The 58811-nt window shown below is 37.9% G+C and overlaps 2 protein-coding genes and 1 pseudogene across 2 annotated transcripts; 2 read left to right on the top strand and 1 right to left on the bottom strand.

Moving 5' to 3' along the window:
- The first annotated feature begins 12634 nt into the window (after positions 1 to 12634).
- LOC113083333 (brain acid soluble protein 1 homolog) lies at positions 12635 to 14929 on the top strand. The gene has a single exon (XM_026254486.1). It carries the CDS (start codon positions 12667 to 12669, stop codon positions 13252 to 13254), a length of 588 nt encoding a protein of 195 aa, XP_026110271.1. The 5' UTR covers positions 12635 to 12666; the 3' UTR covers positions 13255 to 14929.
- Positions 14930 to 35731: 20802 nt separating this feature from the next.
- Positions 35732 to 38842, top strand: LOC113083335 (uncharacterized). Its single transcript, XM_026254487.1, has 2 exons — positions 35732 to 38243; positions 38718 to 38842. Exon 1 carries the CDS (start codon positions 35929 to 35931, stop codon positions 37996 to 37998), a length of 2070 nt encoding a protein of 689 aa, XP_026110272.1. The 5' UTR covers positions 35732 to 35928; the 3' UTR covers positions 37999 to 38243; positions 38718 to 38842.
- Positions 38843 to 42874: 4032 nt separating this feature from the next.
- LOC113083336 (adenylate cyclase type 8-like) lies at positions 42875 to 58388 on the bottom strand (annotated as a pseudogene).
- Between the last annotated feature and the right edge of the window lie 423 nt (positions 58389 to 58811).

Below are 58811 nucleotides of genomic sequence, written 5' to 3'. Positions count from 1 at the left end.
GGAGCCGAAGCTTATAAATAATATACACACGATAAATCCTTCTAATTAATTTAATACTGTATGTACATATATTTGCTTTACCATTTGTGATGCTATACAGTGCCAAAGAGACAGTTTCTTAACTCTGTCACTTAATGTAAAGTGAACAGGGTTTAGTTTTTTTCTCTCCATATCAATGCGCCTTTTATGACAGTATTTCTTTTCTTATTATTTAATCTATTTATTATTTCAAGCTACAGCCGTAATTGCCTGATCCTTTGTCTCTGCAGAGCACATGCGCATTGCGCGTAGGGTGTGGATGGACAACTGATGCTTTTACCTTCTATATCTCTCACATTGTCTACTAATGATCTGTTTTTTTAACGCACAACTGTATTTATATTTTAATATTATTTTCCGCGGCTGGTGTTTATTAATATTCCGTTTGTAGAGGAATCTTTTTTACATTTCACGGCGATGCCGCAGACAATGAACCGAGTGTGGGGAGGGGGGGGGGGGGAATCTAGTGCTCAGAACCCCTGCACACTAAATCACACCGTGCAAAACGTCTCCACCCAAATGTATTTTTTTTTCGTCTGGATGAGAGTCGATATTATGGGATGGGACGGAGGTGAGTTTGAGAGAAGGAGCGGGCGCTTGATGAGCGAGAGGCTTCATAATCCACGCGTTCACACGCAGCAATAAACCGCTGCTTGAATGAGTCACGCGTTTCAACCTGGAAACATCCAACCACACTGAGAACTGAGCGCTGGTTTGGCCTAAAAATGAAGGTGTCCATTTACCAAATTGTTGAATTTTAAATGTTTAAAACACTAGAAATAATTAGGTGCTACCACAATAAAAATGCATGGTGTAAAAACTAATTCAAACTCATTGGCTATTGATCTTCCATGATCTGGATTGATGGCATACAAAATTGTTATAATGGTTGCTGCACTATGGAAATAGCATCTTTCCCTCTCTATGTGCAAGTTGGAGAGAGAGAGATTGAGTGATAGAGATAAATGAATATCTACATCATTTCAGGTCTCATTTATTTGTTCAGTGCATTTGTATAATGCAGAAGAGCCTGAAGGCAACTCATGCAGGAGGCAATCAGCCACCAAAAATAATATCAACCCTGCATGAGTGAGTGCCAACATTTACAGATCTGCACCTTGGGCTCGGAGCGCTCTTGAGTTGCATTAGCAATAATCTTGATTAAATGCGTATTTTAGAATGTGAGATTCTCTGTATACTAGGTCATCCACAGAAAACAAAAAGAGCAGTCAGGTGATGTCAGTGCGAGACGCCCAGCTGGAGTTTTTTGTGTTGCAATAGCAGAGGAGAGCAGGACTCAGGAGGAAGCAGTGAAAGTGAGAAAGACCTTCATTGTCTGTTGGGTAGTCCATGATTGCAGATTTTACAGTCTGAATCAGTGCTCATCATTCTAGTTTCAGCAAAAGAGTTGAGAAAGAATGGATTTTCATTTCTGAGCTTCTTTTTTTTTTTTTGCATTGTAGAAGGAGAGGAAACAGTAGAAGGAAACAGGGATGTGATCAGTTAAATAAAAGAAAAAAATAAGGAAAACTAGTTTTTTTGGTTGTTGTTGGCCCATTCAATATACAACAATAACAATAATAATGTTATTTTTATTGTTGTTATAAATAAATATAATAATTTATTATTTAAATAAAATACATTACATCAATAAATAAAAATTACTATTAATAATAATAAACAATACTCTACTGTAAAATAAAAATAAGATGCAAAATACGTACGAATAAGTACATATTAGTGCAGTTTCCAACAGAAATTAGCACTTCAAAACGGCATGCTTGGGATTGCATTTTGTGTCATTCTCTTTTGTTCATACTATTGAGTAGGTTTAAGTGTAGTGCAGATGGTACATTATTTTAAAATGTCACGGAGCATTAGAGTTATAGCGCCACTCAACGAGCATTTCAAGTCATATAAAACATACCATAACGTACGTTCATCTGTTCTAGGGAACAAAACCGAACACTCTTTTAGCACCACCACCACCACTCTGGGATTTCACATCGAAAGTGTTGCTACGTATTTCACTTCTTGCTAAAAAGTTCCCACGAGTATGTTTTCTTCATGAGATCAGGCTTGTTTAGGTGACCCAAACTTTCAGAGAGGAAGTTTGTGTGAAGCAGCATTTACTGTGAACCGAGCCACTCCAGGTCTCTGAATCTTTAGCTGCTCACGAGTAAATAAACACAGTGCCGTGTTTCCCTCTGAAACACAGTAGCCAATTATTGGCCAGCTAGCAAGTTTCACCATATATACTCACCAACACCATTTTTTACTTGTATTTGGTGCTTGGTGTTTATTTTAGACTCTGGCTGAAATGAAGTAAATGTACTTGAAAACACAGCATTTTTCTCTCTCGGATTCGCACAGTTCATACTCCAGGTCAGAAAATACGGAAATATATTTATGTTGTGATATCCTACCTTAAATGTGCCACAAATCATCCAAGGCATTGCTCTAAAATGTAATACTTAATTTGGTGCACCAAGTGCTTTTTCATCTGAAAATTTTTAGATAACTGTGATCACAGTTTTCAGTGTTTGTCAGAAGAAGAGCGGGATAGACATGAAAGCAAGAGAGAGAGAGAGAGAGGAAGGAGTCAGTGAGACAGGATGGCACTGACAGAGACAAAGGCAGCTCAGCCAAGCAGAGCTTTGAGTGTGTGTGTGTGTGTGTGTGTTTGTTTGAGGAAGATCATTGAAAGGGACAGACAGTTCAAGAACATCTGAGACAGTCCTAAATTAGAGATGAATTCAAAATCAGTGTTATTTCTGGACTTGTCAATTACAAAAAATAAAAAAAGGAAGAATTTCAAAGTCTACGTACCAATTCTGTCAAACCATTTTTAAAGACTTCAGATTAGTGAAGCATTATTTTATTATTTGATATTTTCCTGAGGCAGCCTTAGTTTTGCTGGCAGAACTTGATAAGTTTTAGTGTCAGTCACTAGTCAGGTTCTGTCCCATCATGCTTTGCGCTCTGTGTTCACTGTGTGGAAATTAATTGGTGGCTTTATGTGGTGCAGTACTGAGCCACTGAGCCTGATATTGTTGCACATTTACATTTTTACAAAGCACATTTCAAGCTTTCAGAACAATTGTTTGGCTTTTAAAATCATTTATGGCTACGTACACATTGCAGCTAAATTCGGGTGTCATTTCACCTTTTTACAGAAAAGGTTCTGTACACACACAGTTCAGAAATGTAGGGGAGTGACAACTGAATTGACTCCTGAAGAATGCAGGTAGTGACAACTCTACACAGTGTGTACAGAACCCAATGAATGATGTATTTGAATGTGTTTCAGCGTATGTGCAGGGAAAGAAAATACAGGGTTTTGTCTCATTAGGGTTGCCAGATCTTTATAAAAAACAACAACCAATAAGAACAAACCCATAATAAACTTAAATTCAAATGCGTCATTTTGGAAATAAGCCACATACCGAAATATAGTGATCTGCACTTTCCTATTTTATTGACTCCATAAACTGTATATATCTATGAGTCAAGCCCAGAGATGCTTAATAATACATGGACATGGCACCCCTTCAAGAGCACTGTTCAAAGCAGACTTCCAAACATAACACGATGGCTCAGTTGATGGTGGTTTAGTTGAAATCTGTTGGATAAAAATTGACATTTTTTGTAGTGGCAATGCTTTTGCTGGTTGTTTGCTGTTTTTTCACTTGTCTTTTTTTCATACAATACACAGCCATTAGTTGTGAAAGCTTGAGAATTAAAGGAACAGTTCTCCCAAAAATGAAAAAAATTGTGTGAAAATATTTCTGTGGAATCTTAAAGGAGATTTTGCAAAATGCATTGTATAATAATATATACATACAAAATAACACTGACTATTGAATTGCATTTTATGTATAAAACAGATGCTAAATATCTTTCTATGATTATGTGTTAATTACCTGTGGATAAGCAGCAGCCCAGATTCCTCGATTCTGATATTGTGTGTGTCATCATGGAATCTCTCTCTGGGTTGCCATGACAATGACCTGAAGGAAGTGTGAGAATGAGCCAGAATGGCAGCTCTCCTATGGTTCCTACGGCAACAGCCAATCAAAGGCCAGACCCCCACCGACCCCACCTGTCTGTTACAGTCCCTTGGAGAGAGATGCACAGAAAACACAGCATTAGAGCTGGATGAGAGCAATGAACAGGCTAAATCTGACAATGACCAAAAGACATACTGTACATAAATGACATCAAATAATAATACATGTCATCTGTCAGAGAGTGATGGATGTAGTCTGGTATCACTGTATTTGAATAGCATAGAGCCTTGTGAAAGTACAGACAGGAGTGGGGGCATATTTAAAAAACACTTGTGTTGTGTTCAGGACATCGACTATATAATCAAGGCCTAATGAACAATGCAGTCCCTTCTCGTTTGGACAGCAAGTTTCCCCACAAGAATGAAAACATTAAACACTGTGTGGATTTGTGTGTGTCCGTTTTTGTCCCTGGTGATATGGGAATTATGTTTAGACTAAGCCTAGATCTCAGATACTTAAAACAGTAATATACATCTTTTTTTAACTTAATGAAGTCAGATATGAAATCTTAACCAACATCTAAACCACCAGATAGATGTCAGGTACAAATATGTGGGAGTTTATTCATCTATGAGGATTTTTTATTAAAGATTTCAACTCTTTCTTATAAATTCTTGGAAATATTTTGATATATGCCTTTATAATTTATTTATTTTTTTGTCACTCTTTTTGAAACGTGTTCTATGCACATATTTTATTGTTTCACCGGAAATTTGATCCTAAAATATTAAAATGAATCATAAAATATTATTAACATTTTTAAAACTGAGATGGATTGTGTAGAAATTATTTATGTCCACTATAACATTGGCTGTATCATTTCGATCACAACCAATAATAGAATTAGAATTAGAGGCATCTGTAATGCCTGTATATTGACATTGCTATAGGTGACAAACATTTAGCCTATATGCATGTTCAAATGTGGAAGCTCGCATCTCATTTTATCAAGCCTCTGTCAGTAACACGATTTATGGATGTTTGTACTTGAAGGACATGACACAATCAAATCTCCTGCTATCCTGAAACACATATAGATACAAGGCTGCAACTCAGGGTGAGGCTTAGGGATTGTGTGTGTGTGTGTTACTATCTCAGACTGGCTCCACTGAGGGTGTTTTTAGGACCCATGACAGCCTTAAATAAACACACACACACTCAAAGTCAAAGTGCATTTTACCATCAGAGAGCAGCTAAACAGTCATCAGAATAATGCAGGGTCTGCACAACACCGAAGAAAGAATCTCAAGGTCTTTGTGTGCCTGAGCATGATTTTGTCTGCCAGTGGTGTTTATGTTCTCTAGTCGTTGTTTTCATTAGAGCAATTTCCATCCTGAGAGATGGCCGTGTGTGTGAAGGATGACGGATCTTACCAGGCCAAAGTTTTCACAGTTCTCAAGACACTGTCCAAATGAGTTAGTAAACTACCTCAGCACTTCCAAATACTCTTGTTGAAAAACTCAGGGATTTTGGAGTAAACCCATATCTGCTTTGCTCTCTTTCTCTCTCTGTCTGTCCAGTTGAACTCTATTTATCTTAGTTCTGGTTGTGAGACTGTTTTATTGCATCTGAGTTCATTTAAAATCTTCCCTCGCACTACTGTTTATGTTCCTGAAGTAGATGTTTCTGAGACCAAGTTAAATAGACTACGATACACACAAACACACACACACACACACACACACACACACTCAAGGTCCTGATACTTTCATATCATTCAAGAAAATAACCCTAAAATAATAACCTTGTAAAAACAATACAATATGAATAGTCAAGGCACATTCTTGTCATACTAGGTTTATCTTACATTTTCAGACTCAATAATTTGGAAGCTCACCAGTTATTCCAATTACTGGGGGTTTGAGCAGATGTTTATCTGTTGTTTCTTGTAAAGCGCTAAAGCGGTAAAAGCGCTATATAAATCAAACTCAACCCAACTGCATCATCATTAACAGCTGCTTTCTTAGGATTTTAAAATGGCAGCACATTTAGTCAAGATACACATTTTTTTTAGTTTGTTAACTGTCTATCTAGTTTAATGTTGGTAAGATTTTAAGGTCAGTTTGATTCTTATAGTCTCATGCACATTTATTGAATGAATAATAAGCTAAAAAAAATTACATTGTGAAAGTGAAGTGACATACAGCCAAGTATGGTAACCCATACTCAGAATTTGTGCTCTGCATTTAACCCATCCAAAGTGCACACACACACACAAATTTTATGATGATTTATAGTAACTTTTTATTTCAATGTATTAAAATATCGCCCTTGTTTAATTTGTTCTTCATGGCAAAGATGAATTTTAAATCTTCAGTGTCACAAGAAATCATTTCTAATTTGCAAGAACTTTAATCAAATAAAAAAGTAAATGAATAAATTGTATTATTTACAAAATTACAATTGTAGCTCTTCACATTTAGCTATGGCTATAACTTTATTATGACTAATTTATTTTATAGTCTCAAGCATTCAGAAATCATGCAAAAGGAAATTAAGCATAAAACCATGGTTTATTTTTGTAAGGGTTGTGATATGCACGTTTTTTGTTGAATAAATGATAAAGGCTGTGTCATATATAGCAAAAAGGTGGCCAAAAATGAAAGATTAAGTGAATATTTGAATTAAATGTTTGGTCAGTAGCCTAAACAAGGATTTGATCGTCCTGTAAGTGTAAAAGCAGCAATTACATGGCTCCCTTTGCAGGCATTTGTAATAACATGTACATAAATTGTTTATTTTGTATTTGCCTATATTATGTATTTAAACAGTGTTATTGTTAACCAATCATTATTGACTCATTGTTTTTTTATATAATGCATTTTCAGTCATTTTAAAGACTATTGGTGGCTTAGGTCTGTTTTTATAGCAACAACAATTTTTTTTTACAGTATATTAATACTTTTATGTAAATTATAATTTGAATAAACAAAACCATGGTTAATTTGCAGTTACCATGGCTACAAGAACGATGATTTGTGGTGTTATTGTTAAAACCTTGGGTCATTTTCGTAAAGGAACCTGAAAAAAAAAACTTTCACAGGATTGTCCCTGAAAGTGTTAAACGGGCCTCGTTTTTACCTAAATTATTTATAATTTATTTTAATATATATTAAAAATGTATAAGGTGTGCATTGTAGCTGACTCCTAAATGAAACATTACAATTGTATTAAGACTGCAAGTCTTTCTCATCGAATGCTATTGAGCTTCAAATTTGCGTTTGAGCCCATGTGAAAAAGTAATAAATATCAAACATTCAATTCATTTGTGCATTATAGCTGACACCTAGATGAACAATTACAGTTGTTTTTATGACTGTAAGTCATTCTCCTCAAATGCTACTGACATTAGAAAAATGTATACCAATATCGCATGTAACTTTAGAGACGGTCCCTAAATTTGAGACTCTCGAACGTCCAACGTCAAGCCAACTTTATGCCTGTGTTTTTTTTTTTTTTTTACTTTCTTCAGTTTTCTTTTCTATGTGAAGGATTGCTGATGTCTTTTACATAGTAAAAGACATCAGCTTTTGATCAATATAATGTCTCCTTGCTGAATAAAAGTATTAATTACTGACCACAAACGTTTGAGTGGTAGTAAACTAGCAGAATGAGTAAATCTCGTTTTGTAGGATCATTACAGAGCACTATATTCATGAAACTCAGCAATATTTGCCTACTGCAATTGGTGTCACTATTAAATTACATTTTATAGGTGATTTGTGTAGATTTTTCTGCTGATAATGGCGGCAATATTAATTTATTAAATGATGGAGAAGAGCTCTTTAACAAGGCACCCAGACATGCAGTGGGGTCAAGTTCATTTTAAAAGAGCCAAATAAACTAAAGCACTTAGATAAAGTATGGCAGATTGTAGTAGTCTGCCTTATCCTCCCCAACCTAGCATTTAGAAGTGGCCTGTAAGATGGGGATTTTTTGCCTGCAAATTGTGTTCATCAACAATTTTGTGGCCAAATTCACACTGTTACCTAATTTGCATAATTCCTTTCGTGAATTATGCACTGAAAAAATGCAAATAAATTGCTTTTAGCAGACACAATTCATCTTTCCCGTTTTGGTTTTAGTTCCATAGTGTGCAGTTAATGGTTCTGTGAAAGTTAATAAGAGTCTAAAACATGTTCACTGATCAGGAAGGAAGAGTGCTCACTGGACACACAAAGTTATGGCCAAGAACAATTTTTGTTTGTTTGTTTTGTTTTGGTGTGGGAAGTTGGGAAATTAAACAAAACTATTATTAGGCTACCTGGAGTGACTCTTTCTGTCAACAATCATCCTGAAACCACGTCTAACATATGGCCTTTAACTCCTGATCTGTGTTGACAAGAAAAATCAATAAAACAAACACAATCACAATAATCATCATATGACTCATCACTGCATATTTACTCTTCACTTCATTTTGCCCCATCAAATGAAAAACAGAAGCTTCTGGTTTCTCTGTCTGCTCAGTGTTCTGGAGTTATTCATTAGCCTGAGCTGCTGTTTACGTAGAGGCCTGAGCCCTGGCCAACAATGTGCTAATGTGTGTGTGTTTTGTTTGAGTACGTCTCTAGGGACAGATCTAAAGTTATTAGAGTGTGTGTGTTATAAACTTTGACCAGTCACATTCTCTACTCCCACCACTCAAGTCCAGTCCTCACTAAAACATCTCAGAGTTGTGGCTCCACACTGCCTCCTGTTGACCTGGAGATAAAACAACAGTGTCTATATTCAACATGCAAGCACACACATGCACAAATGAGTGGGATTGTGAGAGACAGAAAGATATAAATCATGAGGATATGTATAATTAACTTATCTTCTACCCATTCATGCTTATTTTACCCTATGTTCATATATATTTAGGGTCCATAATATTTAGAATAGCAAGTTTGTTGCATACAAACGTGTGTTCAGCCAGTACACAACACAAGCCAATAAAATGATTCAAATACACACTGAGAACTGAAAAAAGTAATATGTGAGTTAATATGTAATATCTGAATAAGGTAACATACATGTTTTTGTCCATATCTAATGTAGTTTATTGTATTTGAATATGAAACACTGTAAGTTTGTGTTTGCTCCCAGAATGCATTTCTGCTGTTACAGCACAGTGATTGGGCCAGATTTTCTGCTCCAGTTCTCAACCCCCCTCCTCTGCCTCGAGTCCAATGTGTGTGTGTGTGTGTGTGTGTGTGTGTGTGTGTGTGTTGAGTTTTAGAGTTACATAAGCAAATTCAAAGCTGCACACGTTTATATGGCAAAACAGTTATATATGTGTGTGTGTGTGTGTGTGTGTGTGTGTGTGTGTGTGTGTGTGTACAACTAATCTATCAAGTTAGTTTTAAGTTTTGAACAGTAAGTTTTTCTAAGCATCCTATTCATCAAAGTATCCTAAAAAAGGCACCATGCATGGTTTCACTGAAATATTTAACAGCACAGCTGCAAGATTTAATCTTTAAACAGTAGTGTATATACATCAAATATAAATAACTAAGAGTTAATAAATTATAATTTTATCAATATTTTTTTCAATTACATGTGCTCAATGCTGTTTGCACTTCAAATAGTGCAAATTGATGTCTGTGTGATGTATGCCACACATTGTGTGCAAAAATGTTTAAAATATATAAAAGAACAGATATAAACAGTACAATCCAATATGCAATAAAACAAACAAAAGAGTTTCTGGTAAAAAAAAAAAGAAAAAAATACAAAAGAAAAAAATTCAAAGGAATTTTCTAAGCATCTAAAGGTTTAATCTTACTGATGCATTGAGCATCAATGTTCAGTCTTCCCTTAAAGTGGGGGGGTGAAATGCTATTTCATGCATACTGAGTTTTTTACACTGTTAAAGAGTTTGATTCCCATGCTAAACATGGACAAAGTTTCAAAAATTAAGTTGTACGTTTGAAGGAGTATTTTTGTTCCCAAAATACTCCTTCCGGTTTGTCACAAGTTTCGGAAAGTTTTTTTTCGAGTATGGCTCTGTGTGACGTTAGATGGAGCGGAATTTCCTTATATGGGTCCTAAGGCACTTTTGCCGGAAGAGCGCGCGCTCCCGTACAGCGAGGCTGAGCACAGACATTTCACTGATCAGAGCGATTCACTGATCAGAGCGAGAGCGTCGCGAAAAGTCACAAAAGAAGTGTATTTTTGGTTGCCAGGGCAAGACAACCCTGCACAGATTACAAAAAAAAAAACAGCATTAAGGGACCAGTGGATGGAGTTTATTTTTACAGAGCATCAACGGAGTGTTTTTGTCAAGGCCCAGTTTGACGACGGATTTGCGTATCGTTTATTTCTTAAGGATGATGCAATCCCAACGAAAAAGGGTCACGATCGTGTGTTGCATCCGCAGGCGGTGAGTAAAACTGCTTCAAATATCTCTGCCTCCTTGTTAGTGCGTCCCCTCCCATGCCGGAGACCCGGGTTCGAGCCCCGCTCGGAGCGAGTCGTTGCTGCTGCTGCTTTCGTTCAGTTTCAGCCTCGGGATCTGATTCTGATCATTAATAAACGGCTGAATCTGACTGTAAGCCATGGTTTGTTTTGGATGATGGTTTTTCCCTCACGGTAATGTCACAGTTTCCACATGCTCTCAACGCAAAAGCCAACTGGCGCTCGTGATTCTTTAGCTCCGCCCACACGTCACGCCTCCAGCCGCTCGTGTTTTTCCGGGAAAAATCGGTACAGACTATCTTTCTCTTATGAATATAATAAAACTAAAGACTTTTTGGAGTTATGAAGGATGCAGTACTACTCTATAGGTACTCAAGATTAACAGGAAGGATATTGAGTGAAAACGAGCATTTCACCCCCCCTTTAAGCTAAACTCTTTTTGCAATGCTCTGTAGTGGAGCAGAAGCGAAAAGTGCAGTTCATCCTTTAATTTTCAATTTGGCAATGAGTCTTTTGAATACTAGGCTACTTGTACACACTGCATAGACAGTTTACAAGCCACACCAGCATCAAATGTATTACCAATCAGCAGGTTTCACACAGTCAGTGAATTTCAAGCCTCCTGTACAGATGAGACAGCTCACAGACGCGCACACACTGCAGTGTATTGTTTAACGCTGAAACAGCGTGCTGCTGTCTGCTTGACTCAGTGGAGACAGGACAGATAGTGTCTATTGTTCTCTTGCACACTGCAAGGAAAGATTTCCATGTTTCCATAGTCATATGTGTGTGAAGCACTCAACTCACATGATTGTGGTTGGCTTCACATGATTACTGTTCTCCTTCTGTCTGGAGAATAACTGTATGTGTGTGTGCAAGTATGTCATTACACAGATGGTTATTGAGCTCAGGAACGCTAAAGCAGCCAACAGGGACATTGGAGTAAGTGTGAGAGAGAGAGAGAGATCCTTATTCGGAATGGGTCACGTGAGCACCCAGTTGCCTTGGTAACTGAGGTTCTGAATTGCAGGTAGTATGGCTCAGAGATGCAGTCCTCTAAAACCCCCTCCATCTATCCAGATAACCATCAGCGCTAGAGTCTGATTTCTGATTAATGATCTAGTTTTGATGCATGATATGATAGAACCTTGACAGGCTGTCTCAGAGATTTGAGTTTAGCCTTTATTAGCTCTCTGTTTCAGGATTGAAGCGCATGTGCTAAAATAAACTCAGAGCAGAACATACAATGTATATTCAATTCATCCTATTTTGTTTTGCTGTCTCTCATTATGAAACCTTGCACAGACCTATTTGCAGACAGGTTTTTTTTTAGTACCTGTTAAAAGCATGAATTACATTTTTCTTCAGTCATTCTGATTATGCAAGACGTAGTGTTTGACATGCTACACTTCCCAGAGGAGAATTTTTTTGCTCAGTGGTTGCTCTTTGCTCGTGGCTCAGGAAGCAATAGAGGAACCTTTTTAAAATCGGTCTTTGATGTTTCTGCTAAAATTCCTGTGGAATTAAAGCCAGAAACACTTTAGATAGCTGTTGACACAAAATAGAATAATATTACAGTATTTTATAGTAAAGTATAAAGCAAAGTAAAGCCAGATGGTCTGTAGAACTAACAAAATAAAACTTAGATTTCACAGTCCTATATGATTAACATTTTAGGAATATATTTATTATGTAATTTTTTTTATAGTATAAATTGGGTCTACATAGAAGAAGTAAATTTAAGGGATGGGAGCTCACTAAAATTGATCATATTTGGGGGTCTGTGGCATCCAAAAGATTGTATTCTATTGGTATAGCATTATATAGTTTACTTTTGAATATTTTACGATAGTCAAGATTATCTGGAAAGAATTAAATGAATATACATTTTTAATTATAATCTCGTTTTGCAGACTGGTAAATGTATATTGGCAAATCTAAACACAGATTGAGACATTGTCGAGATGTTTGAGTTTTCTAGGATCCATTTCTTAAAAACATTTTATCCCACTGCAGTTTGAGAAATAACAAAAGATCTCCTTTATGATTTTAGAGTTCAAACAAAAAGATGAAACGGACAGTTCAAGAACTCATTCTGGGTCATTTCAGCCAGTGTTGATTGTCCTGTTTCTCTCTTTCACAGGTCAGAGGTAAAATGGGAGGGAAGCTGAGCAAAAAGAAGAAGGGATACAATGTGAACGACGAGAAGGCGAAAGAGAAGGATGCAAAGACGGAGGGAGCGTCGGCGGAGGAGGGCGAAGCTCCGAAGGAAAACAATGAGGATGCCCCTGCTGCCACCGAGACAACCAATGACACCTCGGCGGCCGCTAAAGAAGCCACGCCCACCGCCGATAGCAACTCCACTGCACCCAAGGAGGAGGATAAATCCGCCCCCCCTCCGAAGAAGGAGGAGCCTGCGGCCAACGCTAACGCTCCTAAAGCTTCTGACGCCAAGAGCAGCGAGGCTGCCAAAGCAGAACCCGCCAAGAGTCCAGATGCCCCTCCTGCCAAAGCAGAAGAAAAATCTGCCCCTTCTGCAGCTCCGGCCAATGAGAAAGAAGCTGTGAAAGAGCCCGCTAAAGATCCCGCCCCTCCTGTAGCCACAGCGACGGAGAGCAAGCCTGATGCTGAGTCTAAAAAGACTGAGGCTCCACCCGCAAAAGAGTCCGCCCCTGCAGAGCCAATCACCACGGAGGCCAGCCCCGCCCCCAACAAGGAGCAAGCAGTCGCTGTGCAGGATTAACAGAAGGAACAGTGACCGACAAGATTAATGACAAATGAAAAACCAGATCAAATCTAAATAATTAAAACTAGCCCGCCCATTTTAAACTATATCAGTAATTATAATATGAATAAAGATAATAGTAACAATAATGATTTTAACAGGCTGGACTTTGATCATTGTGTTGGTGATGGACATGATCATGGTGAATAAGACTGGCAGTGATATTATCTTTAATATCAAATTGAACTTTGATACAAACCACCAGCCCCCAACTCTCTCTCTTTATCTCTTTTCACCTTTCTTTCTACCTCCATTCAATGAGAGGTGGAATACAAACATGGAATCTATTCATTGCACCCTCTGAATCTCACTTCCCTCCATTTGAGTGTGATGTGATGGCAGCGGGAGGGGTTAATATATATGTGTGTGTGTGTGTGTGTTTGTGTGAATGCGTGAGTGACAGTAGTATTAATGGTAGTAGTCCAGCCTCCCTGATACATATTCCATATCTCCTGTTTGCTGCTTTCTAGTTAGTGATTGGCATTGTGTCTTTGCTTATCTCCCGACTTTCCTACTTTCTTTGTTTCTCTCTCTCTGTTTTTCTCACGTATCAGTGGAAACAAAATCAGTGTATAGCACAATGTATCAAACACACATGCACACAGGCACAGTATTGAATGTTAACAGTATTAGTGTATTGTAAAGGAATAGTTCACCCCAAAATTATGATCTAAACCTGTTTGACTTTTTGTCATCTGCAGAATGCAAAAAGAAAGAAGCTGAACGAACGGCTCATTTCCTTAGACAAAAGTGAATGGGGACTACATCTGTCAAGGTAGATTTTGAGTAAAAAGCTATTTAGATTTCAAAGAAGACTTGGAATATAGTGCACAAGCCGTATAGACTACTTTTTGAAGCTTTTATGGTGCTATTTTGTCCTTTTTGGAGCTTGACAGACTTTGGTCCCAATCCACTTTTACTGTATAGAAAAGAGCAGTGTGCATATTTTTCAAAACGTTTCCTTTTGTGTAACATGTAAGAAAGTAAGTAATACAGGTTTGATGTGAAGAGAAGTCATTTTAATTTTAAGGTGAACTATCCCTTTAATTGGATGTTTGAAGGTTAATTTAAAGTGTGTACATGTTTGGAGAGATCTGGGAGTATGAAGTGAGTGTGTGTATGGAGTTATGCATGGTATGAGCATGCATTTACTGCATGTGTGTGTGTGTGTGTGTGTGTGTTAACAGAGTTCTGGTCTTTCTGTACTTTGAAAGCAGCAGATGTCATGATATCAGAAAGACAGAGAGAGAGAGCCTCCAAACTCACCAAACAGGACACACTTCACACACACCGATCTCTCAGTATGCTGACAGAACAATGTGAGCGTTGTGTGTATCTGTATGTGTGAAGCTGTGTGTGTGTTTTGCATGTCAGTGGTTGGCCCTATCGTTGTGTATTTTTGGTTGCTGTGGAGATAATGTTGCTACAGGTGATATTTTATTTGAATTAACACACACGCTCTCTCTCTCTCTCTCTCTCTCTCTCTCTCTCTTTCTCTCTGTTACTTTCTCTATCATTCCTTTTATTTCCAAAATTCCCTGGTAAAATAAAATGACAGAACTGAGATATATGTACTTGTATACATGGAGCAACATTAATAAAATGAAAGAAACAGACTGAAAATCAGCTAAAATGTCTTGATTTTTTGTGTTTTCATAAGCTCACACATTCAGTACTTCTTATTTTCTATATAACACATTTGAATATATTTTAATGTTCATGACAGTTCAAACAAATCAATACTTCAAAGCATGTATTTTGAATAAAAAAAAAAAACTAGTCTAATTTTACCTGCAACAAATCTAAACTGTTATGTAAGCTGTCATTAAACTGCAATACAGGCACAGAAGACACGTTTGAAGTAGGATATATACCAAAAGCAGTGCATTTACACACTTTATAATGTGGCACAGGGGAAGAAGGAATGTGTTTGCACAGGAGTCACGACAGTGGGAAGAAATGTTAAAGAGAAATGCTAATATTCTTATTCAAGCACTAAATCTGACACTGTACAAACTACTAATAATTTAAACTAATTCACCAAGAATCAAGCCACTTTTCTCAAGCTATTAGGAAGGACTGGATTCTAATATTGTATATAAAATATAAATACATATCATATGTATTGATAATTTCATTTCCCTTATTTTGTAAATCATGTTTGAGCTATACTTAATAGATTGCTACACTAATGACAACAGACAGTTGACCTTTTTGCTCTGAAATATCGCACCAAATACCCAAAGTAACCACAACAACAACTTGAGTGCTAGCAAAATATTGAGCCATTGCAAAAAGCTTGATTGACAGGTGATCTGACCAACCGTAATCCGCCATTTTATCCCACATATCAGACATGAGAGTAGATTGAAAAATGATGTGTATTAATGTCTTTCCGCTGTTTGAAATGAAATACATTCTGATGTTCATTCATGTTCATTTTCTGCTTTAGGTAAATATGAAAAGATGATTGGTTCATGTGCCGCTTGAACTGAGGCGCTACAGCGATCTGTCATGACACATTGAAAAGCCACAAAATGCTATTTATTGTTTGAATTATTAAAAGAAAAAATATTTTAAACCTGAAACCACGTTTCATACCAGAAGTAACCAAGACAGTCTGGGAAAATAACAGCTCTCTGAATAACCGGAGAGCTCATCATTTTGACATTTTTTCTGTTATCTTTCACGCATGTAGAATCAAAAATATTTTTCTTCATACAATTTTGAGGTGATATTCATGTTTTTATCACAGTTTAATCAATGAATTATCCTGATGGAAACTCATGGCATTTGTTATTAGTTTATACATACGTTTTTATTTCACCACATTATTAGTTTATCCATACCCGTCTAGGATGGTTTTGATTTAAAAAAAAACATTTTTTGGGGGGACTTTATAATACTGAAGCTAGATAAACATTTGAGGTTATTTGTTGAAATATTTCAGGTCTTGTCTTCTTTTATCTCCATTTATCTCTCTCTCTCTCTCTCTCTCTCTCTGTGCCTCTTGTTTCTGGGTTGACTGGGTTCATGTATGACTGCCTTTGGGCCTTAGTAACGGTCGCCAAGCCTCTGATCCCATAGCAACCGGTCACTTGGTTTTGTTCGGCAGAAGGAGAGGAGAGGACACACACACACTTAACACACACATCAAACCAAATGTAACACTCCTACAGTTCTGACGAATGCACTGACTGTGGCCTACACAGTTCTCTATCTGTTCCCTACAGTTTAAAGAATACTGACTAAACCACAGCTCTGTTTCTAAGACCAGATTTAAGTTCCAGTGGGAATCTGGGAGCGATATCCGTGAAAGAAAGCTTATATTCTCATCACTTCCACACATAACAACCATGAATGAAACGGGCGCCAACATCAACATTAACACCTGATTGGATATGGCGGTAACCATGGATACCGGTCTTGCCTAGCAACAAGCCTGAATGCATACGTTGTAAACCCCGCCCACCTGACAGAACGCACATATGTGCTTTCTCGCACTCACATACCTGCACATGCTCACACACAGTCTCACATTTGTCACTATCCACCCACCTCTTGTTTTTTCTTCCTGTTTACACCCCCATGCTCCCCCCAGCCCGAATCAGTAGGGTCCCTGGAGGGAAAATTGCAACCTGTCATTGGCTGACTGCATCTCCATGGTGACGCAGCTGCAGCTGTGCTCCAGCAAGCAGCAGAGAAACACAGTGTGTGTAAATCTCATCCCAGCCCATAATGGTGTCAGATAAATTGAGATGAGAGTTCACTCCAGTCACCTGTGCAGGTGTGTTTAGTTATGCTAAAAATAGACCACAGCATATATTAGGCCCGCTCTACATCATGTCAGCTCAATTCTAGTTTCAGGCTCAAGCTAAAAGCTCCTGAGGGCTGCATCCTAAAGAAAATATGTTTCTGTTTGTTTGGCGGTTGCCCTTTCATTACTCAGTAGACTTAAAGAGTTAAAGGAAAATTACAGGTTAACCCCCTGGTGCTACTCATGAGTCAGTCAAAAATTACTTCTTTCTTTCCAATTGAAATAAATGTACTGTATTTTAGTTAGATTAATTAGTTTTTTTTAAGGTATTTTACTAAATTACATTTATAGCATAGTTATGACACATATATTACCTGTTTAGCATAGACTTGAAAATGAAATTTCTAAGTGAAACTGTCATAAATATTGAATGCTTTAGAGCACAGACTTAGGATCATTTTTTAAGACACCAAAAATAATTTATTATGAAAAGAAAATAATTACACAATGTTCTTGTTGTGAAAAATGCACAAAAATATATTTTTTTACATTTTATATTAAATACTGTACATATTTTAAAAACCTGTTATTTTTAAACTGCATCAAATTCAAAGCTGTATATCTAAAGTTGCATTACAAATTTGAGGTTGATATCTAAAAAATATAGTTCAGTGAGATTTAGTTTAGGAGCAGTTCCAAACGTTTCCAGATAAAATTGCTTTCAGTTCATTTCCAGCGTGGTCATTTTGACAAAGTGTGGCAAAAAAACAAAACAAAACAAAACATACAATCAATACGAATCACTTGCTAAAACAATAAATAAATGAATAAATAAACACTTTCAACTTTTCTAAAGTTAAAACAAATTTAACAACTAAGCTATTTTTGACCTTGCAAGTTTACATTTTAACATTTCAGATAACACACAAATCACAAAAGCAACACACCGTAGTTCATCTCAAAATTAAAATACTGAAATAATTTACTCACATATTGTTTTAAACCTGTACAAATTATTATTAAAATTGTAATTTTTTCAATGAAACACAGAATAAGATAATCGCAAAAATGCTGGTAGGTTACCACTGACTTCCATTGTATGTGTGTGTGTGTGTGTGGGGGGGGGGGGGGGGCTACAATTACAAAAAAAATTGATTTAATAGAGGCCTGCTTTTAGAGTATTTTAATATTTTCTCACATTAAAAATTTTGTGACCGTTTGACAGCTGTGAAGCTAAAATTGTCCAAAACTTTTCTGCTTTTCTTAAAGCTGGATGGCTGTTAAATTTAATGACATTTCTTAAAGGTTTATCCCAAAATAAACAAATCAGAGATGACAGTTTGACATATCAGTGCCTAAAGTACTGCCTGATGTATACCTAATATAGGAGATGGCAGAAGATGGAAGTTGCCTCGTGTGATCAGATGAGGCAGGTCAAGTTCACACATTCGTAGGTTGCTATGGCCAGGGGTGTAGAAATGATTTCTAAAAATGTTGGGAACACACAGATCTTTGGGCACAAAATCCTATCTTGCTTTTTATGCACAAGTGTTTCAGGAATTAACAAGCACCAAAAAAGGACAAAATCACCACAAAGCACAATAGTAAATACAAAATAGTAAAAATAAAATTATTTCATGTGCATTGTATTTTAAATCATCCAAAGCCATACATTAGCTTTGTGTGATAATATTAAGGTTGAAAAAATCCAATGCTTCAATGGATTTGGAATCTCTAAAAGAAAAATAAGAAAAATATATATATATTATTATTAACAATAGTTTATTTTATTATAATTATTTATGATTTAAATTAATATTATTTATCCATATTTTTATCTGTAGATTTTTCCTATTTGTTGTTTGAAAATTAGAAAAATATGTCTCATAGCTCTCAAATATAATTTAAGCATTCAAATAGTCAAACTTCACACTTTTTGTTTCTGTCCTGTGTTGAAATATTTACTGTTATATCAAAAAGTTTAAGAAGGACATATTTAAAGGTTTGTCCATTTTTTTTTGCCAATAACCATTGGTAATATCATAGTCATAATTTGCTTGCAGAGGACCTTAAAATATAATGATCATCTCCTGAAAAAACAGCAGGGCCTTTATGATGTACACCTCACCTACATTAAACTTGTCCTGTCTTCAGCCCATTCTAACTGAAGAGTATTTAAAAATTCATAAGCTTTCATGAATAATGCAGTACCTGAGTGGTGATCCAGGCTGCTGAGAGGCTGATGGGTGCTCGGCTCCTCCCTCCTCGTATCACAGGAAACATGACAATTGATTCTGTATTTGTGATTAAGAATGTCATATAGAATGATCGATATGGACTGCCATCTGCTGGAATTCACACACACATTCACAACAGCTGCACACTGGCGGGGGAGGGGCTTGCACTTCTGTTGCCAAGCAACAACAGATACACCATTCTCAGGATTGTGACTGAAATGAGAGAGAGAGTTAAAAAATAAATCAATACTTCTGTGTAAAACTGTCTTCAAAATAGTTTTATTCATGCTGTAAGTTTCAGGTAAACAAGTGAATGGTGTTGTGACCAGACTGTGTATGTATATAATGTGAAGAAAATATTGTTTTAACCAATTTCTACACAGAATTTGGCTTTCAAAAATAAACCTTCCCTCAGAAATATTCACTGAAAGACTAATAAAACTGTGACAACTAGCTCCAGTCACATCCCTTAGGCTATACATTTTAAATTTTCTTATAAATATTAACTTAAGGAATAGTTCACCCAAAAATTAACATTATGTCATTAATTACTCATCTTTGTGTCATTCTAAATCGGAAAAATGGATTATACCCGGTGGCCGACTGTCTTTAAATGGTTTAGCACCTTCTTACCTCTCGGACCTGTTGATAGTCCACCAACCTGCAAGAGCTCCCAGGTCTGCCAAGTGCCAACTTAAGGCTTAGTGGTTCCTAGACTCAAGTATAGGGGGATCGAGCATTCGGCATAGTTGCTCAGAGACTTCCTACAGAAATCAGAACTGCCCTACAATATCCATTTTTAAATCGTTAAAAACATTTTTATATGATCTGTCTTATTCATGATTTGCATACGCTCTGCCCTGTGTCTTGCGGTTTTATTTGTGACCTTGTCTTTGTTTTTAATTCTGTTTATGGTTACTTACTTTGTGCAGCACATTGATCAACAATAGTTGTGTTTAATTGTGTTTTATAAATTAACTGAAATTTAACATTGAAATTGAAAGACCCTGTTAATTTCCAGACAAATAAGGATATTTTTTATGAAATCAGAGAGCTCTCTGACCCTGCAGAGAGCAAGGGTTTTACCACATTCAAAGCTCAGAGAGGTGCCATAAACATCAGCAAGTTGTCCATGTGACATCATTGGTTCAATCGCTATGAGAATATTTTTGTGTGCAAAGAAAAAAAACAACAACTTTATTCAACAATGCTTCGTTCAACAATGTTACTCTCCATAATAGCGCTACTGTGAAACTGAGCAGAAGAATAAAAATTATTCCCGTAGCTTTGTTAAACTACGGTTGAACCACTAATGTCAGATGGATAATATGTTTTAATAATATCCTTATTACGTGTTTGTTACGAATTTCATAAAAATACATATCTTAATTTTTGTTCCAAAGATGAATGAAGGACTTATGGGTTTGGAACAACATGAGGGTGAGTAATTAACAACAGAATTTTCATTTTTAGGAGAACTATCCCTTTTAAATATTGCTATATATATATATATATATATATATATATATATATATATATATATATATATATATATATATATATATATATATATATATATATATATATATATATATATATATATATATATATATATATATATATATATATATATATATATATATATATATGTTGTAAAGGACTGTGATAACAAACAATGGACAGTGAATGCTATTGGTGGGCTTTTTAATTGACAGTTGAAACTACGAATCAGTACAGCTTTAGCGTCATCGGAAAGTAGTTCCGCCAAAGGATACAGAAGTGTGTTGCATCAGAAAGTTTCGTGCGGAGCTAATGAGTGTTCTCCAAAAGTTTATTTCAAGTGTGTGCGTGCAGCTAGAAGTAAGTTTAAATGTTCTTATCTTTGTTATTAATACATTTGTGTAATGTTGCGGTTTAATTTAATCCCAGACTTCAGATATTAATGGCAATACTGTATGCAATTGCCATTCCTTTGTGTGAATTAATGTAATTATGATAGTTCATGACAGCTGTTTATATGCTTATCAGAGCCGTTATGTGGATTATATGCGTATTTGCATGCGTACCTATAAATGCCTCAAAATTAACGTTCTAAAATTGCACCGTCATTTGTTTACATAAGACCGCCGGAATGGCGCTAATAATGTTACGGCCGCGGGTTCGAGTCCCGCTCAGAGCAGTCTGTACATAATGTTGATTTATTGTAATTATACATTGAATATAGTTAATCCTATTTAATGCCTTTGTAACTATATAATATTGTTGTAAATTTTTATTGTTGTTATACTTATTATTGTGTACCTTTATTTACCATTATTGTGTGTATCCTTTCAGAACCACACATACCCATCTACAGTGGAGAATAAAAATTAAAGAAGAAACATCAGAGTCATTGCATTCTAAACCGGATGTGCCATAGTGATTGCAAACCTTTACTAACCAGCCCCAAATAAATACCTCAAAACATATGGTCCTTCGAGCCGGAGTGCAATTGCTGTGGAATTGATAAAATGTCTTCTGACCAAAGGAGTAGAGAAGGAAGGCCTGCTGATGTGCGTCCTAAACGACAAGTGCGACCACCAGCCTGGTTGAAAGATTATGATGTTTCTCTCCCGCACTATAATGAATCTTCACCTGTTGTTCAAACCACACCTTTCACCACAGAGGAACAGGAGCCTTATCGTATTGAGAGGGTAGCCGAGATGACCCCCCTCACTCACCACACAGTTCGACACTTCGACACTTCTACTGGACTCAGGCAGAGGCCGTTTACCCATTCTGGCCAGGTGGAACAGATGTATAAGAGCACACCTGTACCTCACCACAGTGTATCAGGGGATGTATCCTCAGAGATATTGGAGGCTATTCAACAGCTCAAGATGGAGAATCAGAAACTACAGTCTACAGTTTTAGACATGCAACGAGATATGAGAGGTGATACTGTGGTTCCATTGCACCATAGGTCAGTGCCACCATCACACGATAAAGCCCCTTCGCAACCATGGCGGCTACCTCGTGCCAACCTGCCATACTCAGAGCAGCCAACTGATAGTTATAAAATTCCGCCTCACAGTAAATTGACATGGGATGTTAGTAGAGCCCCTATACCAGACAAGGAGGAGGATTGGCCACCCCCACCTCCACCAGTAGCTGATGATGTCCCACTTCCTCGAACTCCAGTGAATAAACCACTACCTCCACCTCCAACAGCAGCCATCCCAGACTTAGTGGAGGAATTAACTGCATGTTTGCGTAGACTAGGCAGGACATCACACCCACCTTCGTGTCCAGCGACGCCTGAGTACTTTGAACCAGATGATGGTTCTTCAGTGGCATCTGATGTGCAGAGGTCACATGACATTGATAGACAATCCAAGTATCCCCCCATACCTCCTCATGTCAGTATGCAGTATCACAAGGAGACTGCTGAGGACTTCCACAACCCTCAGCGAGAGAAATTATATCGAGGTCCTAAGCCCACGATTCCAGATTTCACCAAAGGGGACCCACGAGAGTTTGCAAGATTGAAGATCTCCCTGGATAATATTCTGCCTGAAGATGCCACAGAGAGATTTAAATATCAGATCCTCTTAGATCATCTCAAATTCGAGGATGCCCTTCTGATAGCAGACTCTTACACAAATTCAAAGAGACCTTATTCAGACACCATGGCTTCCCTGGCAGAACAGTATGGACAGCCCCACCAGTTAGCTCTACGCCATATTGCTGACCTCATGGAAGGCTCAAGTATCCGCAGTCATGATACAACTGGATTTAAGAAGTTCGCACTTAAGGTCAGAGCTCTCGTGGGCATGCTAGATCAACTTGGTCAAAGTGGAAATGTTGAACTCCAGTGTGGCTCACATGTTACTAGGTTACTATCCAAGTTACCTCAGGACCTGCGAGCTGATTTCAAGAGGTACATGTATCCCCTGGGAGTCCGCATCCCCACACTTCTGAACTTTGCAGAGTGGCTGGAATACGAACTGACAATTCAAGAAAGTGGTTTTGAGTTTATTGGAGAAAGAAGGGAACGCCTTGATCAAAGGATGGACAGACGTAAGGACGTCAAGTCTAGTAAGACATTTTCCATATTTCACAGCTCGGGCCCTTCCACCACCAATCCACCTACAGAAGGGTCTGGTCCAAGTGCTTCTAGACCTCAAGACAAGGTAAAGGCATACTGTCCCTATTGCTCCAACACCCAACATTACTTGAATCAGTGCCAGAACTTTAGTCAGCTTACTAAAGAACAGAAGTGTTACTGGGTAAAAACAAATAAAAAATGTTGGCGTTGTGGTCGCACCCACCAAGCAGCACAGTGTCGTCTGAAAACAATCTGCAAAATCTGTAATGGCAGGCATCTTGAGGCACTCCACGAGCTCAATGATAGACCAATTAGAGAAACCCCTCCTCTTTCGAATCCCACCAGTGAGGTTCTCTACTTGGATAGGCAAGCAGGCTGCAGTAAGGTACTGCTGAAAGTCATCAAAGTGATTTTACGTAATGGAAAGCATGTGCTAGAGACCTTCGCCATTCTAGATGATGGCTCAGAGAGAACAATTCTCCTTCAGGCTGCTGCTCAGAAACTGAATCTTCACGGGAAGACAGAGAATCTGGCACTGAGAACAGTTCGACAGGACATGAAGGTCATACAAGGTAATACAGTTTCCTTCTCAATATCTCCTGCTTGTCAGCCTCAGAAGGTCTTTAAGATCAACAGAGCTTTCACAGCAGATCAGCTAGGATTGGCAGAACATACTTACCCTATTAAAGTTCTACAAAGCAAGTACAGCCATCTCAGAGGGCTGCCCATTCCTGCCCTTGACAAAGCTCATCCACTCTTGCTAATTGGCTCTGACTATCCTCATTTAATCACGCCAATTGCGCCAGTGCTCTTGGGTCCTTCGGGTGGACCAGCAGCAGTGAGAACGAGGTTGGGTTGGACAATCCAGGGTCCTGCCAAGCTTGTCCATTATCAGCTTCAGACTCAACAATGCCTGAACATTTCCATTATGTCTCCCTCCAATGAACTGTTCAAAAATGTGCAGCAACTTTGGCAACTGGATGTATTGCCTTACAGGAATGAGAAGCTTATCACTAGATCTAAGCAAGATCAGGATGCAGTTAACCTGTTAGAGGCAAAGTCCAAACGGATTGACATCAATGGGATCCAGCGCTATGCCACTCCTCTTCTCAGGGTAAAGCACATGCCAAAACTACAAGCCACAAAGGAAGCGGTAATGGCCAACCTCCGCAGCACAGAGAATCGCTTGATGAGAGACCCTCAAAAGGCAGAAGCTTATAATGACGAAATTAGGAAGCTAGAACAAGCTGGCTATGCAGTCAAGGTACAAGAGCAGATACTGAGTGAGACTGATGAATCTTGGTTCATCCCTCATCATATGGTGAGTCACAACGGGAAGAACAGAGTTGTCTTTAACTGCTCATTCTCCTACAAAGGACAAAATCTAAATGATCTATTCCTGCCTGGACCCAATTTGGGGTCTTCTTTACTTGGTGTACTGCTGAGATTCAGGGAGCACTCTGTCGCTATCAGTAGCGACATAAAGGGCATGTTTCACCAAGTGAGATTGCTGCCAGAAGACAAGCCACTCCTCCGTTTCTTATGGCGCAATTTAGACCGAGAGAAACAACCCGATATCTATGAGTGGCAAGTGCTCCCATTCGGGACAACATGTAGTCCGTGCTGTGCTACATACGCTTTGCAGAGGCATGTATTCGACCACAGTCAACCAGGAGACCAGGTACGAGACTCTATTGAAAGATCCTTCTACGTAGACAACTGTCTACAGAGCCTTTCTTCGTTGGATGAAGCCAAATTGCTTGTGGATTCATTAAGAGACCTGTTAGCTACAGGTGGATTCGAATTACGGCAATGGGCAAGCAACATTCCTGAGGTCATTTGTCATTTACCAAAGGAAGCCAGGTCAGAGAGCAGTGAGCTTTGGCTCAATCAGACTGGGGAAGATCCTCAAGAATTTGCACTAGGGCTACGTTGGCTGTGCAATTCAGACACTCTAAAGTATAAGTGCCGTCTGCTAGACTGCCCGAAACCAACAATGAGGAACATATACAAAGTGGTAGTGTCGTGTCTTAAGGCTGATGATGAATTTCTTCAGTCAAATAAATAAGGCTAAGGAGACGGGGTTCCAGGTGTCAGAATATAGACTTTATTGCTCAAAACAACAAAGCCGAGATGACGGCCGCCGCATCTGAATCTTCTGTCTGTCCATGCACTCATTTTATGCCTCTATCTCTATACCTTATTTGGTAGTTCCGGTTTTTAATTGGCATTGCCCGCCAAGTTTGCCACCCCTTATCGCTTAATGATGGAATTCGGCCAAATCAACAATTAAACAATCTCTCCCTATTGGTTGGCTATGGTCACGTGAGACATCCCTCCAAGTCTGTTTACCACTGATGTCAACACTTGGAAATCACCCAAAGTTCTCAGGGTTATTTTAGTTCACAGGTGCATTACAGAGGTCAGTTTAGTTCACAGATACAACTTAGTGGAATATTACCAGGATCTGCCAGTGGGAGGTCTTTTATGTCCAATCCTGTTCAACACTACTAGTACTGCCCTATGGGAGGGCTTTTATACACCTGACCCTTTTCCTGACAACCAGTATTTGGGAATAACTCAGCATATTGATCAGTATATTGCTTTCTGTCAGAGTTATCCATAATATTATAAGTAAGATAATACCATATTAAGTAAATAACATAGAATAACACATTTGTATTGAGTAATACCAAAGAATAACACAATATATTCCCCCCTCTGAGACTTTACCAAGTCTCACCACTAAGCCCTTTGCCTAGAGTACAACACCACAAGTCCACCTCTCCTTCTGTCCATCTATGAACCAATAATGGTCCTCCATTTCCTCTTAACAAATGGTTTCTGTATGTTGTTGCACTCCAGAGGAAGTTAGATCCAAATATCTCTCCCCACAATTGACCAGAAAAGAGTAATAGAATCTACTTCCCTACCTATACCTTCTTGGGGGTCAAATGAATCAAAACAAATCAACAATTTGTATTAAAGCATGTGCATGAGATGTCTTAGCCTTGCCCATGGTTGTAATGGTTATGTAGAATTTATGAATGATTCAAATAATCAAAATTAGTAAAAACAAAGTAATACAATAAATTGTACACTGGTTCATCCCACGCTGCCAGAGGAACTCCAAGCATTTCCGGTAGCCTGGAGTGCTATTTGGTGATGCTGTCCTTCGTTGCCAGAGGAGCTCAGGCAACTTTCATTGCCATTCAGCGCTATCTGGTGTTGGAGTAGATAGTGGGTTTTTAAACCTCCAGTTGAATCTACTCATGTTGCTAAGCACTGACGTGCTCGTCGATCCCTTCTTCTTTTCAAACTTTGATGACTTTTCCAGTGTTGAATAAGACAAACTATATACTAATAAATGAAAGTTACATGATGAATACATTCAGATAAGAAAATATGCAATCTTTCTTTATCGTCCCCTTTTGAAAATATGCAATCTTTCTTTATCGTCCCCTTTTCTGGTTGCATTGCCTCGTAACACAGACAATGACCTGCTTAACACCTTCAGCGTCCTCTTTCTTTCTTAAGATGTTCTTTAAAATAAATGATCAGATAATAAATGACTTAAGGAGTAAGTGACTTCAGGAAGGGGCATATGCCAAAATAAAATACAATAACACAATCTAACTTCCTGCCTACTCTATCCAAGTATTCTAATTCTACTACATAATAAGAAAATGAAAATACAATGAAGATACTGACTCCCTCTCTGTCAAAAGTTACAATACAGGATAAACATAACAAATAGAAAACAAAAGGCACCCCTTCCCTACCACTCCATTGTTTTTCAGGAAGGTTTCACACAAATTCAACCAGTTCATCCAGTCCAGGTCCCAATGTGCACGTTGGTACATCCAATGTCCACTCCAGTTGGTCTCACTGACACATTAATCATCTGTTTGGCTGCAGCACTGGCCAGCATTGATCTGATGAAAGGCACAATAGAACAGAACAACAAAAGAAACACAACAACAACAATGCCTATTATGATGCCCACTTTAGTTAACCATTGTCCCCAAGACCCAAAAAGTAAATTTAAACCAATCCCAAGTATGCACGTCTACTCCAGCATTCTTGGTCATTTCCTCTCTTAGGTTTTTCAGTTTCTCCATTGCTTTGGTGAACGATCCAGCTGGGGCTGTACTGTTTGAAATATAAGCATATGAGTCAGTTCCAAACATTACACATACATCTCCTTTTTCGGACAGAAGCCAGTTCAGTGCTTGGCTGTTTTGCCATGCCATTTTACTTGTAGGACTCAACTGTTTTCCCAGAGCATCGAAGGCATCATCAGTATAGTTAATGAATCTCTTCTGATTATAGTAAATATAATTGATCCATTCTAAGTACTTGTTTGGGGTAATCCACACTAATATAGACTCAAGTCCAGACTTAATTTCATTTCTAGCTTTATATTTTTCTGGTATTCTTCTTGGTTGGCCAATTAAATCCATGTACAGATTTGGATCTGCTTCATATGCTCTTTTAGCTCTGTTTCACCTTAGTTGCGGCTGCTTAACTTCATTTAAGTCTCCTTCAATCGTTGTTACCCCTTGTAACAGTCTTAGTCTAGTACAATACCTTTCCAGTCTTTTGGTAGTGTGGGTCTTAGTCTTTTTCTTCTTCTTTTTTTCTTCACATACCCAATAGTAATCTGCTATTGCTTCTCATTGATCTTTCATGGTGCGAATTTGGGGAAAACATATAGTTCTGTGTCTTTGACCTTTATGATTGTCATGTTCATTCATGTTTATCTTTACAGTGGCTGTGGCATATATCAGACAGAATGATTTGAGTACTTCTAAATTATAATACATATTTTGGTCTAAATGCCAGATTATTACACAATTCCTTTTTAATTATCCCATTTTATGTTTCCCTTTTGATTCGTTCAAACGCTCATACTCCAATGCGCGGTCGATTACATAAACTACAGGGGTCTTTATTTTCTTGATGTCAGTTCTTATATCTATTTGTTGACATTCATCATGTTCATTTTCTGACATTATTTAGGGTGCAGACTTCACATTCAAATAGATATTCATCCACCATTGCTTATACATATAATAACCAATAACTTTGACACTTTATTTATAATATTTCTTTATTTTTTATTTTATTATTATTTATTTATTATTTTTAATCACTTCGCCCCCTCGCGCAATGGTCAAAACCATGCGCGTCAGATAAAAAGGATTGTAACCGATATAGACCTTCATATGAGCGCCAAAGCCAATTAGCATTTATCTTTTTTTTTTTTCTTTTTTTTTCATTAATGGTTCAAATGTTGTTTATGCATCAGTAATCCTCAAATAATCAAAGGTGCTTAAATATTTTGATGTCCCATATGTTTTCTTAGTGCTCTAAGTGGAACTGTTTTGATTGAATAATTTTCATTATAGTCTGTTCTAAAAACCTATCATTCCCAAAAATGCAATTATTTATCCCACTGTTTGTAGGTGTAGTCTTCTAATTGACTGGGTGATATAGCTTTCATCCCATGTGAAATTGTGCATCCTTAGTACTCAGCTTGCGGTAAGCAAAATTGCAGTTTTTCTTTAGAGGCCTTATGACCCCCTTCAGCCAAGTAAGTCCTTTAATTGAGCCTTGGTGGCAAAGTCATTGAACAGATCAACAAATTATCTGCATACTGTATTAATGTACTGTCCAGCCTGAGATCACTTAGATCTTCTTTTAGAACTTGATTAAATACATATGGTGAGTGTTTTGAAACCTTGTGGCAGTCTCATGTAAGTGAGTTTTTTACCTTGATAGGTGAATGTGAACAAAAGTCTTCTCTCCTCGGCCGAGGGAACGCTGAAAAAGCTTAGCAGAGATCAGTTACTGTATAATAATTAGGAGATGAACATTGGTTAACAACATATGCAAATTTGGAACTTCAGTAGGCCAATCCTCCACAACCTCATTCACTGCTCTCAAAGCATGAACCAAACGCCATTTTGATTTGTATGCATTATCTACTAGCAATACTGGGGTGTTACTACAGCTAGTAATTTCAACAAACACTCCTGCTTTCATTCATCCCTCAATTGTCTTTTTGATTCCCTCTTCTGCTTCTGGTTTTGAAGGATACTGAAACTTTCTTGGTAGCTTAGTACTGTAATTTTCTGGGTATCTTAGCTCCTGGTTTAAGCACTATTCTAACTGGATTAGCTGATTTTACTAATCCCAAATCTATGTCACGCTGAGACCATAATTCAGGTGGTACATGTTTCTACATTTCTTTCTCAATTCAGTTTGCTTTGTTTAATTTTTTTTTTTTTAACCTTTGGCTCAACTTTTGTATTTATAACCATTCTGGGGACTCCCATCATTGGAGTAGTATACAACTTTTTCTGTGGCTTCCCAGTTGATTTTTTCTTTTCTTTTTTTCTGCTTGTTTCATCATGGGGGCTAAGTCTTTAGAAACACAATCTTTACTTACAATGTAACATGAGGAATCGAGTTTGGCACTTCTAACCATTCATCAATTTTTTTTTCTTTATCTATCTGCAGAGCTTAACTTTCTGCTCCTACTATTATGTATAGCGAGTTCATGGGAATTTGCAACCCTTGTGTGTTTTTAACCATCTTTTTTCAAATTCTGGGTCTATGTTCTCGTCATACTTCATAGTTCAATGAAATTCAGTTTTTGGTGGATTTGGTTCACAAAGCTGTTCTCTTATGTATCTTCCCCATTTGCCAATTGTTTTTTCTACACCTTCCTTTAGATCACCTAACCAATATATGTTAGCACATGGTTCTTGTGTTTGTTGTAATGATGAAACATTCATTTGTCTAATTACCCTATCGTCTACATAAATTCCATCTGGTGTACACCATATTTGCATTTTTAGTTTACATATAGCATCCCTGCCTAATAAATTAACAGGTGTGTATTCTGAGACTAAGATTGGTATTCTTATTTCAGTGTCTTTCAGGCTTATGCTCACAGGCTGATTCCTCCCCGTAGGATTCTCTGGGCAGCCCTAATAGCCTTGATCAGGTCCACGCCATGGGTTAACAGGGCCTAGAGGTTGAGCTTGCACTTGTCGTTGTCCATAGTTGACTCCTGGGGCCATTGGCTGGCTCTGTTGCCAAGGATTGATGGTGCAGTTTCTTCTACTGTGTCCAGGCTGATAGCATCCCAAACATACTCCTGGAGGGCCACCAACTTTTTGTTGATTGTTGTTAAATCTTCCTCTGCCACGTCCTTTTTGTTGTTGTCTTTTCCAGCTCCTGTTGTTTGGCTGCTCTGGCTTGAGATAGATGACGACTGGTGCCGGTACTTGTGGTGCATCAACTGTTCCAGCAGGCGGTGCCTGTGCTGCTGCGGTCTGATTTGCTGGTGCAGGCACATTCATTGTTACAAGTGGTTTGACAGGCATCGAAGTATTGACAGGTGCCATCACTGCTTAGTGGTCTTCCTTCTGCACTGCTTGGACCTTTTTCTTCTTATTTAGCAGCTCTTTTTCTTGGTCCTTCATCTTTAACTCTGGTCTTCTGTGCTGTTCTACAGCATGCACCACATGGTCTTTGAACTCATTCTCCAGCTTCACTTTCATTACTGCAGGCATGGCTTCCACAGTGGCAGTCCTGAAGAGTGCTGTCGGTACTTTTTCTTGCTCAGGATCTTTTTTCCAGTTCTTCTTTCCAGCATCTTAGTTTTTTCTGTATGTAGGTGGTGGGATTCTCAGTCTCCCCCATTGGCTCCCCCTTCAGGAATCCTGCATCAGTTTGCATAGGGTATTCAATTCTCAGAAAGAAACTCATTCTGCTTGAGGCTTGTCAACTGCTTGGTGGAGGCCAGACTGCTTGAGAATGTCTTGGAGGCCCCCAAACACTTAGCAAACAGGGCTTTGATGTCCCTTAGGGCCAGAAGCTTTCCAGTTGTTTCTTCTTCAAATGTTCTGATTCCATTTTCCAGCTCCTTTATGGATGTCTAGAAGACGGGAAACCATTGTCCAGATCTTGACTTGCCCAGGGAATGTATTGGGTGTGACCTTGCTTGATGATTATTGAGCACTCAAATTTCAGGGTTTCAGTCCTTCTTGATGTCCTTATTGATCCATGCTGCTCTTTTCCTCTTCGTCTGTATGCTTGAAACCTATCATCCTGGATATTCTATGTCTTGCATGACCAGTGCCCCGACTACTTGCTTATACTGCTTCCGCTGGACATAATCATATTGGCTTGGGTGTGATTGTATTCGTTCATGTTTGCCCATCAGTTCGTCCAGCTCTTGTTGCAATGTGTCCACAGCTTGCTTGAAATCTGCTCTTATCATTTGGACAGTTTGTTTGAGATTCTCTCTTGTTCCGTTGCACCTTTCCTCCATCTCATTTAGTGCTTCTTGGGCTGAGTCAGCAGGCGTCACTGTTCTTTCAGGTGCATCTTCAAGCTCTTCTGCTTGATGGCTCCCCAATTCTTCATAAATTGAGGTTAGGTGTTTGTGGTGATTCTCCATTTCTATGAGCATCTCTGAAAGACATCGATATGTGTGTGGCTCACCTGTTTTCTCCTCCTCTCGGTAGTCCTTGGCCCCTCCTCTTTCAGTCCTTAGGTCCACCTTGTGGGCTGTTTTCTCTCTCTCTTTTTGTTTTGAATGAGACATTGATGTTGATGTTATCAGCCCCTCCTTTTTAAGCTTCAGCTCCTCTCTCATGGCTGTGTGTGTATCTCTCTCGCTCTCCTGCTGTCTGCCATTCTCCTCAGCTCACTTCTGCTGTGCTGCTCATTTATTTCAACATCTTGTACATATCCCTCAAATTCTATTTATCCCTTTAAATCTATTTTTCCCTGTACTACAGGCATTTGATTAACAACTTGATCACAGGAAGGAGCATATGGAGGCGGCCTTTCTTCTTCAATTTCATTGTTTTTATTATCTCTTTCTTGTTTCTCCAATTTTAATAATTTAATTCTATGTTGTTTTAACTTAGTCAATACCCATGATTCTTGTTCTCGTTTTTCATTTCATTTTCTTTCATTTTCTTTTTTTTTGATTTATCAATGATCTTGTAATTTTTAAAGATTTTTAACAAGTTCTCTCTGCCCACCTTTTTGAGAGCTCCCCTATTACTTGTTTACAGGCTGGATTTTTAGAAACCAATAACTCTACTTGAGTTGACATCTCTGAAAGTCACAATTATGAATTTGCTCAACACAATAAATTATTATTATTTTTCCCTCAGTGACTTACCTCTCTAATCCCAGCACTTTAATAGCTAATCTTCACCAGGCTCATCAGACGAGGATCACTAAAAGTATCCGACCCCTGATTTCCACCTGGACTTTTGCTGGGCGGAGGACTTATCACATTTTATAGAAGCTGATTAGATTGTCTCAAATATTTTAAAATAATCACAATGTTTTTCTAGTTTACAGTTTGAAGAGTAACACAGGATCTATTGGTTCTTTCCATCACAAATTGCTTTTTGTCCAAATTGTTTTCTCCCATGCTAATTGCCTCAAAACTCCACAATCTGTGTCCTGTAGCTGTCATTCCTCCTGCCCAAATTGAGTAAGTGAAAGATGGGGTTTACTCTATGCGAAACCCTCCTATCTTGAATATTCTAATGTTCAGTTCATCTTTTGACAAAATTTTAAGTTCAATGGTTCCATAAAAGTCAATTAGCAATCTCTTTCCTTGTATTTATAGAATTTGTCTACCCCTTCATCCCCTTCTTCTCTTTTTCTTATTAACAACAACTTCTCCCATTTTTCTCTTTTTTATTATTTAAATCGATTAAGCAATGATCTCAACATTTGCTCTTCTATTTCTTAATCCTGGATAATTTCTACCAACATTTCTAACATCCATGTATAATAGTCTACATTCATCAACATATTCATTATCATCGGTATAATACAGACCCCAGACCCACTTTATGGTGAAAATATATATCCTTATTTTTATGTTTTATTATTATTACTATCCTGATATTTCATGATTTCCTAATTACAAAATATCTTTTTAGGAATTTGTTTTTTATTTAATAATAATGTTTCTAATATCCGTTATTATGACATGACTACACGCATAATGTTTGGGGTCATATTGACCTCAGCAGTATTACTGAGATCAAAGGATTTTCACATGTTTTAAATATTTTTGGTATCTAATGTAATTTCTTAAGACTAAACTCACTACCACACTATCTCTCACACATGCAAACACACGTACACACACACACTCTTTCATACACCCATAAACACACATAACACTTTCTCTTTGTTCTCTGTCACACACACAGCACAAAGTCAGACCAACATACAGGTTCTCATTCTCACATTTGTGCACAAATACATGCATCCTCTCCATCACACCACACACTCACAGTTGCTCTGTTCTCCTCTTCCCTGCCCTTTTGCTTTTACTCTTTGCTGACACTCACAGAGATAATTTCACTCTTTCACTCATACAGAGGTTTCTCGCATGGACACACACACACACACAGCTTCTCCTTCACTCCTACTCATTGCTTCCACTCCCTCCGTCATGCACACACCAGCCTTGGTTTCTGTCTCTCTTTCTCTCTCTCACTCTAGAAACGAAAAACCAGTCACTTGTTACTTTATCAATAATTGTTTCACAATTTAGATCACAACGTCGATAACTTGGATGACCTCCAAACTCCCGATAAAGCCAGTTCTTTGAAATCTACTTTGTTCTTTCAACTCTTTATACACGCTTTATTTTCTAATCACCACCTTATTGCCTCCTCCTGTATTATTTTACAATTGTTCACACTAGTTTTTCATACCATTGCAAAAATAAACAGCCACATAAAACATATAAAATCAGCACATATAGCTTCATGCAAAGCCCAGTATAGTTAATGTGGTTAGTATAGCCAAGCAATCAGCGCTAACAGTAATTTATCCAGCATGCTGCGCGCACACACAAATCTCTCTCTCAACATACAATGGACAGACAGAGACTAACACTTTAACTCTTTCCAGTCTGCAGACACCCGAACAAGCTGCCCTTCCCATGCGGGGACCCACCAGGGCCACACCCCACCTACTTGGGCAGCTCCCTAGTTCCTAGGCGCCCCCACTTAGGAAGTCCCTGTAACGGGATTTCATGCCCCTCTTGGGCAACAACACTTAACACTTCATATGCATATAAATCTCTTTATCAACTTTAAGCAGGGACCCACCAGGGCCACACCCCACCTACTTGGGCAGCTCCCTAGTTCCTAGGCATCCCTACTTTTTTTCTCTATCTGCTTTTCATGGAGACCCACCAGGGCCACACCCCACCTACTTGGGCAGCTCCCTAGTTCCTAGGCGTCTCCACTTTTTTCTAACTATCTACTTTTCGCAAGCGCAGCTTCTGACACCTGGAACCCCTTGATTTATACTTAATTAACTTTTCATTAAATTTAGTTTTCATTAAATTTATTTCAAATTCAATACTTAAGTTTCGTTTATTGGTGAAGCCCTGTCCAAATTACCCCCACAGCACAGGCATGACCTTAACCTACCACGCAAACATTCTTGTGTCCAATTTAAGCAAAAATTGCTTACCTTTTTTTAGGCGCCTTTAATTTTCAAGTAGTTTGCGTGGAAGTCAGGCCTTCTGCCCGCTACGGCTCTTGTGGAAACCGGACTTCAATCCAGTCCCTTCGTGGTCGCCAATTATGTCGTGTCTTAAGGCTGATGATGAATTTCTTCAGTCAAATAAATAAGGCTAAGGAGACGGGGTTCCAGGTGTCAGAATATAGACTTTATTGCTCAAAACAACAAAGCCGAGATGACGGCCGCCGCATCTGAATCTTCTGTCTGTCCATGCACTCATTTTATGCCTCTATCTCTATACCTTATTTGGTAGTTCCGGTTTTTAATTGGCATTGCCCGCCAAGTTTGCCACCCCTTATCGCTTAATGATGGAATTCGGCCAAATCAACAATTAAACAATCTCTCCCTATTGGTTGGCTATGGTCACGTGAGACATCCCTCCAAGTCTGTTTACCACTGATGTCAACACTTGGAAATCACCCAAAGTTCTCAGGGTTATTTTAGTTCACAGGTGCATTACAGAGGTCAGTTTAGTTCACAGATACAACTTAGTGGAATATTACCAGGATCTGCCAGTGGGAGGTCTTTTATGTCCAATCCTGTTCAACACTACTAGTACTGCCCTATGGGAGGGCTTTTATACACCTGACCCTTTTCCTGACAACCAGTATTTGGGAATAACTCAGCATATTGATCAGTATATTGCTTTCTGTCAGAGTTATCCATAATATTATAAGTAAGATAATACCATATTAAGTAAATAACATAGAATAACACATTTGTATTGAGTAATACCAAAGAATAACACAATAGTAGCAAGTCAATATGATCCTCTCGGGTTCATTGTTCCCTACACAACTAGGGCCAAAATCCTCATTCAGCATCTTTGGGCAAAACACAGAGAATGGGATGATCCGGTACTGCCAGAAGATCTCCTTCGAACTTGGCACTCTTGGCAGGGGGAATTGCAACACCTGTCCCAGATCAACTTAACCCGCTGCTATGCAAGTCCAAAGATGGATGTTCCTGACTGCACTCGACAAATCCATGTGTTCTGCGATGCCTCGGAAAAGGCTTATGGTTCTGTTGCATATCTACGAACAGAAAACCCAGAGGGAGGTGCTGAAGTGTCATTTCTCTCTGCTAGATCAAGAGTGGCTCCTAAGCGACAGCTATCCATGCCTAGGTTAGAACTGTGTGCGGCCCTTACAGGTGCACAGTTAGCTTCTCTTGTTAATAGAGAGCTTACATTAGACATTTGTTCCTGTTTCCTCTGGACTGACTCCACCACAGTCCTAACATGGCTACAGTCTGACTCCTGTCGCTTTAAGGTTTTTGTGGGCACACGAGTTTCTGAGATTCAGGAACTTACCAGTGATTACACCTGGCGTTATGTTGATTCTACTAATAATCCAGCAGACGACATCACCCGTGGAAAAACTTTGGTAGAATTAGCAACAGATAATCGGTGGAGACAAGGACCAACATTCCTCTGGCAGCCACAGGACCACTGGCCCATTACCCCAGGCCAAGGTAACATTGATAGTTGTGAACTGAGGAAATCTATCTGCTGCAATCATGTAAGTGTCGCTGAAGATCACTCATTCCCAGATCCAAATCAGTACAACAGTTTTAAAGATTTAATTGAAGCAGCTGTACTCTTACGCCATGGGGTGGCTGGGAAACAGGGAAACCCAACAGCTGATGACTACAAGTTGGCAGAAACAGATCTCCTAAGAAAATCTCAACAAGATAGCTTCCCTGAAGACTTTGACTGTCTAGCAATGGGCAGACCAGTACAATCATCTAGCCGTTTGATCACCCTTGCACCTGAATATGACCCTGTATTCCAACTTATCCGAGTCGGAGGTCGACTCCGCCGCAGTGAACTGCTAGATCCAGATACTATCCACCCAGTGGTTCTAGACCCAGCTCACAAAGTAACACAACTCCTCATTCAGGATATGGACAACCAACTCTGTCACCCAGGTTCTGAACGAGTTTTTGCAGAGCTTCGCCGTCAATTCTGGATTCTTCGAGGTAGAGCAGCTGTTAAAAAACAACAACACTCTTGCTTTGATTGCCAAAAATGGAGAGCCAAGCCAGTTGTGCCCCTAATGGCAGACCTACCCCAAGCTAGGCTGCAACTGTTTAAGCCTGCCTTCTTTTCTACTGGTATGGACTGTTTTGGGCCCTTTACAGTGAAAGTAGGAAGACGCAATGAAAAGCGTTGGGGCATCCTTTTCAAGTGCCTCACCACTCGTGCCATCCACATAGACCTTCTACACAGTCTTGATACGGACTCCTTTCTGATGGCACTGCGTCGTTTTATCTCTCGTAGAGGTAAGCCTTCTGAGCTACTTTCAGATCAAGGCACTAATTTCAAAGGTGGGGACAGAGAACTCCAGGAAGCCTTTAAAGCTTTGAATCCTTTGTTGCAAGCACAACTGTCAAAGGAACAAATTCAGTTTAAATTCAACCCCCCCAGTAGTCCACACTTTGGAGGAGCTTGGGAACGAGAAATAAGATCCATCAAGTCTGCACTATATGCCACTTTGCAAAGTCAAAGCATGACCGAGGAGGTATTAAGGACAGTGCTGATAGAAGTGGAAGGAATCTTAAACTCCAAACCTCTGGGTTATGCATCAACTGATGTTGCAGACCCCAATCCCGTCACACCCAATCTTCTCCTCATGGGGCGGCCCGATCCATCGCTCCCCCAGGCTGTCTACCATGAATCAGAACTTTTAAGTCGTCGCAGATGGAGGCACACACAAGTCCTTGCGGATCACTTTTGGAGACAATTCATCAAGTATTACCTTCCTAACCTACAGACCCGTTCCAAGTGGCAAAAGGACACTGATAGTTTACAGCCTGGCATGATCGTGATGATCCTAGACCCTCAAATACCCAGAGCTGTCTGGCCAGTAGGACAGATCATCAATGTCTTTCCTGGAGCTGATGGACGGATTAGGACAGCAGAGGTGAAAATAAAAGACAAAGTATACACCAGACCAGTAGCTCGTCTTATTAAATTACCATCCATCCATAACACTGATAAAGCGGAGAAAAGTCCTTCTACATAAAGACGAATTTGACTGTGCAAATTCTGGGGCGGCTGTTGTAAAGGACTGTGATAACAAACAATGGACAGTGAATGCTATTGGTGGGCTTTTTAATTGACAGTTGAAACTACGAATCAGTACAGCTTTAGCGTCATCGGAAAGTAGTTCCGCCAAAGGATACAGAAGTGTGTTGCATCAGAAAGTTTCGTGCGGAGCTAATGAGTGTTCTCCAAAAGTTTATTTCAAGTGTGTGCGTGCAGCTAGAAGTAAGTTTAAATGTTCTTATCTTTGTTATTAATACATTTGTGTAATGTTGCGGTTTAATTTAATCCCAGACTTCAGATATTAATGGCAATACTGTATGCAATTGCCATTCCTTTGTGTGAATTAATGTAATTATGATAGTTCATGACAGCTGTTTATATGCTTATCAGAGCCGTTATGTGGATTATATGCGTATTTGCATGCGTACCTATAAATGCCTCAAAATTAACGTTCTAAAATTGCACCGTCATTTGTTTACATAAGACCGCCGGAATGGCGCTAATAATGTTACGGCCGCGGGTTCGAGTCCCGCTCAGAGCAGTCTGTACATAATGTTGATTTATTGTAATTATACATTGAATATAGTTAATCCTATTTAATGCCTTTGTAACTATATAATATTGTTGTAAATTTTTATTGTTGTTATACTTATTATTGTGTACCTTTATTTACCATTATTGTGTGTATCCTTTCAGAACCACACATACCCATCTACAGTGGAGAATAAAAATTAAAGAAGAAACATCAGAGTCATTGCATTCTAACCGGATGTGCCATAGTGATTGCAAACCTTTACTAACCAGCCCCAAATAAATACCTCAAAACAATATATATATATATATATATATATTGACGGACATGTTGTGTGTGAACTAACCGTGTGTGAGCATCCAGTGCTGAGGAAAAATCTGCAAACTGTTCACAGATGGCTTGTCAAGTAACAAACACATCATCATTACACACACACATGCGCGCACACACACAGACACACACACACACACACACACCCTACAGTGCCACAGCTGAGTTCACATTTGTGCCAGTTTTCAGGCATTTTAACTCTTTGATCTTTGGACGATCATTTGAACCCCCGTCTATTTCTCTCTCTATTTTCCCATTCTCACATATAGCCTACACTGTATCACACTCAACATCAAAGATTTACACTGTTCACCATGGCAACTGCCTCCATTCAATTTTATCCCTCAGTTAATGAATAAAACAGCACGAGAATCATAAGATCCCTGATTGGCTGTCAACAGGGAGACAGGAGTGATGTGATTATTAGCCCCGCCCACCCGTCAGAAATACAGTCGGAAGATGCGTATCCGACTGACAATAGGAGATCTGTTTCCATGGAGACAACACCTACGAGTGGGAAGAAGTAAAACGAGATAAAAACATTTCAGTTGAAACATTACATCGATTCAGTAAATTATAAAACAAATACAAATTTACTATGTAAATAAAAAAAATATTTACTACTATTAACAGTGATTTCTATTAAGAGAGAGTACTAACTACATGCACACAAATTGACTCTTTGTATTTCTTCAGTCATTTGATCAGTGATGAAGGCACAACTACTACTGAGTCAACATCGCCGTCTACAGGACAGACCTGAACTGCCACCTTCATGTGTGTTTAGTATATGTATAAAATATAGATGTTATATGTGACCACAAAACCAAACTTAAGTAGCACGGGCATTTTTGTAGCAATGGCCAAAAAACATTGTATGGGTCAAAATAAAATAAAAAAAATTTAAAGCCAAAAAAAAATTAGGATATTAAGTAAAGATCATGTTTCATGAAGATATTTAGTAAATTTCCCACCGTTAATATATAAAAACTAAATTTTTGATCAGTAATATGCATTGCTAAGAACTTAATTTGGACAACTTTAAAGGCAATTTTCTCAGTATTTAGAATATTATTATTATTAGTAGTTTTTTTTCACCCTCAGATTTCAGATAGTTGCATTTCAGCCAAATATTGTACAGTCCATACAAACTATAGATCTGTGGAAAGCTTATTTATACATTTTTCAGATGATGTTTTAATCTCAATAAATAATTGATATATATATATATATATATATATATATATATATATATATATATATATATATATATATATATATATGTGTGTAACTTCATTTAATTAACCTAAGGCTATGTGGGCCAGGAGCCCAACCTCATTTAAAGAAGCAGTTACAAAATCTGCCAGCTTTGAAACATCAAATACCTTCATTGGAAAATCCTTGACAATCTTTGTCATTCTCAATTGTTCGTACTGAGGCATGAGAATATTCTTTCAATGCAATGTCATGCTTTATCTGTAAAAGAATTTTGTCTTTGTAATAATGTATATAATCCAGGTGTTTTGCTTTAGTGTATTCAAACATCTAAACAAAAGGGAAAACATTAAAAGTGCAGACTGAGAAAGAAATTTGTTATAAACAAACCTTAATTCGACATCAGTTGCCATAAGCAAAATTGCAACACTCCTAATAAAGTCAAAACAGTAATATTGCAATCTAAAATATATTTATGAAATATTCATCACATCAGGTTCCCTTCAGACTGCTTCAAACTGCGTCCTCTAGAGGTCACTATGGGGAACACCTTCAGCCTGCCTGGTGTCCGAAGCATACATCTAAACAAAACAATGGCCCTGTCCCAAATGGAACACTTCATGTGAACTTCCGCTTATGGACTTACAATGGCCGCCGCGTGCGCATGTGCATTAAGTCCACGAGACCGTAGGTTGCCTAATTTTTCATTTTAGCATGTGAGGGCTCCCTTTGGGGCTGTTATGGTACATTCACATGGGGCATCGGCGCTTGATTGAGGGCATATCGGAAGCTTGGTTGACGATCTGACTGGTTGGCGCCTGCATTGTCACTTGAAAAGTTTTCAACTTCTGCCGTGAGGAAATGACCTAATGTGGCGCGACGGACCCACAATTCATTTTGCCAAAGTCACTCCATTCAAAGTAAAAGAGAGGCGTTGACACCGACTCCCATTCACACGGGCGTTATCCACCCTCAATCAGCACTTCTGCCCAGTCTGGACTGGGGCGAGCTCCGCAGTAGATTCTACCCAACAGTCAAAGCGGCATTACGTCACAAAAGTGAGGACTCAGGCGAAGAGTGCGAGGGTTTAGGGTGACATTGGGACAGGGTCAATAACATTGGCCAGCGACAGCTTGTGATGTCATCACCCAAAGTGACCACAGTATAAAAGGGAGAGAATGTCATCCTCTTCTTCGTCTTCAAGGATTGTTCTGTTTGAAGTATGCATTTCCGGTAAGAACGGTTATTATTCTTTATCATTGTGAGCACAATAAGGCGTTTAAGAAGTGGATCTGTGTCCACACACTGTGTCTGTGATGACACACACTATATTTGTGTCTTTTGTTGGGGCAAAAGCATGCACATGATGGCCTCGAAGAGAAAGTTTGCATGCACTGTGTGCTTTTTTCCATGAAAAAGGGTCTTTCCCTATCCTGGTCATCAGTCATTGACAAGAGTGAACTGCTGGACGACGATGCTATCTCTCTAACATCATCTGATCCAGCAACTTGTGCTCTGCTGGCTCCAAGCCAGGAGGAGCAGGAGATGTCAGAAGAGGATGAAGAAATTGAGATGGAGTCTGCCAAGTCCTCCTGCCCTGTGTATGATGAGTTGCTTTAGGTTATGGATCATGCCGGGCTCAGAAGGATCAAAGTCGGGCTCAGAAGACTAGTGTCGCTACTCGCACCCCGGGTAGGGCTCCAAAAATGCAAAAATGACATGGGTCTAGGGGTGACAGGCAAGATTTGAGCGAGGTGATACAGACTAGGCGTTCTCAACACTCTCATCTGAACCAGAGTAAAACCTAAGCCATCTACTCACCTCCCTCTAAGAGAATTACATTCAGTTCTCATCTTCCTCCCCTTAATTTCCCTTAAAAGCTTCCCTCCTGACTGAGGTTAGATAGGAGCATCCTTCACTAGTTCACTAGGGCTAGTTCCTCAATGAACTCTACCTACTGATGGTCCGGACCCTAGTGCTCTTTGGACTTTGCCTTCAGCTTATATTCATGAGCCAGAGTCAAGTGTGGGAGCCATGGCTGGTGAGTTCGATGATTTGTGTATTCAATACTAGCCTTTTTTTTTCCTGCAGCGCTACTCTGATCTGTTCTGTTTTCTGATTTTTTTAGGTTTGACCTCTTGCTGTTGACCGATTATAGTGATGGTTTCAGTCATTGGTACTGATCCAGGCTGGTGATAGCCCTTATCTTTGGCTTGGACATGCAGCCCGGGCTTCTGCAGAAGCCTCCAAGCATCAGGTCCCAAGTATAATGCTGCAACTTTCTCGAAGGTTAGTACTCCTCTGAGTACATGCCTTGTGACATGCTACCCATCCTCTGGCCAGGGTTTGCTACTCACCTCTCACCTTGAGGGGTCTCCTGAGATTTGAGTCTTTCCTTAACCATCATGCACATCATGCACTTAACCATCATTTCCATTGTAGACATTTCTATCCGTCACAATGTCAGCAGCATAAACATTTGAAGTTATTTAGATACCTCTATAATAACTGTGCTTTTTTGCAGCTCAATAATTAACTGATGAACAATGTATATGATTATTTTGCCATCAACAATATAAAAAAAGCTGCAGATGGGACCATTTTGGTTTTAAGTGTTGAATAAAATCTGGGTTTTGGGATGTTAATAATTCTGAGAAGAATTTCAGTGTTACAATATTTCCAACATAACATGAGGCACCGTCATGAATGTAAACAATCAAACATACGGACATTAATTTAAAGGAAACCCATACCTTTATAAAAAATTAAACCCCTTTATTGTTTCTCAAATACAAAAGAAATACAAAAAGAAACACAGACAGCAAGAGAGACACTCAGTCAGTGGCAGCAGTCTGAAGTACAGCTCAGTCTTTTGGTTAAGTACGTAGTCTGTTTTCCTTGTCTTCTAGGCCAGCTCACTCTTGTCCGTGACCTCGGCGTGGCTGGTGTCTGGACCGCCTGGTGCCAGCAGAGTTCTGCGGTTGTAGTGGCCCTTCATGATGCCTGAGTTGTTGTTTTCATTGAGGATTTGTTTCTGTTTCTGCCGGTTGAGGGACTGGACCAGGCCGAGCACCACGGCGGCGAGCGAGTACTGGCCCGTGAGCTTCCTCGGCTGCAGGATGAGCGGGTTGGGCTGCACGCGGCCCACAAGGAAGTGCGTACGAATCTTGCCTTCTTGTTCGCTGATGCCCTTCACATAGATCTCGCCTCGGTACTCGAAGGCAAAGCCGCGCTCATTCAGGATGGCGTAGGTCTCCTCTGGGAGCTGGATCTTCCCGCTGACACCCGTGCTGTCCATGCGACTTGCCAGATTAACCGTCTTCCCCCAAATATCATACTGCGGCTTCTTAGCGCCGATCACTCCAGCGACCACAGAGCCGTGAGCCATACCTGAGGAGAGAGAGATCAGCATCAGCATTTCTCACTGTTTAAAAGACTAAATGGTCTTACATATACTTCAGCCTTCTTATAAAGGGCTTCTAAGAAAGTAAACAGTAAAATCTGGTCCTACTTCATATTAAGTGGCCTAAATTAATCACTTGATACAATGTACTTATTGTGTACGTACATGTTTTTACATTGTACTTATAAAAAAATCCCTTACATCTTACCCATACCACCTCAATAGCAGTGTTTTGCAATACAATAAGTACATAGTAGTTAATTCAACCTAATATAAAGTGGGACTATAAATCCTTAACTTTTTTTTTTTTTCAGAAAACACTGATTTTGGTCATAATAAATAAATCTTTCAAGACCTGAGATTGTCAGATTCTTTAGAATTTATATTTTTAAATAACTAATTTGTTAGACTGTTTTATGCCATGACAGCCAATTTTTGGGTTACGAACTGAGTAGAGTCAGCAAAAAAAGGTATATAAATTATTAAACATATTAGAAGGCGATAAGGGCTAGACAAACAGGATAAATCATTTATATTTCTATTTTAATTCATTTTAAAATATAATTTATTTGTTTAATGCAAAGCTGAAATTTCAGCAGCCATTAATCCAGTCTTCAGTTTTGCCGGATCCTTCAGAAATCATTCTAATAAGCTGATTTGGTTCTTGGCCAAATATATATATTTATTTATAATTTTTACTGTTACTTTTATCTAATTTAATGCTTAATAAAAGTATTAATTTCTTAGAAAATAAAACCTTACTGACCTCTTACTCATACTTTGTAATGGCAGTTTATTTTGTTTAGATGCCCCTGAGATAAAAATAATACTAATAATTGTTATCATGATTTTAAAATAAATCACATGGTGAAGAACTCCATTATCCATGATCCTGAAAGGACACTGACCAGTCAGAGAAGAAACCATGGAAACAGGAATAGTGACTGCTCACTCACACAAAGCATTGCAAACCACATAATCAACTATCCTCACATAATCAAGCAACCTCCAATATCTTTTGCAATAATATTTCTGAAGTAAAATTTCTGTTTAAATATATATAAATATTTTTTTTTGTCTTCAAATCAAATTGTAATATTGTGAATCATCTCAGAGCTGAGCATGATTTATGGTTTTGAATCTTTTATAAAACTGTTCTGAAATGCCTGTGGAGAAAACACACTTCTGAAATCGAGGCTGATCTAAAAGTGGCCAGTCACTGTTGCGCTCCATTCTCACTTCCAGAGGTTCTTCTGAATTATCTGTTTGAATCTTTTGACTCTTACCGATTCGGAGCTGGAAGTTGTTAAACGAATGTTTGTTGATCTCCTGAATGCTTTCATTCAGAGCAATGGCGAAATCAGCCAGCGCGCACAGATGCCCCCATTTATCCTCACATTGCTATGGTAACACACACATATAGAAAGATTAGTGCACAAACTAAACTAGATACTACAGGCTTATAAGACATCCAGTAATATCTGCTTTAGTATGCATTAGTGTGTAGGTTTCTGTAGGAGTGTGTGTGTGTTTTCATACTTGTTTCTCAGGAGATAGTCCTGACACGGCCATGTATGTGCTGCCGATGGTCTTTATCTTCTCGATGTCCTGAAATCGCTCTTCCCCCAGCAGCTGTAGAGAGACAATCTTTCAGATATGACAGTCTACATATGTAGCATTAATCATTCAACAGCAGCTTCTGAGCAGGTGTGATGGATTTGTGTGTCTTAGAGAGAATCATTCACATTAAGGGATAGTTCCTCCTAAACTGAAAGTTCATTTGATGACAAACCTGTATGCTGTAATTTTGGTCACTGAATGTGTTTGGATCAACATGGGGGATTATTGGTGAACTATGCCTTTAAACAAGAGCATGTTTGTGCCACTAGAATTCTGACCTCATCAAAATCAGCGATGATCTCATTGAGCAGCCGCAAACACTCCACACCCTGATTATTCATTTCAGTCTGCGAGTAAAAGTCAGCAAAGCCCGGTATGGAGGCGAACATCACTCCCACCGTGTCATATGACTGCGAGTAGAGCTCCTACAGAAGGAGATCACACGTTAGAAACCTCCTCGCTGCAATAAAGTCAACTTCAAAGTGTTGTTCCATTTGACACAACTGGCAGATGTGAGTACATATAGAAAAGTGGGTTCAATGAACTTCAGAACAATATAACAGTGCACATCGTTAATGCAGCATGGGGTGACTTTTTACAACTCTCCACTAGAGGGCAGTGTTGCTTTATAACAAACACACTTGATGGCCTCATAAGAACAGAAAGCAGAACAGATGCATCTGATAAGGCTGATATCTGATATATAATGCCAATAAAAACACATACACCATACAAAAAACATGGTTTACATAAATCTTGTTATAAACTGTGCAATGCAGTGTGTGCAGTATACATGGATGTATATATTTAAGAAAAATATATGTTCAATATATTTATATATAATATAAAAATATAAATATATACATGTAAAGGCATGTAAATATTTGCAAAATATTGACTGTATGTGTGTGTATTTATATATACATCATAAATATACACAGTATACATATATATATTATGTAATAAAAAAAAAAAAAAAAAAAAAAATATATATATATATATATATATATATATATATATGTTTGTTTGTGTGTGTGTGTGTGTTCATTACATAATATATTAAATATTAATAATCTTATATTTAATTAATGAATAATATAATATAATATAATATCATATATTTTTATATTTAATTTCTCATCGTAAAAACAAAGAAGTGTCGCAATAAAAAAGTAACAATTAATATAATAATAATAATAATAATAATAATAATAAAGTTTTAAAAAGTTATTTCAAATTATTTTTGCCACAAAATAATGAAAGGACAAAACACACAACCAAATTACTAAAATTTTTGCATATATATATTTTGCAGCAAAAAAAAATTCAGAAAAAGTTAGGTGTACAATTCATATAAAGTGCGTGACTAATAACGGATATTTAAATTTAAATTAAAAATTAAAAATTAAATTTATGCATTTAGCAGACGCTTTTATCCAAAGCGACTTACAGTGCATTCAGACTATCAATTTTTCCTATCATGTGTTTCCGGGGTTAAACTCTCTCAATACACCCAAACATTCAGCATCGCACTGATACGCCCCACTGACGCATGATGTCATCACTGCATGCCAGCACTGCTGAGAGATCATTTGGATAAAAAAATCAGTGATTGCAGAAGACAAGTGTAGAAAACAGGTAATAATACACTTAATAAGTGTAAGTCACTGAACTAAATGACTGCAGTGCCCTTTAAGTGTGTGTGTGTGTGTGTGTGTGTGTATGCGTGTGTGCGTGTGTGTGTGTGTGTATGTGTGTGAGGAAGAGTGACCATTTTCTCATCTTAATAATAGCATAGAGTGACGTAAATTATAGTTCACTTCACACACTCAAGCACAGACATACACTCATACACAAACAAACAAAATACACATTTAACGTCAGCATTTAAATCATGCCTCAATACTCCACCTGATTATAAATTAATGGGATAATTACAGCAACTAAATATACTCTCTCTCTCTCTCTCTCTCTCTCTCTCTCCCAAACACACATACACAAGCTTAATGGATGCATTTTTTATCTGTGAGTTATACAGCTCCATTATTTAGCCTCCCTATTGTCTGATTGACTGACAGCGGAACATTCCAGAAATAAACAGAGGAGTCACGTCAGGACAAGAGAGCACATAAACACTGGCCGCCTTCACAAAAAGAAAGAAAGGAAAGAAGGAAGGAAGAAAGAAAGAAAGGAAAAAATGAAGGAGGAAAATAAAGAAAGGTAGGTAAGAAAAGAAAAAGAAAGAAACTAGCAAAACAAAAACATGACTGCCAGAAGAAAAACAATGTTACAGAAAGTATTATAACGTATTTCAGCAAGCTCAGATTTGAACCACTACCGTTCGAAATATTTCTTTGAATGTTTTTAAAACAAGTCTCTTATGCTGAATTAAAAAAATAATAATAATTCTAATAATACAGTATAACATTAAATTAAACACAGCAAAAACAGTAATATTGTGAAATAATATTACAATTTGAATATATTTTAAAACATTTTATATAATTATAATTTATTACTGTGAGGGGAAAACTGAATTTTCAGCATCGTTAAAGTTACAGAAATGATTCTACTATGCTGATTTGAGGCTCAAGCAACATTTCTTGTTATTATCACTGTTTAAAACAGTTGAGCTACTTCATATAGTAATATTAGATTTTTTTTTTTTTATGAAAGTAACAGCATTTAATTGAAATAGAAATCTTTTGTAAGATTACATATGTTTTACTGTCAATTTTGGTAAATTTAATACATCCATGCTGAATAAAAGAATTAATTTCATCAAAATAAATAAATAAATAAATACATATTTGTGCTTTTTATGATTTTTAAAATAACGCGCCATTAACCTACCATCATGCTAAAGTCACACTCAACTGAAATCAATACAACTACACAGAGTTGTTACCTATGCACTACATTCCAGAACACTTATCACTTTTGATGTTTTGGGATAGTAAGGATGCTGTCTTTTTTTGGCACCTCACTACATGTTGGAACAGAGTTCTCCGTCTGGTATGGTCTTGATTTGTCATGTCATTGTCCTCATTTGTAAATCACTTTGGATAAAAGCGTCTGCTAAATGACTACATGTAAATGTCATGTATATTAACTATTCATTTGTATTAACTTGCTTAATTACTATTGACCTCCGTAGTTAACTGTCATGTCAATAAAGCAGAATAAAGAAGAGTGTCAGTGATTCATCCTCTCCTCCTCACATGTTCTTGCTGTCTGAGTGCTGCAATGCTTTTCCTGTCAGACTAAAGGAGTGACACACACCCAAATCCATTCTGTCTCTCTACCTCATTGTCTCTGTCTTTCTCCAGGAAGTGGCGTGCGACATGGCTGGGGAGAATGTTCCGGAGCATGTTCTCATTGTGTTCACGCAGCTCTCGCATCTCATTTATCTCTTCCTTCGCCTGTACACGCCATAGGAAGTCCAGACGAGCGGTATACTCCAGCTGAGAGACAGAGAGAATAAAGCTAGTCAGAACTAAAACAGATCACACAGTCGTTGGCAGAGAAAGATTGCCATAATCTATGGCTGTACGAGTCAGAGAGAAGCTCAATAACTGACCAGATGCACACACATATCATCTGATCCCACTTCAAATACACACACATATCATCTGATCACACTTCAAAACTGAATGTTTGTCTGCACAAATGCAAAAAATATTATGAATTTGCCCCTGCTACTAAACTCAGAACAGACAGGCAGTGGGGGACAAAATATGAATTACATAAAATATATAGCAGGAAGTCTCTTATGCTCACCAAGGCTGCATTTTTTTGATCAAAACAGAGAAAACGGTCAAATATTATTACAATTCAAATATCTGTTTTCTATTTCAATATATTTTAAAACATAATTTATTCCTGTGATGCAATGCTGAATTTCCAGCATCCATTACTTTAGTCTTAAGTGTCAATTAATGCTTCAGAAATCATTCTGTTATTCTGATATGATGATGAAGAAACTTGCTAAAAATATTTATTTGCAATTTACAAATTTGTTGAAATGATTTTTGTAGCTTTTTTCTGTCACTTTTAACCTATTTAATGTGCTGTAGTTGAATAAATGTGACTATCCTCAAATCTTTGTTATATATATATATATATATATATATATATATATATATATATATATATATACATACATACATACACACACACATACATATACATATATAATATATAAGAAGAAAAGACTTTAAGTTTCAAAGAAAAGAGAGACAAGAAATGGATATATCTAATAACTGTCAGCAATACTTGGCAGATGAATCACAAATACACACTCAGCAAACACAATCCAGTCACTGGAAAAAAAGACACACAAAAATCCTAGCAACCAGAAGAGAAAGCATCTGTAGGTAATCAGCGACAGGAAAGATGCACAGATGTTCACTTCCTTCTTAAATGTGGAAAATAACTCATAATCAGAAAAAATTCAAATGTACAAATGCTTTACAACATTGATTCCTGATATTCTTATAGAGGTGTATCTTTAAAAAATATCATTTTTTTTTTTTACAAAAGTTTTAACTCCCCACATCTTATTATTTACAATGCCATTCATTTGCATCAATGTCAACATTTTTGTCAACATTCAGATTTCATTCTCAAACAGTGCCATATTCTCAGCTGAATTATCCTAGTCGTTAACTAGGCCTCTCTAGGTTATTCACATTTTTGTTTTTGAACAAGTTAATTAAAAAGTGAATTTGGCTCTGGGATCATCATTCTGCTAAAATCATCAGGCTTTTGGCAGACTTCTCATCCATTCCTCCCACTGATTTGAGCTGATGCCGAGCCCCAGACCGAGATACCATAAACCTTGTTACCAATCTACACTGAATGAATAGCTTGTTTTACATTTGGACAGCACATATAAATGTATTTCTTCTGGTTAAGTTGGCTCTATTTACACCTGGTATAAAGATCGATCTCAAGTGATCAGATCAAGTGGTCAACTGATGCATTTTGCTGTTTATATCTGGACAAGTGTCTCAGATGTGTCTCCTGTGACCACTAGTGTTCAGTTTCAATAGGAAGGTCTCTGATTTCATGAATACTCAAATCACTCACAGTGTTTGTTTTATTGCACGTATAAGACCAAAAAGGGCTGTCTATGAGGCATCAGGACAGATTTAAACTATAAATCTGACAACATCTGGTACAGTATGTGGTTTCAGTAACTGGATTGTGAAAGTCAACATTCAGTTTCACTTGCTGGCCTAAGACTTCTTTAGAGCTTTTAAAGTCTCTGTCTTGATTTCGCAAATTGATATGTGGGACAATCTGCATCTGGGTCATTTCTACTTCCTGGTAACTAAACCAGTACAGGTTTGTGCCCTCTGCCCAATTTATGCATTTGCTCTGCTCCATTTAACTTTCTTCAGAACACAATCTACATTCACTGCTGTCCTTCAGATTCACAAGATGAATCATGATTTTTTTAGATGGGACTATCAGAGCAATATAAAACATCACATTTAAAGTGCTTTGAAATGTCACAGACAGTTTAATGAGGGTTTAAGATTTTCTCCTCCAGTCTAAACTCCAACTTTCGTCTCTTAAAAGGACAAAATAAACCACCTTTCAAAAGGTCAATAAATGTTTTAAATGCTTTTAAAAGAAGTCTCTTATGCCTAAGGCTGGATTTATTTGATTAAATAGTCTAAATGATATGGTGAAATATGTTTTACAATTAGTTTTTTACATTTAAAATGAATTAAAATAAACACAATTCCAAGTACATTAATTCCTGTGAATTTTCCGCAGCCATTATTTCAGTATGTGTTGTGTTACATGATCCTCCAGAAAAAAATATTGATATTCTGATTTGGTGCTCAAACATTTCTTATTAAAATCAATGTTAAAACATACACTTTTTATCCCCTGATGAATAAAAAGTTTAAAAGAACAGCATTTATTTGAAATGTTAAATATTTACTGACACATTTTTGATAATTTAATGATTCCTTACAAAAAACAAAAACAAAAATTCTTTAAAGAATTTAGTTTTGGAGCTTGACTTTTTTACAACCATCTATCTCTACTGCATGAAAAAACAGCCGAGATATTCTGAAAGCTAAAAATCTCCTTTTGTCCTCAAGCAACACGAGTAGATGATGACATCATTTTTGACATCACTGTTTTATTTTTTTCATACACTGTACGCAGTAAGCACCCTTAAATTCTTTGACAGTGTCATGACCCTTTGTGGTACGTCTTGTCTCTAACAGGAAGTGAGCTGTGCTGCATTTCTGATATCTCTGTTCAACCTGGCTTCCATCAGCTCTCTTCCAGCCAAAGAGCTCCAACAAGGTCCCACCTAATTAAGCAGCAACACACGCTCATCTGCATACATTAATATCCAGCTTTAATTGGAACTGTTTCACAAAGGCGTCCAGATTGAAAAATTAATTTACTAACAGTCAGGGTGTGATGTAAGTGTTTATGCATGTGTATGAGTGTAAAATGCATGAGTGTGTGTGTGCATTTACTTGTGAATGCTCTCAAAGATGATTTTATGAGGAGTAATTATGCAAGTGGGGCAGACAGGGGTGTGCGACTGTCCGACTGATTATTAAAAACACATCAATAAGACTAACCTCCATTAACCTCTAAAACACATGCACACACTCAAACAGAGATATGAACCCACACACTCAGACATTAGACAATTAAGGCAGAGCACATCAAGCAAATTACTTTTGACAAAAGAAAAACTGTATGAAAAGAGTTTAATATAAATGAGTTTTAGAAGTTTTAGGTGTCTTGGGAGGGCCGGTTTTGAATCTCGCTGCTGTCTGGAGTGGTACGGGACTTTATCGCTATCAGCACAGTAATTTAAATGGTTAAAGTCTGGCTGGTGGAAGAACAGCTGTTACAATAATGGCTAAAATGAATGCATTGTCTTCTTCATGATAAAATGATGTGCTAAGCTCTTCGGTGGTGACATTCTGGTCCTTAATGCTCTCACTCAGCAGATAATACAAAAGTTATATCCCTCATGACTTATTCCCTTGAGCAAGCCATGTACCTGCATTCACAGTTTAATCAAGGGGAACATGTGCTGAATTTAAGCCATTTTATTGCTTTATCAGAGCTCATGAGACTCATTGGAGTTCTCCATTTATAGAAAGTATCTACTTTGTCCTAAATTTTACTCCTAAAATCTTTAGAGAGACTAAAGAGACACAGTAAAGGCACACTGTTTAATATCAGTTCTGCCTACACTGCAAAAATAACTTCGTCTGTTTTAATTATAATTTAATTTAATTTTCTTAAGAAGCAAAAAAGTCTATTTTGTCTTACTCCACTGATTATTTTTTAATTGAGACCCTACGATGACAAAAATATGACATGAGAGGAAAAATTATATTTCAATGCTTTTGCGTTGGCTCACAAAACATTTCAATTCTCTTGCAAAAGTATTGCATTGCCCCAAACTTTGTTTGTTCACAAAAAAATTAATGCATCACAAAAGTTTTGGGAGCATCAAAAAACACTGAAATATAATTTTCCTACTCCCTCAGTGTTTCTCCCCAATTACCGTGTCCCATTAGGGGATTTCTTTTAGAATCAGAAACAGGCTGTTTTTTTGCATGTCTCTTTAAATGCAAATGAGCTGCTGCTCCCTACCCATTTTCCAGAAAAGAGCTGTGTCTTTACAGCTGGTATCTCAGATACTATGAAATCATGTATTTTAACAGTTTAAACTTCGGATATACAGTAATATACAGCCGGAAAAAAAAATTAATTTTATATTAGATCTGTGTATTAAGTGATAGCTGCATAATACAGTATATAACTGCTGTCTACACTGATAATATGACCCAAACAATAAAATAAAAGCAGAAAATCACTCACTGCTCTTACAGAATAACATCTATAGCGTTAATAAAAATTGCTAAAAAAGATGCTGTGTTGCAACAAGTAATTATCTTGTTTTACAAATGAAATTTTGAGAAATTGTAATTAATTAATTAATAAATTTTCTTATCAAATTTGAAGATATTTTTCCAGTGTAGAAGCAATTAAATAATAACAGTTTTAAATAACTGTAACTATACATACAGTAGGCTTCAAAGGATGAGAGCTAGTTAAACAAGTTAAACTTTTGATTAAATAGTAAATAAATAAAATAGAACATACATTTTTAAAACTCATTTAACAACACGTCTTTGTCTTATTTATTCGGGGGTTTTTTTTCAAAATCTTTTAAAATTGAATGTCGATTCCCAAATTATCAGTGTGCTCTCAGACTTTTGCACCCCACTGTATATGCAAATAAATGTCTCATATAAACAACAGCATATGAGGAATAAAGCCTTATTGACGCTGACCTGCGGTGACAAAGTGCTTGTTCATTCATCTGACACATACACACCAAGATGAGCATAAATAGGAAATGATCAAATCTCTGTCCATGAAAAACACACCAAGTCCCATTCCATAGGCCAAGCAGTGCCAGTGGCACCGCCTGCCTAAATGACATGCTGTTTCCATGGATACGAGGAGGGGGCAAATACGGGCAGGCAGGTTATAGCCGGACCCAACACATGGCACAAGCACAAAGCGTTTCGGTCATAAGTGAGCACCATGCTCCTTAATCAGAGCAGCGCCGACACCATAAACACACACACACAAACTCAGCAGTGCTCATTTCTCTTTCTCTCTAGCTCATCACCACTCGGCCCAGCTCTTTCCCCTGATCTACGGCATCAAAGACAACAATCAGTAGAGTGAACTTAAAAAGATCCGCACACAGGGTGCGTCAGAGAGAAAGCAGGGCTTTTATATATTGACTGTGAGACCTTATGAAGCAGCCAATAACTTGCAGCCGTTTCTTAGAAACGTGACATTATAAAATAGGCACTGAATGGCCCCTGATCCGCTGTCAGGTTAGCGTTTGTGTGCATGTCTGTTACCTGTTGGCCGTGGTAGAACACCGCTAAAAGGAAACATCGCCATGAGAAGCAGAGACGTTTCCTTGGTTCCCAGGAAGCTTTTGCTGTAACCAGAGAAACAGGAAAGAAAGTCTCATGAGTTCTTCAGCATGTTTATAATGTCCACAGTGCAGTTAGCTAAGAGAAACATCTGTCATAAATGTCATAAAGAGCCTTGATGATATAATCACAGTGTACACTGTTGTCAAACAATTACAGTATGATATCTGTTAAGAAAAAATGATTTGTTTGTAAAAGGGTCATGAACTGTATGAATTACTTTGTACTGTTCACTGAGGTCCAATTTTTTTTTACATCAAAAAACATAATTTAGAAGTAAAAAGGCTATTTTCTATCCCGTTTTTAAACTTCCCTCTTCCGAAAAACTCTGTTTGAATAGACTAAGCGGATTGTAGACTCGGAAATAAATGCCCACTGCTATGATTGGCTAATAGTTCACATCCTTCATAGAAGGACACTGTGATAGGTTAAAATGCATAAATACTCAGTATATATATCAAACTATCTGTAATAATAGACAAAGTCTCCGTCGCTTTGGCTTGCTTAGTTGGGGACACTTAATATCCAGCGATATGGTCGACTTGATTGCACAGATACTATTTGTAACGATACAAACTTCCTATTTCATTGGGAAGAAGGAGGCGGGAACCGGCGCACAATCAAAATACTTAAAATAATTCAAAAATAAACAAAACAGCGCGTCAGCCCCTCACGGCGTCTGACGCGCACAAATAAAAAGCAAACACATAAACTAATGTCCCAGGCCTGGTCCTCTCTCGTCCTTCACTAAAGTCGCTCCAGTTTTATATCCTTCCATCTCCTACGTGGGACTCGATACTGGCGGTGGGGCGCAGGTGTAGCTCATCTCCAATCCCTACACCCGGCCTCACTCCTCGTTCCCACGCCTCTCGGCCCCGCCCCACTCTCCACACTATTTAAACTGAATTGGAACTGGATGATGACATCACTGAACTCAGTGATGAACTGCCTTTAAATAAAAATGGAGTGTTTACTATTTTGCATAATTTTTTTATTTTTATTTAATACTGTAATACTATTTAAGTGCTTTGACACAAAAACAGTTACTCACACTTTTGTGGTAAGGCAGTACTGTTGGATCCAAAACAGCCGGAACAGCATTGTTTTTAGTTTCGATCTTTCGGGAAAATTCTGCGTCAAATTGTGCCTTGTTTGCAAATGAATGAAGTTCTTACTGACATGATCTGGCACTTCATTAAAAATAAAGTTAATCAAATAAAGTTTATTGTTTGGTTTCTAAATAAACCTGGGTTCGCCCATCTTTTTATGTACACTACATGTGTGAATCGGTGGGCGGGGCTAAACAGGCAGTGATGTAGAAGCAGGCGTTCATCTTCTTTTGCGGAGGCAGTGCTTAGACTGCCTTCAGTTTAAGCTGTTTTCTCTATTTAATACAGCCTTTTCTAAATAAATAAAAAAACAGACTGACCCAAACTTTTGGCAGTGTATGTAGGTGGTAACACAAGTGTACAGTATGTGCATGTCATCAGACAGCAAAATTGCAACCCTTTCAGGGTTTAAACCTATAAACTTACAGCTGCCATACAAAATCTTTGACCACCAGGCAATACTGTACCACCTACATTTACTTTCTGTTTTAGAGTTTGAGGTGTCCCTTTCATTAAGACTTTGCAAAGAAATTTATGACTGGCTGACGTCAATCATAATACTTACAGAAATCAATTAAAACACTCGCAGACTGCTACTTTAGAAACAGCATGACATGTATTGCTATTATCTTATAGTGGGTCCACGTCATCTTACGAACTTTCTTGAGTCATCACAATTACATCCATACTGTTAAAGTGTGATGTATAATTTTGCTCTTGCTAATTTATTCCTTAATGGTTCCTGAATGGCACAATGTGGGAGTTTGCATACCTCTGATTAAGTGTAAGTGTGTCATAGCGGATGAACAGTGGTGTGTAGAGGGCCTCGGTCAGCACTGCGTAGATAGCGATCATGATCAGCAGGATGGCCAGCTTCAGAACTGAGTTCAGTCTGAGGAACACTGCACAGGTCACCATCGCCAACACTCCAGTAAACACGAAATACTGTCAATAAACGGGCAGACAACCTCACCATTAGCAGCCCATCGATGTACAGTCAAGAAATTGATTTGAAATGGTTTACACATTTGCTAAAACTGTATCAATCCTTTTAACAGACTGAAACTGGCAAGAGGCTGGGGGTCTGATTGTGTAGGAAGCAGTGGATGAAAAGACCTCTGGGTAGAAGCAGATATCTGGGATTGAGGCAGATGCATTAAACGTCTGGTTCCTGAACGAGCTGGATTTATCGAAATCACACCAAAGCTACGGTAAAAGAGAAAGAGAGTGCTAATGTTAAAGAATTGATTGCATTTGAGAATTGATCTGTATAAAAGAGCAATATAATTATATATAATATTCTATTGAAAGCAGTAAATGATAATAAAATAAACAAAAGCTATATAAAAAAATAAATCAGATGTTGTAAATATAATTTAAGCATCACAACAATATAAAATACAGTATGAAAAACTAATGTTTATTTTGAAATTCAATAAAGATGAATTTAAAAAATAGGTAAGTTATTAAACAACAACAACAAAAAAATCCACATCAAATATTGACTAATACAATGCATTTGGAAAAATTACTAATATCGGCCAGTTACCAATAGGATAGTGATATGAATCAAAATCTGTTAAAGGGGAATAATGGAACAACAGTTTTTAGTGATTTTAAACTATTATTTACAACAGGATCAGTATTTTCATTGGTTTAAATAAATTATTTTTATTATAAGAGACAATAAAAGTAACAGTGCATCAAAACCTCTCCTGGTAAACAAATATATAAATAAATAAATAAGTGAACTTGATTTTCGAAGTTAACGAATTTGCAATCCAAAGCTGTCAGTCTCTGAGGGACGTAATTTATTTAGGTCATTAAATAAAATTAAATCTATAAAATAGTATAATGAACTATGCAAAAAGCATTTTGAACATTTTATAATACCTCAAAAAGATTTGTTACATTTATGTACCCGTTTGTAGATTTTGAGCCATGCATTGTGAAATCCTTTGTCACTAGATTCTAAAATGAAAACAAATTCATTTATACTCCACAGTGGGACTATAATTGGATTTATAACCCATTTTTATAATTGGTTTTCATAAGTTGAAATTGGTTCAGCTCGGAAATTAAAACGTTATATATCCACAATAACATTTGCAAGAGTATAATGATGAAATTAAAAATAAAATAAAAAACGTTTGCTCACTATGTTGATCATGGCAGCCAAGAAGTTGATGAGGATGGAGAGGAAGATGACGACGTTCCGTGCAGCGTACGTTTCGTTCACCCAGCAACATGCTTTTCGCAAAACCAGCGGCAAACACTTATAATCCTCCGCCGTTGTCACAACAACAAGGCAACAGTGCAGCAAGATGAGGACGGAGAACTGTATCACCATAGTCACCATCCTACAAACATGAGCGATCACATATTATATGATGCTCTCGTGGGAGTAATCGAATATTCCAGACTGGTGTGGATTACATTTCATTGAAAAAGCCACATTTAACACTATGGGAAATATTAATCCATGACTTCTATGTGCAGTATAAACCCAAACAGATCATGTGTCAACCTCAATGTCCATGGTGGGTATGGCCATTAGTATATCTACTGTTTTACCTTGCAGAGGGAAGTAAGCTCTGTATTCCAGTGATGAAGAAGAGAACAATGAAGGCACACACAAGATTAGACTTAAACACCTCGTCTCGCATCTGGGAATACTGTAGAGGAAACACACACACACACAGAAAAGTAAGGACAAAAATTCCTCTTCACATGAGTACCACAATGACACCATGAAAGCAATGCTAACCACATAGGAAAGAGCTGGGTAGGCGCTCATAAACACACATACTGTACACACAACTCCTGTGCTCTCTGGGTCAGTGAGAAGACGTGTGATGTCAGGGCATCATGGAGGCAGGGTAAACGAAACATCTCAAGCACAGAGAGTGGCACAGAATCAAGGGCCAAGCTGGGGACAAAGGTCAACTCAAACCGAGGTAAGGGAGAAATAAGATTTTTAAATAAGATGAAAACATGCATGATAGTGGATCATGAGTAACCCGAAGGCCCGTCTGTGGGCAAATCCCATTTGTTCAGGAAGAATTCGCGTTCATATGATGAACCAAGTTCATCAGAGATGGTCATAGGTGGAGCATGTGTAAGGCTGAAGGCTTAGCCTTCCCCTGGCCATGGGGACTTGGGGAAAAAAACAAATTAAATCTATTATGTCTGTTGCTAACAAAGTGAAAATGAACAGGCAGTGTCGACTGTGGCAACAAATAAAAATCTGCTCATGTTGCACTGTATTTCATTTTAGAGGTTTTAACAGTGTTGGGCATTTTAACCACTCACACACAATTATGTTGTGCTCAGGAATGCAGTGGCCAATCAGAGGCGTTCAGATGAGTAATCGCTGAAACTCCTCAGTTTTTGAGTGCGCGCGCGTTCTCTGACTGAATTACACGAAAATTACACATAAACAAAACAAGCGCAGATGCATGTACAATGTAAGAAAGAGATTCGTTTCACAGTGTATACAGCTTCATTGATTATAACGATAGTTTTTTTTACAGTGCTTAAACTCGCAATAGATCAAAGTAA

The sequence above is a fragment of the Carassius auratus genome, unplaced genomic scaffold (genome assembly GCF_003368295.1).
Source record: "Carassius auratus strain Wakin unplaced genomic scaffold, ASM336829v1 scaf_tig00037790, whole genome shotgun sequence".
In the NCBI taxonomy this organism is placed as follows: domain Eukaryota; kingdom Metazoa; phylum Chordata; class Actinopteri; order Cypriniformes; family Cyprinidae; genus Carassius; species Carassius auratus.
This window is presented reverse-complemented; position numbering and strand designations above follow the sequence as displayed.

Excerpts from the sequence above, each read along its gene's own strand:
- LOC113083333 (XM_026254486.1), top strand. The coding sequence starts at position 12,667 with ATGGGAGGGAAGCTGAGCAAAAAGAAGAAGGGATACAATGTGAACGAC.
- LOC113083335 (XM_026254487.1), top strand. The coding sequence starts at position 35,929 with ATGGATGTTCCTGACTGCACTCGACAAATCCATGTGTTCTGCGATGCC.